This window comes from Odocoileus virginianus, chromosome 15 (genome assembly GCF_023699985.2).
Source record: "Odocoileus virginianus isolate 20LAN1187 ecotype Illinois chromosome 15, Ovbor_1.2, whole genome shotgun sequence".
In the NCBI taxonomy this organism is placed as follows: domain Eukaryota; kingdom Metazoa; phylum Chordata; class Mammalia; order Artiodactyla; family Cervidae; genus Odocoileus; species Odocoileus virginianus.
The window spans coordinates 29,448,436-29,520,524 of record NC_069688.1 but is presented as its reverse complement, the minus strand read 5'-3'; the positions used below and the strand labels follow the sequence as shown (position 1 = coordinate 29,520,524).

The 72,089-nt window shown below is 38.9% G+C and overlaps 1 long non-coding RNA gene across 1 annotated transcript; it reads left to right on the top strand.

The window, feature by feature from the left end:
* Positions 1 to 17,854: 17,854 nt before the first annotated feature.
* On the top strand, positions 17,855 to 60,039 carry LOC139038467 (uncharacterized). The gene is made up of 3 exons (XR_011491471.1): positions 17,855 to 18,202; positions 32,250 to 32,386; positions 59,520 to 60,039. It is a non-coding gene; the product is annotated as an uncharacterized lncRNA (long non-coding RNA).
* Positions 60,040 to 72,089: the final 12,050 nt, after the last annotated feature.

Below are 72,089 nucleotides of genomic sequence, written 5' to 3'. Positions count from 1 at the left end.
TAATGGGTTGATAAAGGATAGGTATAGTCTGAGACCCAGGAGAGAGGTGACAGGACTTGGAAGACTGTGCTAAAGGGTCAAATATTGACTGTGGGAAAGAGTTAAGATGGAAGGTGGAAAATATTGAGGGTTGAAAAAGACAGTGGTCACAGATCTGACCAGAATTCTGTGAGTCTGATATCATGGGATACATCTAAATCAAAGCTGAATCCTGTGTTGGGCCTAGGAAGGCACTTAGATTAAATAGGATCCTGGAACGGTGCTGCTGTGAAAACTCAAGCAATGGTCCTAAAGAAATGGTTCAGGGTCCTGATCTTTGATTTGGTTTATAAGGCTTAGGTTTAATTACAGAAGCAAGAAATAATGAGATATGAACGTAAGGTCAGAATAGGTGAGCAGCCTCATCACCCAGATGCAATCCTATTGTCCTCGGGTTCTTTATGCTTTCAGTAATGGGAATGAGCTGCAGGAGTGCCAAGTGGCTTCAGCTGGAGGATCAGAGGACCTGAAAACCCTGAGCCAGGGGCTATGGTATGGACTCTACTTGGTAGTTTAGGGACTGAAAGGGAATGTGCCTAGAGGTTTAGTTGTTGAGGGTCAGGTTTTCACAGGGAGTGTGGATTCACTACCTCAAGAGTTTCCTGGATGAAACCTGAAACTAGCCCCCTACGTGGACGGTAAAGAGAGACTGAAGAAAGAGGTAGGCCACTCCAGATGGGTAGGAGGCAGTTGTAATAAGCACAGGAACTTATATTCGCAGCGTGTCTTGGACAACCATGAGACAGACAGATCTCTGCACCTGTCTGGTTTCAAAAACCAGACTTCAAAACATCACTCTCTCAAGGCTGCCTCCTTAAGTGACTCCTAGCATAGGAACAGTGGGCCAATCATACATTTTAAGTACAGGAGAAGAAGTAAGGAACCTTTGATTGCTCAGGTCCAGTTCGAGGTTCAAGTGGTGGTCATGTCCTCTTGATGACTTCTTCCAACTAAAAGATAAGGGGGAATAATTAGGTCATATAAACAAAATGGTCAAGATTCACTGATGCCTAGTTCATATTTAAGCTCTGACTCTCAGCTGCTCTCTGATCATTTCATTCTTGACTTTTTCTTAGTGTTATTCCTCTACATTATAATGAGCCTGGGGGACCGCAAATTGCATCTTGCATTTCTTTATATCCATCACTCAGAATAGAGTTTTGTTTTTCATTGTTCAAAACATGCTACTTTTGGTTTGGTTTCATTTTGATCTCCCTTTCCTTGCAGTGCCAGTACAAGGGCCATTTATAAGCAAATAAAATACTCCCCCTTTGGAGATAACAGAAATTAGTTTATTAGAGTCTTTATTGCATGCATTCCTTGATCTCCCTGATCTGTAATACTTGGTGTAAAATTGTAAAAAGTTTTTCAAAGAAGAGTGTCTACTCACTGCCCCAATTTTCTGATCTGCTGTTTACTTTTACTCTTCACTCTCTGGTTTCTATCCCAGCCACTCCGAAACTGTTTTAATAAGGTCACAAGTAACCAAGTAATTACTAAACTAAAGTGGTATTTTTGGTGTTTAGTTACTTGGTATCTTTGTTTCAGCTGACTCTGTCTTGTAAACTACTCTCTTGACTTGTAAGATCATGCAAACTCCTTATAATGTAGCTACTCCTTGCAGACTTCTTTTCCTATTTCACAGTCCCTCTGAAATGTTGTGGAAACTCTTTCCATTTTGCAAAGTCTTCCTGACTAATTTATTTCAATGTCCTCCTAAACCTTGCTGATCTCTAAAGTTTTTTCTTATACACCAAATACATTTAATGAAATTTAAACTTGCCTATCTAATTGCTGCCTGTGTCTTTTGGACAAGTAGGAAGATTATGTAAATAATATATATAGTGTCCAAAAGACACTTAAACTTCAGTATTCCTGCACTGAATTTATATCTGTGGCTACCTTCTGCGTCCTCTACGTTGTTCTGTGCTGTTCTTAGTTGCTCAGTCATGTCTGCCTCTGCGATCCCACGGACTGTAGTCTCCCAGGCTCCTCCGTCCATGGGGCTTCTCCAGGCAAGAATATTGGAGTGGTTTGCGATGCCCTCCTCATCCTCTGTGCTACCTGGAAACAATGGCCTAGGTAATTACCCAGCTATAAACCTTATTTTTATCTTCTTTCTTGTCTTTCACATTCAGTTATGTAATCCTGTCCATTTTTTCTCCTAAGTATTTCTTGAATTTGTTCCTTATGCTTATTTCAGCTACTACTGCCTTATCTCTTGTTACACTTAACACTTACCACTAATCATTTCCTACCTGGTTTGATCAATAGCTTTCCTAACTTATCTTTAAACCAATCATTTCTCTACACTGCCATCAGGATCACCTAGATGTAACATGCAACCCTTAAACTTAATGCTCCTTAAAGATGATTATTACCAATAGGATAATCCTACTTTCTTACCTGATATACATATCTTTTCATGATCTGACCTTTACCTACATCTCCAGCTACAAATATTACCAATTTCCATGTAATGCTTTACTGTTTAGTGGTATAAATTTGCCTGAGGTCTCCCAATCTCTTATGCTGTTTTTCCTTTCAAAGTCTATATTCATATTGCAGGGAGGAGAGGTAATAAATCCTTAATTTGGAAAATAATTGGAGTGTAAAGACTCTTGAGGCTAAATGGTTTATTTCCTTGGTCTTGACAAATAATATGAGTGGTGGAGTGACCTAGAGTCACAACTCTTAAATGTTAATGTGTGTACAAAATAGATGGAGGTCTTATTAAAATTCAGACTCTGACTCCATAGGTCTGGGATGAAGTTTACAGTCTGCATCTTTAATAATACTCCAGTGGTGGTGATGGTCCCAGTCTATGGACCACAGCTTGAAGAGTAAGGCTATAAAAGCCCTGATGTCCAATATGGCAGCCCCTAGACAGGTATGACTATTTAACCTAAAATTAAATAAAATTAAAAATGAATTCTTCAGTTAACATTAACTACAATGCAAGTGCTAAATAGCCACATGTGAGTAGTGTCTACCATATTGGACATTCCATCAATGTGGAAAGTTCTACTGGACACCATTTTTTACAGAGACAATAACACTGCACTATATGGTAGAAGATCTGTGTCTCTGTCTCAGTTCCATAATTTACTAGATTTATCAACGTTGGATTTCATATCTGCAAACCTCAATTTCCTCATCTAAAAAATGGGATTAATGACAATCTCCTCAGATGGTTTGGAAAACTTAAAATAGCTAAAGTGACTGATATATTACAGATTCTTGATAAATCATATTACTTAGTGGTCAAAAGCATGTTCAATTATGGAGCCAGACAACCTAAATTAGCATCTTGGTATGTTGATACTACCACTTATTTGCTCTGTGAACTTCGTCATTTTAGTGTATCTGTGTTTCAATTTCTTCATCTGTAGTATGAGGATTATAATAGTAGTTATCTAATTTGCAGATTTTTAAGAGGATATGTAAAGCTCATAGAACATAATAAGTACTCAGTGAATATCAACAGGAAAAAGCAATAATTAATTAAGAATATAACAGATGCTCTTGACATCTAAGTGGTTTAGAATAGGGATTCTTAACCTAGAATATATATAGGTGAACTTTTGAGAAACTTGGTACCCTAAATTTAAATGCATATGTGATATGTGCATTTTTTATTATTCCAATATTCATCCATTCCTTAGGCTGGGACCAGGATAAAAAGGAAGGGTTATTTCAAAGAACTTTTATTCCCAAGAGAGTTCTTTATCCAACAGTGACTTGCTTTCAATAGCTCACTCACCCTGATGGTCTTTTTGACAGCAGAGTCTTTACTTGGAGGTTGGGTTCTCAGGAATATGCTAAATTCATTTTCCAAGAAATAAGAAATTTCACTTCAGCTCTCTAAGCCTCAGTTTCCTCATCTGTAAACTGGGGCTGTTGGGCTGGGTAATCATTGAATAACACTGGAAATCTAATCTCTGTTTAGATCCTAAGACAAATGGAGTGCTGTGACTGAAACGGCCACTATATCAAGGGCTTGGGACAGATTTAAAATGAAAGCTTGATCAATATTGCTTTATCAAATCCCTTTATCTCTAAACAGGAAATCTAGAGCATGGAGCTCTTGATACATAGCAGGTGTCTGAGCAGGGTAGCACAGCTTTCTGTGTAGCAACTCCCCATGCTAAAGCGTGTAAATAGAAACCTGAAGGACAGCTAAGCAGTTGCAGGAGGAGCCAGAACGAGGCAACTCAGGTTTTTTCTGCAGAAGGATACCATACATCATTGCCTAGACAATGCAGCAGAGTCGGGGCGTGAGCAAAAATCTCTGTCTGCCATACTGAGAGTATACCATCAACTGAAATGTGACATCCTTTATAAAACAAATGAATTCAAGTCTAAGATGAATGGTAAAACAATTCTGCCTTAAACATTCACATGTATGTGATTTTAATTATTTTATCACAAAATATTTATACATAGCCACAGCCTTTGTTTTTAAGTCCAAAGAAAGACCTATAGCGTGCTGTTTTTTAAAAGAGAAGTTTAAATAGGAAAATCACTTGAATCCAAGTCCTTAGTCATTTTGTTGAAAAATGATATAGTTCCGTTTACTCTTTTTCCTTATACTGGTATATGCTCAAATCATCTTTTCTCCATCTCACAATATGCTTTCTTAAGAGATCATTATTTTTTTTTTGTTCCTGCTAGCAGTTCTAAATGTTTAAAAGTAAAATTCATCATATTGTAAAGATGCAAAGAAGTTAATGATTTTCTAATCCAGATGAAATTCATAAACCATGTAAATCTTGCAATCTCATTGTGACAGGATATTTATATCTGAATTTGAAGAAAAGAAAGGACAATTTCTGTCCTTGGAATCCTTTTGGTTATTTGGCTAATTTAGTATCACTCTCACGTTCACATCATAATTTTATTCTCAGCTAATATTATTGACCCAAATATTTCTAAGTGACAGATTGCTCCATCTCAGATGAAATGTAAACTGCTTTCCTGTTGACTGAGTCAGGAGTCACACAAAATCTTTTCTGAAACTTTGATTAAGCCCATAGTTGTCATTCTTTTCTATCTTGTGTGCAGTGTGTTTGCCTTTCATTTGACCTCTAAACCTGTTAAAATTCAGGATGTCATTCTTTTTTTTTCTCAATCTCACTAGTAATATCTTTAGCTCACTGGTAAATATCAACCATTTGCCAATCACAAGGGCCAGAGAAAAAAGAGGATGTATACAAGAGTTACCTGATACCTTGGGAGCAGTACATATTTCTCAGAGTTTCTAGAGTGAAAATGAGAAAAAAGTAGTCAGTCCCTAACACCATAAAAAGAAGCAATGACAAGCAACAGGACGGTGTATGTGGAGAACTGCAAGCTTGGTATGGCTAAAGTATACATTGAAAGGTAGGGCTTTTGAGAGACGGGACCCGTCAGTGAATCACCACCTTAAAGGACTTGCATTGTGGTTATGGGGAAACTTTGAAGTGTTTCAAGCTGTAGACTTCAATGTTTATATGTGCATTTAGATAGAAAACCCGGTGGGTGGAAACAGCTAATTTATTCCTGTTTTCTTATTTAACCCAGAGACAAGCACTCTGCAAAAGGTCAAGAAGTGCTGTAAGGGGTAAAGTACACAGGACTAAAGTGAAAGTGAAAGTGTTGGCGGCTCAGTGGTGTCCGACTCATTGCGCCTCTGTGGACTGTAGCCCTCTGTCTATGTGATTCTCCAGGCAAGAATACTGGACTGGTAGACATTCCTTTCTCCAAGGGATCTTCTTGACCCAGGAATAAAACCCACGTCTCCTGCACTGCAGGCAGGCTCTTTACCATCTAAGCCACCAGAGAAGCTGGTCTCAAATTAAAAAATGGGTACCAGTTATTTTGGTTCATTTTTCTTTCCTTGCTTCTTATCCAGAGAATGAATCTGCGGAAGGAGGGAGTTACCTCCAAAGCCTATGGCAAGTTTTATAAGTAGACGCCAAAGTAATTTTCCTTTCCCCATATCTAGAGGCTCATAATCCTCCCCACTCTTCCCTCCAGTGGGGTGTATAGCATTTTGTTGCAGACACTGCCAGAGGGGAACATAAAGTGATGCGGATGTACTGCAATCATTTCAGCAGCCCATAGATCATAAAAAATGAAGCCAGAATAATGAACATCAAGACACGGCAATTTAAAGATGGCATGTTGAGCAATTGGAAGAGAAGGAATAAAAGCTTTGCAGTAAACCCAGCAACTCTGATTCAATTAAATGGACCCAGCATGGGTCGGTTCGGGACATGGGTCAGCTTGGGACAGAGAGCAGCATAGGACTGGAAAGTGGATCAAAACAATGACTCAGAACAAGAGTGATGAGAAGGAAACAGAATACAAATAGGCTCAGATTTAGTAGTGGATGGTGACTAGTTAAATGGATGAACAGACAGTAAATGAAGACAGTTCAATCCATAATGCAGATGAATTCTTCTCAAGTAATTACTGTCCTCTCTTTTTAAAATAAAACTTCAAATAGAAAATTCTGTAGGTTCTTGAGTGAAACAAAATGATCAAACTCCCCATGCTGCTATTTTCATTGTTTCTTTCCAAGGAGGAGAAATGCTGATTTGGGAGTCATAGTCCAGGACACTGTTGAATTATACTTAGGAGATAAAATCCCTGAAGTAGAAATCAGATGACTCAGGAAAACTGGCTGCTTCCTGTACCCAATCCCATTTGCCAGAGTTCCCTTCTCTCAGATTTCAGGGGAAACTTCTATCCTCAAATTGCTGTTTTGAACAATTCAATATAAGTTGGTTTAATGACATATTAAACCATGTGTCTGAAAGGCATGTGGTTGTGTTAGCATTGAGATAACAGTGCTATTGCTTCCCAGGAGGGTCAGTGATAAAGCATTCGCCTGCCATTTCAGGAGATGCAAGTTCAGTCTCTAGCTCAGGAAGATCCTCTGGGGAAAGAAATGTTGACCTACTCCAGTATTCTTGACTGTTAAATCTCATGGATGGAGGAGCCTATGGGTTAAAATCCACGGGGTCTCAAAGAGACTCAGTGACTAAACAAGAACAAACAATGCTATTACGGTGGAGTTATGACCAGGGAAGCCCAAAATGTGAAAATTCTTCCCAGGACATAGCGATGGCTCCCCACAAGGTCTCTGAGAGAAATATTTGGCAAAGAAAGTCAGCATAACACTGCATTGTTAAGTGGAATATTTATCTGAAATCCATATGGTCTGCATGGGCAAGCCTGGACCTGGGTTGGCAGGAGTTGGCAAGGTCAGAGGCACCACTGAGATAGGCCTGGGGCTGGGGCTTCAGGGACACCTGGCACCCAGATGGACTGGGAGCTGGGTCCTGGGGCACCTGCCTGGAGCCTGGTGGTACTGGGGTGGGCTGGGAACCTGAGTCTGTGGCAGCTGCCCAGAGCTGGGGGCCACAGTAATGGTTCCCTGGGGGAGCCAGTCAGAGCTGTAGTGAATCTGGTGCTGGGTCCCTGATGAAGGTTGGTGCGTCCTTCACTTTCCTTACCTCCACAGCAAGAGTTTCTCTGGGCTGCCTGGTGTTGGGAGAAGAGTGATGGGACAGTAAGATGCAGCTGCTTTTCCTACCTTCCTCAATTGTTTAATTGCTAAGTCATATGTGACTTTGCGACCCCAAGGACTGCAATATACCAGGCTTCTCTGTCCTTCACTATCTCTCTCTCTCTCTCTCTCTCATATATATATGAATCAGTTTTATATATTGGATTCTTACTACTTGGATTTAAAATTTTAGATTAAATAGAAATGTGCAAAAGAGGAAGCGATGTAATGTGGATTTAGCAGAAAGATTCCCCATGTGTTCCCCTGCTAAATAAACTTCACTTGAGATTATTGGAAAATGACAGATAACCAGAAAAAAGGGTATTCCTATACTGGATGAAGCAGTGAAAATTGGAAAAGTGACTCATAGCCTTTAAATAGGAGCTATTTCAGTTCCCTTTTATTTATATATATTTTAGTTCAGTGCAAGAAAATATAATGTGACTTCTAGATGCTCAACTTATGCTAGAGCAGATTTTGTCTTCTAGTATCTTGAAAATAGGAAAAATAACCAGAGTTTTCTAAATATAGGGATGGGAAGTAAAAAGAGAGAAACATGCAGGTGGAATTAAGAAGGATGAGTCAGTTGGTAGTGAGCTTCAGGGAGTCTCTTAAAATTAAATCAGTTCTTCCCACAATACCAAAAGGAAGACACTGAAAACATAATTAGAGTTTGGTAATAAGAATGGGCTCTAAATTTGGTGTTTGCCAGAAGACACCTTGCTCCCTTGGCTTCAATCTAATTTCCTCCTGGAATAATATCCATATTAAGGCATTTTGTGAAAAGATACATCCTCTCAATTTTTTTATTTTCACTTTAGAGTGGAGGACTTCTAGATTTTGGGGGAAAATTAAATGTAAACTATGTGAAAGAATTATCACCCCGCCCCCCCCCAGTGCCGATTACACATGCAAAAATATGAAAGATAATAGGTTTTCTTTCACTTACCAATTTCTGGTTTTTCTCTAATTTCTTCCTTTTCTTGTTCCTTACCTCAATGAGGGCTTTCAACAAGAGAAATAAAAAATGAAAGAACACAGTCTTCATTTACAGTATAGTAGTAGTCTTAGTCTTTTAAAAATTGTGTGGAATATTTGATTGGAGTTATTTACTTATTCATTTTACTATTGAGTTGTCAGAGTTCCTTATGTATTTTGGAAATTAATCACTTATTACATACACTATTTTCAAAATTTTTTTCCATTCTGTAGATAGCCTTTCATTCTGTTGACTCTTTTCTGTGCAGAAACCTTTTAGTATGATGTAGTCTCACTTGTCTAGCTTTGCTTTTGGAATCATATCCAATAAAAATGGCGCAACAAGTTTGGAAAACAAAGGAATTTTCTTGAAAAATTAAAACTAGGCCTACCATATGATCCAGCAATCTCACTTCTGAGTATACATCCAAATAAATGAAATCTGGATCTTAGGGAAATATCTGAATTCCCATGTTCATTGCAGCATTATTCATAACAGATAAGATATGCAGATAACCTAAGGGTCCACTGACAGATGAATGGGTAAAGAATGGGCACAATGGAATATTATTCAGCCTAAAATAGGACATATTATTTGTGACCACATAGCTGAACTTAGAGATATTATGATAAGTGAAATAAGCCAGTTATAGGAGGTCAAATACATGATTCTTCTTATACAAAGTATTTAAAATAGTCAAAATCATAGAAGCAGCGAGCACAAGACTGGTTGACAGAGTCTAGAGGGTAGGAGAAATAGAGAATTGTTCGATGGTTATAAAGTTTCAGGTATGCCAAATGAGTAAACTCTAGAGATCTGGTTTACAACATAGTGTCTAAGGTAACAGTGTGGTATTTGCACACTTCCAACTTTGTTGAATAGATAAATCTCATGTTAAATGTTCTTAAAACAAAAAGAGAAATAAATAAACCCCACAAAAACAAAGGGACACAGGAAACTTTAGAAGGTGATGGATATGTCTGTTACCTTGACTGTGATGATGGTATCATGAATGTTTGCATATGCCCAAATGCCATCAATTGTGCACATTAAATATGTGCAAGTTTTGTCTATGAATATCTCAATAAAGCTGCTAAAATTAGGAAACATTTGAATATTTTAGAAAAGTACAGAGCAATGTTATTACCAACTTACATTTAGCTCTTACCTAGTATTTTTAAATATTAACATTTTTTCATATATTCCCTTTTCTTTGAATGAAATAACATATTTCAGAGACGTTTAAGACTCCTGGCTACCTTCCTGCAATCCCACCTCCTCTCCCCACAGGGATAAAGCCAAATCTCCTGAATATTAGGTTTAAGGTTCCCCATGCAGGAACTTTGTGAGCAAAGAGAATCTCACTCATACTGTCATCGATTTTATAAATAGGTAAACCATTGAATAGGACAAGAAAAGAAAGATAATACCTTTAAGATAGATATAAACATTTTGTTTCCAAAACAGTTTCAGCAGAACTATTCAAATCCCTAAAGGATGAATAGGTTTTGCCAGCAAGGTTTTGCATTCATTATGTCAGCAAATCTGGAAGACCCAGCAGTGGCCACAGGATTGGAAAAGGGCAATCCTCATCCCAGTTCCCAAGAAGGGTAGTACTAAAGAATGTGCTAACCATCCAGCAATCGCACTCATCTTCCATGCTAGTAAGGTCATGCTTCAAATCTTGCATGCTAGGCTTCAGCGTTATATGAACCAAGAACTTCCAACTGTTCAAGCAGAGTTTAGAAAAGGAAGAGGAACTAGAGATCAAATTGCTAACATTTGCTGGATTGCAGAGAAAGCAAGGGAATTTCAGAAAAACATCTATCTCTGTTTCATGGACTAAAGCCTTTGACTGTGTGGATCATGACAAACGATGGAAAGCTCTTAGAGAGACGGGAAAACTAGACCATCTTACCTGTCTCCTGAGAAACCTCTATACAGGTCAAGAAGCAACAGTTAGAACCCTGCATGGAACAACTGATTGGTTCAAGATTGAGAAAGGAGTATGACGGGGCTGTCTGCTGTCACCCTGCTTGTCTAAACTATATACTGAACACATCAGGAGAAATGCTGGGCTGGAGGAGTTACAAGCTGAAATCAAGATAGGTGGGAGAAACATCAACAACCTCAGATATGTGGATGATACAACTCTACTGGCAGAAAGCGAGGAGAAACTAAAAAAACCTCTTGATAAGGGTGAAGGAGGAGAGTGAAAGAGCCGGCTGAAGATTAAATATAAAATAAAACTAAGATCATGGCATCTGGCCCCATTGCTGCATGGCAAGCGGAAGGGGAAAAGGTGGAAATAGTGACAGATTTCCTCTTCTTGGGCTCTAAAATCATTGTGGATGATGACTGAAGCCATGAAATCAGAAGATGATTGCTTCTTGGCAAGAAAGTGATGACAAACCTAGACCATGTGTTGAAAAGCAGAGAAATTACTCTGCTGACAAAGGTCCATATATTCAAGGCTATGGTCTTCCTAGTGGTCATGTATGGTTGTGAGAGCTGGACTGTAAAGAAGGCAGAATGCCAAAGAATTGATGCCTTCGAACTGTGGTGCTGGAGAAGACTCTTGAGAGTACGTTGGACAGCAAGGAGATCAAACCAGTCTATCTTAAGAGAAATCAACCCTGAATATTCACTGGAAGGACTGATGCTGAAGCTTCAGTATTTTAGTCATCCGACGCAATGAACATGAACTTGGGCAAACTCCAGGAGATGGTGAGGGACAGGGAGGCCTGGCATGCTGCAGTCCATGGGATCGCAAAGAGTCAGACATGACTGGCCGATTGAACAACAACTACTAGCATTTTGTTAGGCTATGCATTTTTCAGGTTTTTATTCCCATTGATTTAATGAGCCATAGTCACACTCTTCCTACTGAAACTGTGGTCCATGGACCAGAGCAAGAGAATCTCCTGGGACAGTGTGTGTTAGAAATGCTGAATCTCAGGTTCCACTCCAGGTTGATTGGATCTGAACCTGCACTTTAATGATAACACTAGAAGATTTATATGTGTATTAAAGTTTAAAAAACACAGGTCTAGAGCAGTTATGCTGAATTTACATGTCTCAGCAGGCTGATGGATCATGATGAGCTGTGAAGTGAATACAAATACACTGTTACTAATAATAAATAAAGACACAGCTTTTGGAAAGATTTTAAAATAGAGCAAATTTGAAGTACTTCACACAGTATCATCAGCAAACTGATGTGCATTTCCTGAGTGGGAGGGTAAGACTTGAGATGGGACCCTAGAGATAGAGATGTGTGCATCACCATGTTGCAAATATTTCAGTAATTGTTTTGGAATGCTGTGGGGATAATCATGGGCTCTGTGGCTATCGGAGAGTAAGTTGGTGAGTGTAGTAGAGTTATCCCATGGAATGAATAATCGAGTGACTAATTGCTCTCAGAGAGAATCATTCCCTCATTGAACACATATTTGTTCATCGCTTACACAAGCCACTTCCTCTGTTAACCCCAGAGAACAGTGGGGAACACCACACACACAAGGCCTGCCTTACAGTTTCTCAAGGGAGGTAGATATTTAAGAAGAGATTGGTCAGTGAATCTCAGGGGAAGAAAGGCATGCATCTTATGAAGCAAGCTAGCTAGGCAGATAGATAGATAGATCAATAGATAGAAAACAGATAGATGATTGATAGATAATATATAGTAGATTGATAAATAGAAGATACACAGAGACAGAGAGAATGAGAAAATACAGCGGAGGTACTTGCTGGAGTCTGTGTGCTGGATCCAGAGATTAGAAGTATTTGAAAAGTTAGAAGACAAATGTTTGATTTTAACAGAATAAGTGAAATTCTTAGAACATGCAGATGCAAAGAGAAACCAGACAGCAGAACTTTGCAGGCATTGGCTTTAATAAGATTGCCAGACATATCAGATTTTTAAAAAACTATGTATTTATTATGATTAGACATAACAGTTCAGTAGAGCAGTATGTTATTTGTGAACTGGCTCTTGGAAATTATGATTCAAACATTATTCAGATTTATCAAGACTTAGTTTCTGAGTCTTTCAGAAGCAGTTATGCCGTCATTCAGCCTCTAAGTCATTTCTGACTCTTTTTGACCCTCTGGACTGCAGAATTCCAGGCTCCTCTGTCCTTCACTGTCTCCCAGAGTTTGCTCAAAATCATGTCCATTGAGTCAGTGATGCTATCTAACCATCTCATCCTCTGTCATCCCCTTCTCTTTTGCCTTCAGTCTTTCTCAGCATCAGGATTTTTTTCAATGCGTCGACTCTTTGCATCTAGTGGCCAAACTATTGGAGCTTCAGTTTCAGCATCAGTCCTTCCAGTAAATATACAGGGTTGATTTCCTTTAGGATTGACTGGTTTGATCCTTCTATCCAAGGAACTCTCAAGAGTCTTCTTCGGCACCACAGTTTGAAGGCATCAATTCTTCAGGGCTTGGCCTTCTTTATGGTTCAACTCTCACATCTGATATGACTACCAGAAAAACCATAACTTCAACTATATGAACTTTTCTCAGCAAAGTGATGTCTCTGTTTTTTAATATCCATCTAAGTTTGTCATAGTTTTCCTTCCAAGGAGCAAGTGCCTTTTAATTTCATGGCCTCAGTCACTATCTACAGTGATTTTGGAGCCCAAGAAAATAAAATCTGTCACTGCTTCCACTTTTTCCCCATCTATTTGCCATAAGTAATGGGATCATTGCCATGATTTTAGTTTTTTTAATGATGAATTTCAGGCCAGTTTTTTCACTCTCCTCTGTCACCTTCATCAGAAGACTCTTTAGTTCCTTTTCAGTTCCATTAGAGTGGCATCATCTGCATATCTGAGGTTGTTGATATTCCTCCTGACAATCTTGATTCCATCATGTGATTCATGCAGCCTGACATTTCACGTGATGTATTTTTCATAGAAATTAAATAAGCAGGTTGACTATAAACAGCCTTGATGTACTCCTTTCCCAATTTTGAACCAGTCTGTTGTTTCATGTCTGGTTCTAACTGTTGCTTCTTGAACTGCATTCAAGTTTCTCAGGAAACAGGTAAGATGGTCTGGTACTCCCATCTCTTTAAGAATTTTCCATAGTTTGTCATCATCCACATAGTCAAAGGTTTTAGTGTAGTCCATGAAGCAGAAGTACATATTTTTCTGGAACTCCTTTGCTTTTTCTACGATCTAATGAATGTTGGCCATCTGATCTCTGGGTCCTCTGTCTCTTTGAAACCCAGCTTGTGTACCTGGAGTTCTCGGTTCACGTCTTGCTGAAGACTAGCTTGAAGGATTTTGAGAATAACCTTGCTAGTATGTGAAATGAGCAAAGCAGATTTAGTTTAATCATAAATTGAAACCTAGACTTCTTCCCTGGTGTCTAAAGTTGGATGCTCCCACTCTCTGTCTCTTTCTCAAGGGTCTCACAGGGGAGTCCCAAATTTCTTTTATTTGAAAAAATGATGACAACAAAGCTAATTTTTTAAAAAATGTATTCTCTTCTATCTACTACTGCTATTTCCCCAGATTATCACTGTGGCAGAGAGGCAAGAAGAGAGGAGGGAAGCACTCAGTCTGCCCTGCCTGGTATTAGGGATTAATATGTTACTATATACAATCTATTATATAATATATTGCTATATATATTTTATATAATGCATATATAATACATATATGTATAAATAATGTGTGTGTTCTCCTGATATTTTCTTCTACTCAGTGGTCCTTCTGTTATTCCAATTTTATCACTTCCTTGGAGAAAGAGTAGACAGCAGAGAGAAAAAAAACTCTGGGTTTTCCTCTGGGTTTTGAATTTCAAAAGTCTAGCCCCACTTTCAGAAGAAAAAGTCATAAACATTACGTTTAAGAAGGCCTCATAAAACAAACAAAACAAAACAAAAAAACCCCATATCAGTCTTCCCTAATAATTGAATTAGATGAAAGTCCTTTGTGTGTGAGATAGAGAGTCAGAAGAGAAGTGAGAAATGCCCTGGGTCCTGAACAAGGTGGCTATTTCCTGTGCTTTCTACAAGGCCACACCTTGGGAAGATAATAAAAATCCCAGATATGTTTGGGGGGCCAAGAGCAAAGACATCCTGGATCTTGATTCCCAGGCAGAGTTGGGGAGGTGGCAGAACCCCAGAGAGGGAATGCCTTCACAGCGGGTCTAGGCAGAGGGCCCTTAGGGGACTTGCACTTCTCCTGGGTAATAAAGTACAAGCGAATAATTCTGATTGTCCAAAGTGGTGCAGAAGTTAGATGGTGCTGTAGGTATTTTAATTTCCATGGTGGACGCTGGTGTGGGAGCTCTAGGATGAGTGTATGAAACCACAGGAACTCCCAGACAGCTGCGGATGAGCTGACCTAGGGGCAGCTGCAGGCAGGAAGCATGGATGACACTGACCCCCTGGTGGGCTGATGGCCTGTGATCCGATGGGAACAGACTCTCATCTGATGCCTGATGCACGTGCTCCCAGGTCACCCTCAGCACTCCGTAGACCCTCTGGAATTTGTGTGTAACCTCAAAATAGGGAGGGTACTAAACTGCTTAAAAGTTAGTTTTCTTCACTCAGTAGAATGAGGACTCAAAGTATAAATTCAGTATATACAGCAGTTTCAAAGAATATAATTCAGTAACCAAAAAATAGTTACATTTCTTCATGATCAAAATTATACCTAAAGTTTGTGCTTTTCACAGTAGCTTTCTCAACATTTGTGTGGGATTGAGTTTTGGGATGATGTATATTTAGAGGAGAAAGGAGTTGTCTCTTTTCTCTTGCCTTCTTAACTTAGGGTATTGTGTTATCTATGGTGGAAGCATTTCTGTTCCTGCAGTACACTGAGTCTTTTCCAAATTTGTCCATCAATCTCTCCTTTCTTCACTGCTGACCGCTGCCTACAAATAATGTCCAAGGATGCCTTTAATCTCAGATTATACTGTTTCTCACAGAATTCTGCCAGTATAAACAGTTCTATTAGTTCCCAAACCCAATTATCTTCCTTTCTGAGGTCCAAGTTATTCTGGAGGCAAGGATGCAAAAACTTTTTAGCTTAGGGAATGAATACCAAACATGTATAGAGAGGAAACAGATGGAGAAAATATAAGCAAACATGAAAAAAGATGGAAGAACTGAGCTGAAGAGAAAGGATAAAGCAGAAACGTGAGCACAGATTTTCTTGTTGAGGATGTAAACCAGTTTGTTCACCAGTCATTTCTCCTGCCAGAAGGAACATATTTTTGATGTGATTGTGCTGTCAAGTATATGCCATATGCAGAGGCTTTGGTGTGAACATGGGAGCATTTAGGAGCAAGGTTTAATTTTCTAGGGAGATGGGGGAACTCTTTGCCTATTTATTTATTTATTTTTTTAAGTTTATTTATTTTTTGTTGTGGATCTTTTTTTAAACTATTTATTGAATTTGTTACAATATCGCTTCTGTTTCATGTTTTGGTTTCTTGGCCACAAGGCATACGGGTTCTTAGCTCCCCGACCAGGGATTGAACCTGCACCTCCTGCATTGGAAGGCGAAGTCTTAACCACTGGACTGCCAGGGAAGTCCCTGTATTTGCCTTTTTAGAGCCTTTGTCCTTTGTTGAGGTTGATGTTGTTGCGTGGAACCCTTATTTTGCTGTTCTGTTCTTGCATCTCTGGCTGCTTGGCTGCTCTTTGTCAGATGGTAATCGTAGACTGGGCCTCCCTCAGTGGCACAGTGGTGAAGAATCTGTCTGCAATGCAGCAGACGCAGGTTCGATCCCTGGGTGGGGAAGATCCCCTGGAGGAGGAAATGGCAACCCACTTCAATATTCTTGCCTGGAAAATTTCGTGAACAGAGGAGCCTGGTGGCCTACCGTGCAAGGGGTCGCAAAAGTGTCGGGCATAACTCAGCGACTAAACAACAACCAGAAAGCAGGACACGAGCACCATTTCTACACTCAGAACAACAGAGGCTGTTATTGTAATGGTGTGGGGACCCCCATGTCTCTCTTCTAGTGAAGTTTGCCGTGTGTGTTCACCATGGAGACTGCCTGCCACTTCCCCACTGAACTTCATAGGGTGCTTGGTGTGATGGGGCCACACGTCATGGAGAAGACCTGTGGACAGCCTTCCAAGGCACTGACACTCCCCGGGGAATCACCCTTGGTTTGTTGGTGTCTAAGGTCGATGCTTGTCTAGAAACCAAAACCACAGCACCACTTAGAACAACTTAGAGCGGTCGATGGCAAACCCCGAGGACATGGTGAGGAAGGAGAAGAGGCGTGTGTTCCAGTGATCTCTGGCTGCAGCTTTAACCTCTGTGGAGAAGCCAGCTCAGCACCGTCTGCAGGGCGGCACTGACTCCAGCTCCGGTCTCGAGCTCCTCACTTTAGGGAGCAACGAAACAGCACAGCTGAGCCGAGAGCTTGGGTGGAGGTGGGGAGGAGAAGAGGCTCCGTCGGCCTGGGAGACGCTGCTTTGTCTTATTTGCTGAATTTCTGTCACCACACCCTGAACATGTCGTGTCCACTACACATTTGTAGTTTGGGGTGAAATGGTTAATTCTACTATAGTTGGAGTAGGAAGTGGCAAACACTTCCTGGCAAACACTGGCAAACACTCCAGTATTCTTGCCTGGAAAATTCCATGGACAGAGAAGCCTGGCAGACTGCAGTCCATGGGGGTCGCAAAGATCCGACTGACCGACTGAATACACCATATTAACTTTCATAATTAAATAATTGTTCATAATAGGTCTATAAACATTCAGTCTATTTTTTTATCTGCAATTATTTTTATTTTTTTTTATGACCAGATTGTCTCACAATTTTACTGATTACTCAGCCATGATGGTCAGACAGAAATCTGGTTGATGAAAATAACTATGGGTCCAATAACTCTGTGAGCTTTAAAAAAAAATTATTGTAGTATAATTGCTTTATAATGTTGTGTTGGTTTCTGTTGTACAACAAAGTGAATCAGGCATATGTATACATATACCCCCTCCCTCCTGAACCTCCGTGCCCCCATTCATCTCATCCCACCCCTTCTTAGGTCATCATAGAATACTGAGCTGGGCTCCCTGTGCTATTCAGCAATTTCCCATTTAACACATCATAGTGTATTTATGTCACTGCTACTCTGTGAATGTTTTCATATTTCTGAGAGCATGTTCTTAGGCCCCAGAAAAGGAAATCTGCATCCATGGCAAGATAGTTCCCATTTCCTCTCCTCCACAGGGAAGCGTTTGGAGTTGGAGAGGCTTCATTCAGTGACCTCAGTCTCTGTGCTCTGATGGTGCAGATGCAGCCATTATTCCTTTATGTGAGAGGAGAGGGCTTTGCAGCGAACGCAGGGCAAGAGGAAGCAGCCGTCCTGGGACACAACAAAGCCAAGGTCTCATTCTCAAAGAGCAGACGGAAAACCCTGCGAAAGGGAAGGATGTGCTCTTCTCTTAGGAGATTGGACTCCCTTTTCTCATGTGATTGTAGAGGAGCGGGACTGCTGCCATTACTGGGAAAGAGCTTCTACTGGCTTCTACTCATGGGTGCAGAGCTGATGGTTTTCCTCAGTATCAGCAGAAGCCCGAGCAAGAGAAAACTTCCATTAACATTTGGCTAAGGTCTGAGTTGGCAGAGTCTGCAAGACGCAAGATGAGGTAAATACATCAACAGACTTGCTCTGTCTGAGAGGCAGCATTTTTCCTGAAGTGGAGGGGCTTCTGGGGGTGGGGCACTTTCTGAGGGGAGAGGGGCTGAAAGTGTCCCTGTGGGAGAAGGGACTGCTAAGGAGATGAGGTTAGGGCACAAGGATATTCCCGTGAGGGGCGATTTCTCGAAGGGCTTGGATGGAAAAGCTGTATTTACAAGGAAATGAGTTAACTTAGGTTATGACTCCTGGTTCTGTGTTGTTCTCCCTTTTGATGCTTACTTGACACTTCTGTAAAAGATTATTCAGACTTCTGCTGGACCTCAAGGGCAGAGGATCTTCCCTTGGCTGTCTCACCTCATAGGTTACCAGACATAAGATACTGATGGGCAGGTGACCCCAGAGAGCTCTTTAAGCCCATTCTGTAAACTTCCCCTACCAAGACAGGCAGTTGATGTGCATTAATCCATCTTTCAAGATAAAACCAGGGTTCTCTGCATCTTCTAGTACCTAGAAATCCATCTTCTACTCTCTTTGCTAAAGACTACGGTATTTTATGGATCCGAGGGATTCACACATCAGAATTTTTATTGCTTGCAGTTTCAAGGAAACTGAAACTTAAAGAGAGCATTAGCCTTTCTTTTTCTGTCTAAATTATACCCTTAAATGACATTCCTAAATGAGAATTTCAAATATCCCAAAATATAAGAAAATAAAATTAGGGGAAAAAAAATCTATTTTGTGCAAGCTGTTAGAATTTCATTAGGCAAACTTCTGTTTACTTTAGACTTATTTTTCATTTCATATATATTGGGTATGTGGCCTTATTTTCCAGATCATTTTAGCAAGCATTTTGTGTACCTTTAAGCCAGTATTTTTCTTTGCATGTATTCAGTGCCTTTTTTTTCCTTTACTGGGAAGCCACAACTATTATATACATTATATAATTACATGTGACACTGCTTGGCTATTACAAATACAGTTGAAAGGCCCTCATCAACTTGTTATCCTGCCTGTACAGTGAAAACATGAGATCAGTCTGTTATTTGAATCTAGTTCTTTCTTATCATTTATGCTCTTTTGTAGGCAATTGATGTTTCCTTAGTAACAATATTAAAGTAAATAGTTACTCAAGGGCTTTCTTTAAGGGTTGTATTCATTTTCATCTTTAAATTTTTTTTCCATAAGTTTGCTTTGTTAATTATGGTCCTTACCTTAAAGTACTGGTTGTTTTTAGTGTTGCACTCACATTCACAATTTGCAGGGAAATCAATTGTTAAACCTCTAGAATTTTATCTAATGCCTGTCTATGGTCACTTGGCTCATGGAAGGGACTCTTCATGGTATTTTAAGTATGCTTTTTAATTGTATGAAAAAGACTCCAATATTTGCAAATATAATTCTTAAACCCAATCATCTTGAGGTTAGCTTAGTCAATAAATAAGCAGAATATTGGGGACAATTATTTTTTATATAAATGGATTGTTTCTTAAAATTAATCTGATTAGAGAAAAGATAGTCTTTTCAACAAATGCTTTTGGAAAAACTGGACAGCTACATGCAAGAGAATGAATCTAGACCACTATCTTATACTATACACAAAAATAAACTCATTATGAATTAAAGACTTAAACATAAAATCTGAAACCATAAATGAAACCATCAAACTCCTAGAAGGAAAACATAGGCAGTTTGCACTTTGAATCAGCCTTAGCAATATTTTTCTGTATATGTCTTCTTAGCAAGGGAAACAAAGTAAAAATAAACAAATGGGACTACATCAAACTAAAAAGCTTCTGCACAGCAAAAAAGAAAAAAAAAGAAAGAAAAAAGAAAACCAAAGTCATCAACAAAATGAAAAGACAATCTACTGAGTGGGAGAAGATATTTGAAAAATATTTATCCTGTAAGGGATTAATATCCAAAATAAACACAGAACTCATACAACAACAAAAAACTAATAACCCAAATGAAAAATGGGCAGATGACCTTCTTTTCCGAAGAATACATAGAATTGTCCAACAGGCTCATGAAAAGATGTTCAACATCACCACTAAGGAAATAAAAAACATAATGAAAAGTCACTTCATACCTGTTAGAATGGCTATTATCAACAGGACAAGAAATAACAAGTGTTGAATAAGATGTGGAGAAAAGAAAATCCTTGTACATTCTTGGTGTGAATGTAAATTGGTACAGCCACTATGGAAAATAATATGGAGATTCCTCAAAAAATTAAGAATAGAAGTACCATGTAATCCAGCTATTCCACTTCTGTATATTTATCCAAAGAAAATAAAAACACTAATTCAAAAAGGTATATAAATCCCTATGTTCATTGCAGCATTATTTACAATAGCCAAGACATGGAAAAGCCTAAATGCCCACTGATGAATGAATAAAGTTCCCATTGATGAATAAAGAAGATATTTTATGTTGTTCAATCTCTAAGTCATGTCTGACTCTGCAACTACATGAAATGCAGCATGCCAGACTTCCCTGTCCTTCACTATCTCCTGAAGTTGGCTCAAACTCATGTCCTTTGAGTTGGTGATGCCACCCATACCTCTCATCCTTTGTCACCCCTTTCTTCTCCTGCCCTCAATCTTTGCCAACGTCAGGGTCTTTTCCAATGAGTTGACTCTTTGCATCAGGTGGCCAAAGTATTGGAGTTTCAGCTTCAGCATCAGTCCTTCCAATGAATATTTGAAGTTGATTTCCTTCATGATTGACTGGTTTCTTTTCCCTTTAGCTCAAGGAACTCTCAAGAGTCTTCTCCAGCACCATAATTTGAAAGTGTACTCAGCTTTCTTTACGTTCCAGCTCTCACATCCATACATGACTACTGGGAAAAGCAATAGCTTTGACTATATGGATCTCTGTTGACAAAGTAGTATCTCTGCTTCTTAATACCTTTCTATAGTTTTAATATATACATTTATATACTTAATAGTATATATCTATAGATAATAGAATACTGCTTAGTCAATAAAAAGAAGATGAAATCTTTCCATTTGTGATAACTTGGATGGACCTTGGACCTTGAGGGCATTATACTAAGTGAAATAAGTTAGATGGAGAAAGACAAATGCAGTATGATTTCACCTTTGTGTAGTATATAACAAAGTAAATGAACAAATCTAATCAAATAAAGGCAAAAATGTCAATCGATATGGAGAACAGAGGGGAAAGTAGGGTGGAGGGAGGGTGAAGTGTGTAAAAGGTGTCATCATATGGTGATGGATTGAAGCTACACTTTTGGTGATGAGCATGCTGCAGTCTATACAAAACTGAAATATAATGTGCAACACATGAAATTTATAAAATGTTATCAGCCAATGTTACCTCAATAAAAACAAATTTAATCTGATAAAATATCATTTAGCAGACTTAGTTATTCAATCCATCAGTGAAATATATCATGTGTTTTGTTTGCATGAGTTTATTTTTCAATATGAAATGCCTGAATTGACTACAACTCACAGGCCAAGAAGGAGTATTCAGGAACTTGAAGGGTCTTCTTATGAATGTGAGGAGAGAGTGTGATCATGGAATTTGCATCCTGTTGACACATGCTTGCTCACTATAGTTTGGCTTTCTGTAGCTCCTCCAGATGCCTTTCAAAGTGAGAAGTGAGACAGGAGCCTACAAATTCAGCTTCTGTGGTCTAACTCTGCCAGTTAGTAAAGTCATGCAAGAATCCCATGTGGGAGAAGTTAAGACAGCACTACCTCTGGTATTCAATGGAATCAAACACCAGTCTTTTGAGCTGTTGAACTTTGACTTAATTATTTGAATGGTGGGATAGGAATGTTCCTGGGGCAGGAAACCTAAGACACACACATTCTTCACATAAATCATGTAGTATTTATGGGACAAAATTTTAGGGACAAAAATGTACAAACTGGTAAAAAAATACTTTACCAATAAGCAACTTTTAAATAGGTTTTTTTTTTCCCCCATGATAACAGACTGGTGAATTCCTCTTATTTGAAAGGTTGGGCAGTCAGGAGTGAGAGTGGATATAGAACAATGGGTAGAAAAAAAGAACATTTTGTTTATGAAAGTGATTTGTAAATTCTAAGTAATGAACAAATTGCAGCTGCCATTATTATTTTGTCTATTTTTTTTTCCATGATACTCTGCCTACATTCATAGCTCATTGAAATACCTCAACTCAGGGACAATATTCTCTAGGTGATTTTCATTGTAATTGAATTTTACAAAAGAAAAAGATGGCTTAGTTACTTTGCATTTTAATACAATGAAGGCTTCAAATCTCTAATACATTGCCTTCAAGAGAAATAAAATTTCTTCAGAAAGTTCATAACCATGATCAAATATAATATGAACAACTACATAGTTACAACATTATTGAAACTTATTCCTTTTAAAAGATCCAACTAGGAATGACTTTACAAATGATACATTCTTTTTCTGCTTAAACAGTATAAATACTAGATGTTACCAAAATAAACTCCCTAGTTTTGTAGAAAATTATTAATCAATTTTCTTTGAAAATATTTTGTTATTATGGAAAATTTCAAGGTAATAGAAAAAGTTTATAGAAGCTCCCATATGTATATAACCATCATGTTACAATGATTCTTGACATTCAGGTCAGAATTTCAAGAATAAAACACTATAAAATCTCAGATAATTATTTTATTGCTGTGAATCATGTATAGTTGCGGATTACATATTATATGCATGTAACAAAAACAGCTGCATGCAAGCTTAGTCTGCAAGCTTAGCCGTGTTCAACTCTTTATGACCCCATGGATCAGTCCATGGGATTTCCCAGGCTAGAATACTGGAGTGGGATGCCATTTCCTCCTCCAGGAGACCTATTCCTGACCCAGAGATCAAACCCGTATCTCTTATGTCTCCTGCCTGGCAGGCAGATTCTTTACCACTAGCACTACCTGGGAAGCCTTAAGATCCAGCAAAGATGCCATTAAAGCCTGGTTATTATACATGCAGCTTAGGTTTTGGGGATAGCCATCAGTCCTCCTTGAATTGGTAGTTTTGGCCTCATTTGCTCCTGCCCTCTATCTGTGTTCTCTGCAGTGGCAGATATAAAACCTTTCCCCCAGCTTCAACTAATTTAAGTCTATTGAGTCCATCTGAAAAAATAACTTTCAGAATTCTCCCTCCCTGTAAGTCTACTAAAATAAAATTAAAAAAAAAAGCTTATTACACTCTACAATACGGTTAGTTCACACTTAACTATGTATTAATATATGACTCCCATGAACTATGTAATAATATATGTCTCCCCATTCCTACCTCAACCATAAGCATTAAAGTGCTCTAGCATATTAGGAAAAGAAAAATGCTTTTTCCCATTGAATTGAAATGATTTACACTAGCCCAGACTCTAACAGGCCAATTTACGTACCTATCACCACTCACACAGAATTTGGCAAATTCAGCAAGGACAACAAAACAAAACCTAAGCCAGTAGATGAATGTGATGTGGGAAGGAACATATAGTGACTGATATCAATTATAATAAGCATATGGCTGAACATCCCCAGATGTAGTCAACTTTTGGGATATAGCAGGTGAATATGGAAAAGGATTTCAAAATACCACTCCCGCTCTACTGACCTCAGCCTCTGTCTCTTGCTAATGCTTACTGCTATGAATATCATCCAATTTTTTACTTGTATGTAGTAACTGAGTTTTGTTTCAACTCCTTTCTTTAGTTTCAACCAGGGGCAAATTTGCACCCAAGAGGACTGTGATGTGATTGATGAGAAAAATATGTTTTTGGTCATTCACATTTCTAAGGTTCTTGACTCACAGCTTTCAAACCCCTTGGAATTGAGTTTGACAAAGGTGTCTTTTTTAAAAAAATTCATTTATTTTAATTTTGGTTGTTCTGGTCTTCTTTGCTGCATGACGGTTTTCTTTATTTGTGATAAGTGAGACCTACTCTCTAGTTGGAGTGTGTGGGCTTCCCATTGCAGTTATCACCTCTTCCTGTGGAGCTTGAGCGCCAAAGTGTGTGGGCTTCAATAGTTGTGACAAGTGGGCTTAGTTGCCCTGTGGCATGTGGAATCTTCTTGAACCAGGGATGGAGCCCCCATCCCCTGCATTAGCAGGTGGATTCTTGACCCCTGGACCAACAGGGAAGTTTAAGAAAGGTGTCTTTTTTTGTGTTAATGAGGTGGCTGTTGGGGAGCATCTAAGGTTGGGGACTGGTTGACAGTGGAACATACCATGGGTTGAGAATTGGAAGTTTCAGCCCCATCTCCCTCATTTCCAGAAAGGGGGAAAAGTTGAATCAATTGCCCGTTGCTAATGATTTAATCAAAATTTTCTGTGTAAGGAGGCCTCCTTTAAAACTCAAAGGACTGGGTTGAAGAACATATCAGTTGATGATCTCCTGAAGGTGCTGAAAGAGTAGCTGTCCTGGAGAGGGAATGAAAGCTTCCTGCCCTTTCCCCATGTCTTGCCCTATGCACCTCTTCCATCTGGCTGTTCTTGAGTTTTATTCTTTTGTAATAAACTGGTGATCTAGTAAGTAAAATATTTCTCTGAGTTTTGAGCCATGCTAGCAAATAAGTTGATTCCACAGAGGGTATCATTGGAATCTTTCATTTTATAGCCAGTAGACCAAGTGCAGTTAACAACCTAGGCTTGTGACTGCTGTCTAAAGTGGGTAAGGGGGCAGTCCTGCAGGGATTTTGTGCTTTTCCCAGGAAGATGGTCTCAGAATTGAGTTGAGTTTTCAGACCTCCTGCTGGTGAAAAAGTTGGCTTAAAGCTCAACATTCAGAAAACTAAGATCATGGCATCTGGTCCCATCAGTTCATGGCAAATAGATGGGATAACAGTGGCAGACTCTATATTTTTGGGCTCCAAAATCACTGCAGATGGTGACTGCAGCCATGAAATTAAAAGATGCTTGTTCTTTCAAAGAAAAGTTATGATCACCCTAGACAGCATATTAAAAAGTAGAGACATTACTTTGCCAACAAAGGTCCATCTAGTCAAGGCTATGGTTTTTCCAGTGGTCATGTATGGATGTGAGAGTTGCACTATAAAGAAAGCTGAGCACTGAAGAATTGATGCTTTTGAACTGTGGTGCTGGAGAAGACTCTCGAGAGTCCCTTGAACTTCAAGGAGATCCAACCAGTCCATCTTAAAGGAAATCAGTCCTAAATATTCATTGGAAGGACTGATGCTGAAGCTGAAACTCCAATACTTTGGCCACCTGATGCGAAGAACTGACTCACTGGAAAAGACCCTGATGCTAGAAAAGACTGAGGGCAGGAGGAGAAGGGATGACAAAGGATGAGATGGTTGGATGGCATCACCGACTCAATGGACATGAGTTTGAGTAAACTTGGGGAGTTGGTGATGGGCAGGGAGGCTTGGTGTGCTGCAGTCCATGGGGTCACAAAAAGTCAAACACAACCAAGCAACTGAACTGAACTGAACTAAACAGGTGTTCGAAAATTGCTTGTTGAAGTGAGAAACATGCTGCTCCCCTTCCCACATGCATTGGAATTGGTGACCAGAGCTTTATAGGGACATTTGCAAGAGGGAAGCCCCAATAATACTGGAGTGGGTAGCCATTCCCTCCTCTAGGGCATATTCCCGACCCAGGGATTGAACCCAGGTCTCCGACATTGCAGGCAGATTTTTTTTTTTTTTTTTTTTTTTTTTACCGTCTGAGCCACCAGGGAAGCTCCTTGCAATGTCTGGAAATGTATATTTCCATATATATAATATATGTATTTTATTCTTTTATTTTTTCATTAGGAAGTGCTATTCCTATCTAGTTGGTAGAATTAGGGACATTGCTAAACATCCTGTGATATACAGAATATCTAAAGCAAAGAACTATCTGGCCCCAAATGATAAATGTGCTAAAGATCAGAGATCCTGCTCTGGACCTTTCCATTTTAAATGACAAGTAGTTTCACTTTTGGAAAGCCAATTTATGTCTTAGGCATGTGCACCCCAGTGTCAGGCATGGAAAGTATATTTCATAGTCTATATTTTTAATAGGTCCTTCCTCTAGGGGAGTACTGGGAAAAAGAGAGAGAAGAATATTGATCTCTTTCTGTTTCTAAATAGTCTCAGTGCCATGGACATCCAAATGACAAATTGTGGTTAAGCCCCAAAGTTTCTAGTGTGAGCTTCTTATTTATCTTTCTGATGACTTCTTATTACCACTTTGCCCTGGGGACTCTTGCCTCTTGGCTGCTGAGTTTGCCAGCTGAAGTTCTTCTTGAGCTTTTGCAAGGTGTATGTCAGTGTACACCTAGAAGCTCTGGACCAGTCAATTTGTCCTTCACTAATGTCTAATGTCTATTTTTTAAAGTTATTAATTTATTTTTAATTGGGGGGCAATTATGTTACAATATTGTGAGGGTTTTTGTCATACATCCACATGAATCAGCCATGGGTGCACATGTTTCCCCCCGTCCTGAACCCTCCACCCACCTCCCTCCCCACTCCATCCCTCTGGGTTGTCCCAGAGCACTAGCTTTGTATGCCCTGCTTCATGCATTGAACTTGCACTGGTCATCTATTTTGCATATGGTAATATACATGTTTCAAAGTTATTCTCTCAATTCATCCCACCTGTGCCTTCTCCCATGGAATACAAAAGTCTATTCTTTACATCTGTGTTTCTTTTGTTGCCTTGCACATAAGATCATCTTTAACATCTTTCTAAATTCCATATATATAATACTATTAATATGCAGTATTGGTGTTTCTCTTTCTGACTTGCTTCACTCTGTATAATAAGCTCCAGTTTCATGCACCTCATTAGAACTGACTCAAATGTGCTCCTTTTTATAGCTGAGTAATATTCCATTGTGTATCTGTACCATAGCTTCCTTATTCATTTGTCTGCCAATGGACATCTAGGTTGCTTCCATGTCCTAGGTATTGTAAACAGTGCTGCAGTTAACATTCACCAATGTCTATTTATTTTATCACTGTCACTGCTGGTTGACACAAAATTTCTTTTTCGGCATTATGCTAAAAAACTAACTTCTCTACTTGTCCCAGCTCTGATGTTGACTGTTAATCTTACCCTGGCCACTCTTCTGGGTTGTTCCTGCTATCCTTTTTAGAGAACTAGGATGGTCCATGCAGGGTTTTTGGTTCTATCTCTACTTTCAGAGAATGAGAATTGATATTAGAGTGTCCTACTTGAGGATGTCAGTCCGCAGATGAGCTGGGAAGTATCTCTAATTATGGGATTACCCATACTTCACTGTAAGAGCATCTTCAGGATAGTAACCTGCTCTCCCTCAATCCACATTCTGTGGCTCACCCTCTCCCTTTAGGGGTTGGCTACAAGGAGCTCTTTTAGTTTTGTTTGTATCTTTGCATTTGTCTGTCTTTGGCTTTTCTTTTTTACAGTGGGAGACATGACTACACACTCATGGCATCCAGTTCCACCACTTAATGGCAAATAGAGAGGGAAAAGGTGGAAGCAGTGACAGATTTTATTTTCTTGGGCTCCAAAATGACTGTGGACAGTGACTGCAGCCATGAAATTAAAAGACACTTGCTTCTTGGAAGAAAAGCTATGACAAACCTAGACAGCATATTAAAAAGCAGAGATATCACTTTGTTGACCAAGGCCCATTGACAAAAGCGCTATGGTTTTTCCAATAGTTATTTATGCATAAAAGTATGGAAGTTCTTTAAAAAGCTAAAATTATAGTTACCATATGATCCAACAATTCCCACTCCTGGGCATATACCTGAAGAAAACGAATTCAAAAAGATAAATGCACTTCAGCGTTCATGTGTGTGCGTGCTCAGTCACGTCTGACTCTTTGCGATTCTGTGGACTACAGCCTGCCAGGCTTCTCTGTCCATGGGATTCTCTAGGCAAGAATACTGGAGTGGGTTGCCATTTCCTTCTCCAGGGACTCTTCTGGATCCAGGGATCAAACAAGGGTCTCCTGCAACTCCTGCCTTGGCAGATGGATTCTTTTACCACTGAGTCATATGGGACAGCATTATTCACAATAGCCAGGACAAAGAAGCAAGCTAAATGTTTATTGACAATGAATGGATAAAGAAAAGGTGGCATTTATATACAATGGAATATTACTCAGCCATGAAAAGAATGAAATAATGTTCTTTTCAGCAACTTAGACAGACCTAGAGATTATCATTACTAAGTGAAGTAAGTCAGAGAAAGACAAATGTCGTATAATATCACTTATATGTGACATCTAAAACAAATGATATAAATGAACCTATCTGCAAAACAGACACAGACTCAAAGACAAAACAAGCTTATGGCTACCCCCCGGGACAGGGTAGAGGGAGGGATAAATTAACAGTTTAACAGATGCAAAATATTTTATATAAAATGGATAAAAAACAAAGTCATGCTGTACCGTAACAGGGAGCTATATTCAATATCTTGTAGTAAACTATAATGGAAAAATATGACAAAGCACACACACACATATATATAAAACTGAATCACTTTGCTGTGTATCAGAAACTAACACAACATTATAAGTTAACTATACTTCAGTAAAAGTAAAAATTATTTTAAAAAGTTGTCCAAAAAAATCTACATGTGTGTTCCTTCATCTGCATATTTGCAAATAGTATATTTGTGTATATGTCCATGTTTGTCATTCAAAAACATTTAAAAAATCTCTTCTGTGTTTATCACTGTCCTAAAAATGAGTCATATAGATTTCATTGAAAAAAATCTTAATTACTCTGAAGCCTCCTTGGTCTCTAAGATGCAATTGAGAAATCTTGTTAATGATTAGAGAAGAGGATCTACAGGTAAACAAATTGACAAATGTGAAACTGATTTGTCAGACTTTACAACCAGGAAGTACAAATTTGTGTCTTTTCCTGGACTCACAGGAAGCAGCTTAAGAAGCATATCCTTGAGATATGCTCTGACCTGTGTATCTTTGATCAATGGAGAAAGAGAAAAAATTGAAACCCACTTGGGGGAGTCACCCCAATTTTTAGATTGGCTACTAAGGGGCAACTAACTGTAGAATCAGGGACTAGAGTGTCTCATATTATAGCTAAAATTAAATAAATTATACTTTTTATGGGCCTGGCACAGGCCTGTCTTATGTCCATGAATTGATTTTATAATAATAATTATTAATTGAAATAATTTTGCTAATTATAATTATCAATAAGACTTTCTTTTAATTTCACAGGTGACTTAGCTGAGGCCACAAATATTTCCTCTAATCAAAGAAGAAAGAACATGAGGTTTGGGACTAGCTAGATCTTGGTTTTAATGTCAGCTTTTAAGTCAACCAAGTAGGTAGTGCAAGTTACAAAATCTCTCTCAGCTGCAGCCTTTTTCATAAGTAAAATAGAGATAACAATTCTGTCAAGAGTTGTTGAAAGGCTCATGTAAGTGTAAAATATCCAACTGAGTACCTGGCATATGGTAGACAATTAGTCACAGCTACTTTTGCTATTCTGATTGGTATTTTCATCTAAGAAGTTTCAATTCCAAGAGAACAAGTTAACAGAAATCCAGAAAAGAGGTGATACTTGAAGTTAGATTCTACTTATTCTACCTCTAGGGAGCATCTGTGACCAGCCACCAAGGACATGGACGAGAATACCCAGTTCTTGACAGGGCCTGCCAGAGTCTGAGACGGGTGGTCAGAGATTCATAGCAATGAGCTTGTTCAAAGGCAGGGCATAGATCCTACTGAAGAAATGTGTTAGAAATCCAGGTACATGGACCAGGCGAGTATAAAGGAGTTGTGGAAATGAGTAGACCCTGCAGTGCTCAGGATGGAACGACTGATGTATCAGATACCACATCTATAGCAGCAGTATGAATTCCAGTGTCCATTTCATAATAGATTAAGCCTGTTAATGGTTTTATAACCACTTCCAGACAACACAGGATTGAGATATTTTGAGTATACAGCTTTAGAACCTGTGGTTGAGCTATACTGTGGAGACAGAGGCTAACCTGACCAAAATTGATTTCTTTTGTCTTGATTGAGTAATTTGCTTTACATTTGAGAGAGAACAACCATATTTTTATAGTAGGACTACATCAGAGCTTTACCAAACTATCTGATATTCAAAGGCTTATGGTAATGAATTATAATATTTTACACTGCTTGTATATATAAATAAATTCTACTGAAATAACTATATTATTTCAAAAAGCAAAACATCTAACTTTTCAAAATATATAGTAGTGTTTTATGGTAGTGCTATTCTTATAGGCATCTGTGGTAAAAAAATTCATTGGTGACTCAGCAGTAAAGAATCCACTTGCGATGTAGGAGATGCAGGTTCGATCTCTGGGTCAGGAAGATCCTCTGGAGAAGGAAATGGCAACTCACTCCAGTATTCTTGCCTGGAAATCCCATGGACAGAGGAGCCTGGTGGCCTACAGTCCATGGGGTCTCAAGAGTCTGACACGACTAGCAGCTAAACCACCACCACTAGGGTAACAGAATTCTAGTGTTTCCACCCCTGAGTACACATTCTGTAAAATTTTTCTCCTTGCTCTGAGTGGGACTTGTGGATATGATGGCACATCACCCCCGTGATTATAAGGCAGAAGAAGTTTTGCTGATATAATTAAGGTCTTTAACCAGTTGACTTTGAGTTGACCAAAAGGTTAATATTGGGATGGACCTGAGCTAACCAGGTGAACCCTTAAAATAAGTAAAGAGATTCAAAGTGAGAGAGACTCTTGCCCTGGTCTTGATGGAGCAAACTGCCATGTTATAGAGAAGGCCATGTGGTAAGAAATAGTGAGTAGCCTCAGGGGTTGAGAATAGTCCCAAGCTGACAGCCAGCAAGGCAAGCAGGAATCTTGGTCCTACAATGACATCAAACCAAATGCTGGCCAAAACTTCAAGTTTTCAAGAGGACCCTGAGCTCTAGATAAGCCCATGGCTCCACTCACGACCTGGCTTCAGTCTGGCAAGACTCTGAGCAGAGCATCTAATAATAACCATTCCCAGTCTTCTCAAGCTGTGAGTTAATAAGCAGATTATTATAAGTTACTGAATTTGTGCTAATTTGTCACACAGCAAGAGAAAGCCAATACATCTACTACACAAACATGACTATGAATTTTAAATCTAACAGTATTGGAAGCCAACTAAAACTGAATGTAAATTCTTGGTTTTAAGTTTTAGTGGGTTTGGCCAACTTTAATCAGAATTGAAAAGTTTAATGAGAGATTATTCCATGTCTGATGAAACTCCTTAATTTAAAATAAATTCCGAGATTGGAAGCCAGCTAGAATTGGGTTATTTTTCCCAGATTTCAGAATCACTTAAAATGGGATTTTAGAAAATGTATTTAAGCTACTTTCTTTAAAAGTTTTTGTTCCAAAATATGTAGAAGAAACTTCACAGACCATATGTTTTATGTTTGCTAAATACGGGAGCAGATTTCTGAGCCTTCTAGCTTGCTAGGTATCGGTGATTTCAGAACATTTTATGTATAAGAAAAAAACCTCTTTTTCAACACCTTTTATTCATTTTCCAGGCCAGAATACTGGAGTGGGTAGCTGTTCCCTTTTTCAGGAAATCTTCTCAAACCAGGGATCGAACCCAGGTCTCCCACATTGCAGGCAGATTTTTTACCATCTGAGCCACCAGGAAAACCCAAGAATATTGGAGTGGGTAGCCTATCCCTTCTCCAGAGGATCTTCCTGACCCAGGAATCGAACCGGGGTCTCTTGCATTGCAGGTGTATTCTTTACCAGCTGAGTTACCAGGGAGGCCTCAAAATCAGAATCAGTGGAAACCTAAAAAGAATAAGATGTATGTCTCTTCTTGATTGGTGAATAGCACAGATCTACTTCAACCTAGACAATGGGTATTTTCAGAGTGGCATGGGAAACAGAAAAACAAATTAATGTCTGATGATGTTGAGAAGATGAATTCTTACTCTTCTGTTGACTTTTTGACTTTAAAGCTTTTTGTTTTGCCATATCCTTCCTGGTTTTCATTCTCATTTATATTTTATGATATTGAGATAGTCCTATTTTTCAAAAGAACTGCAATGCTTTATTTTTGTCTTTTCCAGAAGACCATGGCATAAGATGAATAAATACCAGATTTAAATCTTCTTGGATGATTCAGAAGAGGAATGAACTTGAATGTAATGTAATTTGAACAACATCACTATAACTTTGAAACTTTTCTTCTAAAAACTCTAAGTTGGTAAGAGATTGTGAGTCAGTTATTTCACCTTCATCATGCCACAAGCTTTTTTCTTCTTTTGCAAATATCCTTCTAGTTCAAAGACCCATACATTCAGCACCCTTCAAAATGATTTTATCCCTTTTTTAAAAAAACTTCAAAATAAATGTTTGAAATAAAAAGAGAAGAAAAGTGCTAAAGTAGTGAAGACAGGATTGTGTATGATTGAGCTTGACAATATGATTGTTGATTAGCTCTGATGTTTTTATGCATTTGGAAAAAAATTGCAGTGATTCAGACTACTTTTACGAGCTGTTATTTTAAGTCAACAATAGCAGTGTCTTTGAAAGAATGTTTTCTCCCATTTACTTCCATTGTCTTAGACTCCTCAGCAACACACAAAAGACTGATTTATAATTTTATAAGCAGCAAGGGTCTTTAAACAAAATTGATTAAGCATTTCTCTTCCCCCTGTACCCTTAAGCTGCTTTCACTCCAAAAGCTCTCAGAAATGGAGTATTTATTGAGGCTGCCAGGGTCTTCCATTAGTTGGACTCTACTGCATGGTTTACTAATGAGGCTAGGCTGTGTTTGCTGTCACCAATGCTGATTTGAAAGAATGCTTTCATTGTTTCTTTGCATTGATCATGGTTGCTCTTCTTATAGTTTTAGCAGTAACTATGTTGTATGATATCTTTCTTTTAGAGTTTTTTTTTTTTTTTTTGGTACTACTTGGCATTTTGTTGTTGATGGCCATCTATGTTGGCAGAAAAATAGAGTAAATTAACCTTCCCGCTTGCCATTTGGGGAAAGATGATTTAAAGAGTTTTACATTTAAACTCCTGGGCTTCCCTGTAGCTCAGCTGGTTAAGAATCTGCCTGCAATGCAGGAGACCTAGATTCGATCCCAGGATTGGGAAGATCCCCTGGAGGAGGGCATGGCAACCCTCTCAGGTATCCTTGCCTGGAGAATCCCATGGACAGAGGAGCCTGGTAAGCTATAGTCCATAGCGTCACAAAGAGTTGGACATGACTGAAACGATTTAGCTTCTGTGCATGCAAACTCCTACTTCCGCCAAGATATTGAGAGTAAATGCCCAGGAGACTGCAAAGGTTGCTAAGCTTCTCTTTTGCAAGGAAAAGCATCATTTTGGATCGCATCTATATTCGTCTAATAATGACAATGTTCCTCCTTTTATTTGGAGTTTAAACTGCTTCCTTTTGTAAATATCTGTATCATACAGCCTGATATGTAGTTAGGTTAACCCATTCTTAGACCTGTTAGATGTTATTTCAGTGCCTATACTTGAGGGTGTTTCTTTCTTTCTTTCTTATTGTTTCTAACTCAAATGCATTTGACAGAAACCTAAAGTCTTTTGAATCTGATTTTTTGAATCCTGAATCTGTGTCACCTCAGATTTTGTCCAAGTTCTCCTGATATGTCTTCGGTAGGGAAGATATTTAAATAATCTTCACTAGATAAATTTTCACCAGGGATCATATTGTCTTCCATGATGTAATATAAAGCCTGTAGGCTTTGAAAGAGATAGAGTCTGAAAGCATCCTTCCACCACACCTTCTTGTATAACCTGAGTAGTTTCCTTAAGCTTGTTGAGCCTGAGCTTCCTAGTGGTAAAATGTGCATATTACCTACATTTCAGGCTTCTTAGAAAGATTAGAGAAGATTGCATGCTTGCATGGGTGCTCATTCACGTCCAGCTCCTTGCGACTCCTTGGTCTATATAGCCTGCCGGGCTCCTCTGTACATGGAATTTTCCAGGCAAGGATACTGCAGTGGGTTGTCATTCCCTTCTCCAGGGCTTTTCCCAACTCAGGGATCGAACCTGTGTCTCTCATGTCTCCTAAACTAGCAGGCAGGTTCTTTACCACTAATGCTACCTGCAAACATATATAAAATACATATAAGACACGTTTCATGATACACAGAAGGCCCTCAAATGTATATTGTCTTCAGGAAAAAGTTCTTTATAATTTTCCTATGCTCTCATAAGAATAATAGCAATAAGTATCTTGTATGACTTTATAGAAACTGTCTCATGCACAAGTGAACAGGGAGTTCTTACCTACTCCTGATCTCTTTGTAAAATAAATTGCAAATAATTGTGATGTTGTAGTTTCCATGAGTAGTTAGAGTTCGATTATCACTGTGGACTGATTTATGGCATCTCACTTTTCTTTAGGATGAGTGTGTATTTCTTAATGCTGAATATATATGTGACCAAAACATTTCAGTTTTTTTTTCTTTTGTTTATTTTAATTTATGTTTAAAGTTTTTAAACAACTGGAGAGAGCTGGCTTGATGAGTATTCCACTGAAAGTTCTACTGATGATCATTTATAATCAGATAAAATGACCTCTGGAGAATGAATGTCAGTCCTGGCTGATTCAACAGTGGATGCCCAAACAAGTTACAAGTCAAATTTTTATTACACATGGTTACATCTAGTCTTGTAGAATTCTTAGAATTTCTCAGGTTTATCATTTAATGATAAATATCCATGTCTTATACTATATGGCATGTCCTTTAAAAAGGGATGAGAGTCAAGGAATGATTTGAAGGCATATTGTCACAAACACATACATGTAAGGGAGAGAAGAAATTGAAAAACAGGGTGAAGGATGAATGGGTGAGAGATATATAGACTTCTCTTCTGAAGCAATGAACTCAAGATGGAGAGCGTGGGGTGTAGCATGAGGAGAGAGGACATTGTGAAGTCTATTATTATAGCAGTGGGTGGAATTGATGTGCACACTTTTGTTAACTAGGCACGAGAGTTGAGGTGTTCGCTCCCCTTCCTGCCCCACTTGACACATCATTTCAGTAATGTCTGCATTTGACAGAAGGCACTTTGAAGACATGTTAACTGTGTGGGAGGAATATTAGAACATAAAGAAGAATTTGTACCCTCTGACCAGGAAATTAGAAAGTGTCTGGAGGATAGCAACATGAAGAATCCAGGGAAACAGATGATTCCAAGCTCTAATCAGCCAAGAGTTGCTGTTTCCTGTCTTTTCGGTGATTTCAGAGTGATATATAGTGATTAATAAGCAAATTAAAGTACTTATACCTTGAAAGGCACATTAATTCAATGGATCTGGGTCCAGATCTCTTAAAATTCAGAAATACTTTGGTTCTTTTTAAGTTTCTTTTCAAAAGAGGAGATAAAGTAGCAATTAAATCAGAAAAGAAAATCTCTATATGCCAAACTTAGGAATAGTGCTTATTTGGACAAAGGTAGATGTGGATTGGGCTTCCCAGGTGGCACTAGTGGTAAAGAACCTGCCTGCCAATGCAGGAGACATAAGGGACACAGGTTCAATCCCTGGGTCAGGAAGATGCCCTGGAGAAGGCAATGGCTACCCACTCCAGTATTCTTGCCTGGAGAATCCCATGGACAGAGGAGCCTAGTGGGCTATGGTCCGTAGGGTTGCAGAGTTGGACATGACTGAAGGGACTTGGCAGAAGCAGCAGCAGATGTAGAACACCTCATCATATTCACATTCAAGGTTGATCTGAAGTTAACCTGGAGATACTCAGGTGTTGTCCCCTCTGTGGAAAGCTTTTTGACAGCAGGAACTTAAGACATTGTTTTTCATTATTTAAAGCTACCTGAAGGTAGACACCATGTACTCCCCACCTACCTCTACCTGCTGCCTCATCTATCAGACCAATCATGGTGCCCTGCAAAGACAGGCAGTCAGGCACATAACATGAAGAACAATACAATGCAAAAAGAGATGCTGCATCAGAGCAGTTATCCAGACACATGCAATGTAAATCAACAGCTTTGCTTTGGGAATTAAAAGAGGAGCTTATATTTTAAAAAGTAAAAGAGTATGAAAGAAGAGAAATACACTTGTTTGGGTTACTGTGGTCAAGCAAGACATGCTGTATGTCATCTTCCTCTCCAGCTCCATGCCTCAGTATTTATCATTTTGGATAGAGAGAGTCAGGGGGGACCTGGTCAAAGTTTTCATATCTGTTAACCTAAGAAGTGGTGTTGACATTAGTCTCTTTGTTTTACTTTAAAATTTTATTTATTTTTTAATTTTAGGCAGCCTACTATTTTATTGACATTCATTGATTTGCAATAAAAATTAGTTTCTGGTATACAACATAGTGATTTCATATTCTTGTGTGTGAGTGCACTCAGTCGCTTCAGTTGTATCTGACTCTTTTGTGACCCTATGGACTATAACCCACCAGGCTCCTCTGCCCATGGGATTCTCCAAGCAAGAATACTGGTGTGGGTTACCATGCCTTTTTCCAAGGGATCTTCCCAACCCAGGTCTCCTGCATTGCATGCAGATTCTTTACCCACTGAACCACCTGGGAAACCCAAATTGATATTCATATACAATATGACATGATCACTAAGTTTAACTACCAACTGTCACCATACAAAGTTGTTGAAAAATTGTTAGCTATATTCTCTATGCTGTACACTTCACCTTCGTGACCTTTTTCATACCTGGAAGTTTGTACAGTTTTTCTTACATCCTCTTGTCGTCTGATGGTTTCTGGATCTTCCAAATGAGTTGCCTTATCAGTTCAGTCACTCATTTGTGCTCGACTCTTTGCAACCCCATGGAGTGCAGCACACCAGACTTCCCTGTCCTTCACCAACTCCTGGAGCTTACTCAAACTCATGTCCATTGAGTCAGTGATGCCATCCAACTATCTCATCCTCTGTTGTCCCCTTCTCCTCCTGCCCTGAATCTTTCCCAGCATCAGGGTCTTTTCCAATGAGTTAGCTCTTCACATCAGGTGGCCAAAATATTGGAGCTTCAGCTTCAGCATCAGTCCTTTCAATGAATATTCAGGACTGACCTCCTTTAGGATGAACTGGTTGGATCTCCTTGCAGTCCAAGGGACTCTCAAGAGTCTTCTCCAACACCACAGTCCAAAAACATCAATTCTTTGGCACTCAGCTTTCTTTACAGTCCAACTCTCACATCCATACACGACTACTGGAAAAACCATAGCTTTGACTAGACGGACCTTTGCTGGCAAAGCAATGCCTCTGCTTTTTAATATGCTGTCTAGGTTGGTCATAACTTTTCTTCCAAGGAGCAAGCATCTTTTAATTTCATGGCTGCAGACACCATCTGCAGTGATGTTGGAGCCCCAAAATACAGTCTCTTACTGTTTCCACTGTTCCCCACATATTTGCCATGAAGTGATGGGACCAGACATCATGATCTTCATTTTTTGAATGCTGAATTTTAAGCCAGTTTTTCACTCTCCTCTTTCAATTTCATCAAGAGGTTCTTTAGTTCTTCTTCACTTTCTGCCATTAGGGTGGTGTCATCTGTGTATCTGAGGTTTTTCATATTCCTCCCAGTAATCTTGATTCCAGCTTGTGCTGCATCCAGTCCAGCATTTCTAATGATATACTCTGCATATAAGTTAAATTTGCCTCAGAAAATGAGAGAGATGTGATGAGTGTGACCCTAGTCTCCAGAAGTTGGTGAAATACCAATGTCTGGCTCTGCCCACTTGATTTAGCACAGAGACTTTGTAGTCTTTTTCTTCTGCTCTGTTGATGTCAGAGATGCAAGCTGGATAAAGATTTCCTTAACTTCTAATTTAGGATTTGTGCTGAAACTGGGAAATGTCCAGGTTTGGCAGTATATCCATCAGTGTTGTTAGTATTTCTCAGACTTTACACTTTTGGAATTTATTTGCTTTCTAAAAATTTGTGTGACAAATCTTTTTTTTTTTCTTCAAGTTTTCTCACTGGGGAATTTTTGTACTTTTATGTATACCCTTCAAAATATACTTGCCAGTTTCTCTAAACCATCTTTCTGTTTGCCCTGACTGTGACCTCTGGCCTGATAGATGCAGTCGACGCAAAGAATATTCCAAAAGTGAATTTTCATTGACTTATTTTTCACTTACCTCAGGTTAATGCCTGTTTATTTTTTAAGACATCACACAATTCCAATTAATATTAGACATTGGGAGATATGCAAATAGTATAAGCACTGATTCATCTTTGATGTGTGAAAAAAGCTACTTAAAATTCATTATATCCCTCTAAAAATAATTTGGAATAAATTAAGTATTTTCAAAGGATGTTCCATCCCAAGAGTTCCCCCCAGAGTTTCAAAATAAATATATTTTTCATTAGCAATAAGGAATTCATTTAGCCCCAACAAGGAAATGATTCTTTACCAGCTGAGCCACAAGGGAAGCCTTATAAATAGCCATGAAAAGAAGAGACGTGAAAGGCAAAGGGGAAAAGGAAAGATATACACATTTGAATGCAGAGTTCCAAAGAATAGCAAGGAGAGGTAAGAAAGCCTTCCTCAGTGATCAATGCAAAGAAATAGAGGAAAACAATAGAATGGGAAAGGCTAGAGATCTCGTCAAGAAAATTAGAGATACCAAGGGAACATTTCATGCAAAGATGGGCGCAACAAATGTCAGAAATTGTACAGACCTAACAGAAGCAGAAGATATTAACAAGAGGTGGCAAGAATACATAGAAGAACTGTATAAAAAAGATCTTCATGACACACATAACTGATGGTGTGATTACTCACCTAGAGCCAGACATCCTGGAATGTGAAGTCAAGTGGGCCTCAGGAAGCATCACTACAAATAAAGCTAGTGGAGGTGATGGAATTCCAATTGAGCTATTTCAAATCCTAAAAGATGATGCTGTGAAAGTGCTGCACTCAATATGCCAGCAAATTTGGAAAACTCAGCAGTGGCCACAGGACTGGAAAAGGTCAGTTTTCATTCCAATCCCAAAGAAAGGCAATGCCAAAGAATGCTCAAACGACCACACAATTGCACCCATCTCACACACTAGTAAAGTAATGCTCAAAATTCTCCAAGCCAGGCTTCAATGGTATGTAAACCATGAACTTCCAGATGTTCAAGCTGGATTTAGCAAAGGCAGAGGAACCAAAGATCAAATTGCCAACATCAATTGGATCATCAAAAAAAGCAAAAGAATTCCAGAAGAACATCTACTTCTGCTTTATTGACTATGCCACAGCCTTTGATTGTATGGATCACAGCTGTGGAAAATTCTTCAAGAGATGGGAATACCAGATCACCTGACCTGCCTCCTGTGAAATCTGTATGCAGGTCCAGAAGTAACAGTTAGAACTGGACATGGAACAACAGACTGGTTCCAAATCAGGGAAGAAGGACATCAAGGCTGTATATTGTCACCCTGCATATTTAACTTATATGCAGAGTACATGATAAGAAATGCTAGCCTGGATGAAGCACAACTGGAATCAAGATTGCCAGGAGAAATATCAATAACCTCAGATATGCAGATGACACCACCCTCAAGGCAGAAAGTGAAGAAGAACTAGAGAGCCTCTTGATGAAGGTGAAAGAGGAGAGTGAAAAAGTTGGCTAAAGCTCGACACTCAGAAAACTAAGATCATGGCATCTGGTCACATCACTTCATGGCAAATAGAGAAGCAGTGGAAACAGTGTCAGACTTTATTTTTTTGGGCTCCAAAATCACTGCAAATGATGATTGCTGATATGAAATTAAAAGACGATTGCTCCTTGGAAGAAAAGTTATGACTGACCTAGACAGCATATTAAAAAGCAGAGGCATTGCTTTGCCAGCAAAGGTCCGTCTAGTCAAAGCTATGGCTTTTCCAGTAGTCATGCATGGATGTGAGAGTTGGACTGTAAAGAAAGCTGAGTGCCGAAGAATTGATGTTTTTGGACTGTGGTGTTGGAGAAGACTCTTGAGAGTCCCTTGGACTGCAAGGAGATCTAACCAGTTGATCCTAAAGGAAATCAGTACTGAATATTCATTGGCAGGACTGATGTTGAAGCTGAAACTCCAATACTTGGCCACCTGATGGGAAGAACTGACTTACTGGAAAAGACCCTGATGCTAGAAAAGACTGAAGGCAGGAGGAGAAGGGATGACAAAGGAAGAGATGGTTGGATGGCATCACTGACTCAATGGACATGAATTTGAGTAAGTTACAGGAGTTCATGAAGGACAGGGAAGTCTGGCATGCTGCAGTCCATGGGGTTTCAAAGAACTAGATAGGACTGACCCACTGAATTGAACTGAAGGGGCTGATGCAATAATCCTAACTGAAAAGCCACTTAATGACTGAGTCTATCACTGATGGCATAGTTCTCCTCAAAGACATTTACATTCATCTTCCTTCTTATCAGAACTCCAATCTTATTCAGATATTGGTGGATCCATATATTTTATGGGGTGAAATATATACCCTAAGTCAATACTATTAATATATATATCCATTGTCTTTGCTAGAATTTTATGTCATGAAATTCTGATCAATCACAATTGAGGGAATTCTCCTAGGAAAGCTATCTTCACTCTTAAAAAAATACTTAGAATAGCATTTGCCCTTTTTTTCCCTTGCATTTGAACTTTGTGGCATAGGCACACAATGCCTGGAGCTACTGTGGTCATTCTGACGCAATGAAAAGTGAAACCTACAATTGGCAATAGCAATCATGATATTAAAATGCTGATTAAGCTGATGCTCTCTGTTTTGGGGACTTCTTATTACATGAGATAACAAATTTATGTTATTATGTTCAAAAGCATTAAATCAATTTTACTAAGGTATGTGTGTGCTCACATTGCTCGGTAGTGTCTGACTCTTTGTGGCCCCATGGATTATAGTCAGCCAGGACCCCTTGGAATTTTCTAGGCAAGAATACTGGAGTGGGGTGTCATTTCTTACTCCAGGGGATCTTCCCAATCCAGGGATTGAACCTACTTCTCTTCTACCTTCTGCATTGGCAGGCAGATGTTTTACCACTGCGCCACCTGGGAAGCCCCAAGGTATAATTGACATATAATAAATTGTACTTTAAGATGTTCAGTTTGACAGGTTTTGACATCTGTACATACCTATGGTATCATGCAATCCATATAGTGTATACATCTACTCCCTCAAAAGTTTTCTTATGTACTTAATATTTATGGTGGCTCAGATAGTAAAGAATATGCTTGCAGTGAGAGAGACCTGGGTTTGATCCCTGGCTTGGGAAGATCCCCTGAAGAAGGGAATGGCTACCCACTCTGGTATCCTTGCCTGGAGAATTCCACGGACAGAGGAGCCTGTCTGGCAATAGTCCATGGGGTCACAAAGAGCAGACACGATCAAGGAACTAACACTACTTAATAGAGACAGTTTTAATTAAAGTGTTATATTCCTTTATCTCACCTGATCACACTGATAATCTAGCACAGTGATGAACAGAGTAGTGAGAACTGACATCTCCCCATTTTTCTCTTCTGTGCCTTTAATATATCATCATTAAGTATGATGTGAGATGTAATGTTTTTGAAGATACTTTTGTTTGGGGTAAATTCTCTTGCTAGTTTGCTGAGAGATTTTTATTAGGGATTGATATTAGATTTATCAAATATTTTTTTAGTCTGTTGACACAGTATATTGTTTGATTTTTGAGTTTTTAAGGACCTCTGCATTTCTAAATTAAACCTAGTTTGTTTGTGGTAGCTTTTTCTTTTTATATAGTGATGGATTTAATTTGATGACATTTGGTTAAGGAGTTACCATCTAAGCCCATGAGGGATTTGTGTCTATAGTTTTGTTTTATTGTAAGGCATTTATCTGGTTTTGGCATAAAAGTAATGTTATTATAAACTGAGTTGGTAGCTATTATCTCTTCAATCTTTTGGGGAAAAAAAATAATTTTATCATTTTCCTGTTCTCTACTTTATAAATTTCTGCTACAATCTTTATTATTTCCTTCCTTCTGCTTACTTTGGTTTTCATTTGTCCCTACTGTCCCTTTGATTGTTATGATGAAAGCTAAAATAATTGATTTGAGACCTTTCTTTTCTAACATAGGTGTTTTAATTTCCCTTTGTTGTTGTTGTTCAGTCGCTAAGTTATGTCCTACTCTGTGACCACATGGACTGCAGCATACTAGGCTCCTCTGTCTTCTACTACCTCCCAGCGTTTGCTCAAATTCACGTCTGTTGAGTCGGTGATGCTATCTAACCATAGCATCCTCTCTCATCCCCTTCTTCTCCTGCCTTCAGTCTTTCTCAGCATCAGTGTCTTTTCCAATGATTCGGCTCTTTGTAACAGGTGGCCAAAGTATTGGAGCTTCAGCATTAGTCCTTCCAATGAATAGTCAGGGTTCATTTCCTTTAGGATTGACCGGTTAGATCTCCTTGCAGTACTTACTTCAAGTACTCCTTTAGTTGCATCCCACAAATTTTGATAGGCTATGATTTTCTTCTTATTCAATTCAAAATGCTTTCTAAGTGTAGATTTGGAAATGTACAATTTTGTTTCAAATATTTGGGACTTTTCCAGGTATGTTACTGCTACTGATTTAAAATTAAATTCTACTGTGGTTAGTTACATGCTTGGGATGATTTGATTCCTTTTAAGTATATTCAAACATGTTTGTGTCACAGTATATGATACGTCTAGTGGATGTTCTGTGTGCACTTGAATACATAATCTGTTGTTGAGTGAATATTCTGCAAATGTTATTTAGGATAAAGTTGGTCAAGTCGTCCAAATATTGATATTCTGTCCACTTGCATCAGTTATTAACAAAATAAAATCTCAGACTATTCTTTTGCATTTGTCTACTCAGAGGGCTTCCCTGGTGGCTCAGTGGTAAAGAACTTGCCTGCTAATGCAGGAGAAGTAGATTTGATCTCTGGGTCAGGAAGATCCCCTGGAGAAGGAAGTAGCAGACCATTCCAGTACTCTTGCCTGGGAAATCCTAAGGACAGAAGAGCCTGGCTGGCTACAGTCCATGGGGTCACAAAGAGTCGGACACAACTGAGCTACTAAGCACAGCACAGTACATAAATGTGCATATGTACCCTGTGAGCCAGACTCCAGAAAGAAGTTGGTACTCAGCCATAGACTGCAGTAAAGATAGATGCCAATGAGCAAACATTACATTTATAAGGATCAAAACTGACCTTGTTCAGTATGACACATATAAGCCATGTTAGACTATCATTTTAGGCTGCCGTGGAATGTGAATTTAGCTCTGCTGGGATGAAAGGAGCCCAGGCATTCTAATTTTGAGTTTTGGGGGGCTTTCTTAAACTTAATTTTATTTTTTTAACACCAAATGGATAAATGCTAATTGGGATTAAATATGCCTCCAACAATGGGATAGAGACATGATAAAAATAGTTTGCAGAGAAAAAGAAATTTAGTTTTGAATTCCAGATTTCGTGTCTTTGAAATTTAATTTTTCTGCATGTATGTATGAAAGATAGAAATAAGGAATGGAAGCCAATAACATTTTCAAGAGAAAAACATGTGATTTCCTGGCTTGCAGTCTTTCTCTACTTCCATCTATCATTTATACTAATGCTTGGAAAGATTTTTAAGATACTTCTTTGCACACATTACCTAATCTTCCCAAATTTCAGTGTTTTCTTTATTTTATAGATAAAAATATAGACTTTATGCTAACTTAAACTTCCACATATGGGTTCCTGTGTAAAAGTGTTTTTAACCCTAACTGCTGTTTCTCCCTCAAACCCCAAGCAGGATTCTCCCTTTTACTCAAATAGATTTATTATATTTCCTCCTGGTGTCTCAAACATAAGAGTCTGCCTGCAGTGCAGGAGACCGGGTTTCAGTCCCTGGGTTGGGAGGATCCCCTGGAGAGGAAAATGGTTACTCGCTCCAGTATTCTTGCCTGTAGAATCCCATGGACAGAGGAGCCTGTGGGCTACAGTCCATGGGGTCGCAAAGAGTCAGACACTTTCACTTTCACTTTTACTGGACATGACTTACCTCTTTGTCTTGGGTTGTCTTTTCCCCTCCTTTCTGTATGTCTAATTATAAATTTCTTTCAAAATCTATACTCATGTCACACATGATTTATGAAGCTTTCTCCAAATGCCCCAATCCTGACTCCCATGACCTGCTACAGAAATGACAGATATATCTTCATTGGTATGTGGACACTTTGGCTATGCTTTTATCAAGACTTTTCTTCGAATTACAAAATGGTCTCAGTTTTTCTCTCTGCAAATGCTCATATTTTGAATGCTGAGGCTTCATCCTCCATAATTCTTCATGCCCCCTAGCTGACTTCTTCACAGATTCATGCAATACTCAATTTAAAAGGTTCCTTCTCTTTCAATGCATTATCTTTAAAATAACTTTTACTCAGAAATCACTTTACTTTCCCTGCAATGTGCTCCCTGAATTGAAGTCAAGAAGTACAAACTGTAACAAAGATAATCACAGCTTTTAGAGTTAGAGACAGCTACCAGATTGGGTATTACCTGGAACAGTGTTCTTTTCTGTGTAGAAGTTACCTTTATCAAACAATCCATCTCATGTGGGGTAGAGAAATATGTTTTGTATGTACTTTATGTGGATCATAAATGGTTGAGATAATTAGTAAGCAACTGATATTAAAAGGTCAATTAGAATGGATTAAGTTTAGCAAGAGTCCTCTTAATTCAAAGAAATTGGATCATATATTTGGCCAGTTAACACAGTCAAATGTGAAATTACAATACAATTTTGTGCAGTGAAGAATTAAGTTAACTCCAAGATAGGTCGGGCCTCTGCCTTTGGCTACTGGGAGGTGATCTTTAGTATCCTGGGATGTTCTGTTTAATAAAAGAGTCTGTCTGGGGAAAGGGACTGAAGACTAAAGGTATTAGCCTCAGCCTCTAGGAGGGACTGGAGACTAGACAGCCACCTAGGTAGTATGTAATGGAGTCCCAGTAAAAGCTCTGGACACTAAAGGCCTGGGTCAGCTTCCCCAATTGGCAATACTCTGTACGTACTGACTCCTCTGGTGGCTCAGTCAGTAAAGAATCGACCTGCAATGCAGGAGATGTGAGTTCGATCCCTGGGCTGGGAAGATCCCCTGGAGAAAGACATAGCAACCCACTCCAGTATCCTTGCCTGGAGAGTCCCATGGACAGGGGAGCCTGGCCGGCTACAGTCCATAGGATCGCAAAGAGTTGGACACGATTTAAGTGACTGAGCACATACATACTGATATACATGAATATACCACATTCTTGATTCCTTGGGGAGAGGACAGAAAAACTCCACACTTGCTACCTTTCTTGGACTCTTTCCTATGCTGCATCTCTGGCTCATTTTAACTTGTACCCTTTCCCTGATATAAACCATAACTGTGACTATAACAGCATTTAATAAGTTACATGAGTCCTTCTAGTAAGTTATTTAACCGGAAAGTGGTTGGGGACTCTCTTTCCTACTGAATTTCGATTATTTTTAGAAATGAGTGTAGTCTTGTAATGTGCTGTAAATTTGCAGTTGGATAAATTCAACACAGATGTTCATCAGAGATATCCACATATATTTAGAGTCTACTTCTTCTAGGCATAGTGTATATATAGAGTGTGTGAAGAATGGTTGTTTAAAATAACTAAAATTTGTAGATTGTAACTCCAATGCAACCTAGACATCTAGCTGAGGAACACACAAATAAAAGCTTTGACTTACAGCATAGAAGTGTAAATTTGTTTGATTGTATTTTGAAAGGCATTTTCTATGCGCATGGTCTCAGAGCAGGATCCTCCTAGATTTCTTCCCTGATTTTTGAACTCGTATTTCATGTGTATGTGCAATAATTCCTCAAATAATATAATCATAATGCTAGTACAACAGACAAAATGATTTGGGACTGCATAAACTCTTAATATGCATACAATTCAACTGTAAGAGGAACTATTCAAGCATACAAAAGGATAATTCAGTGTTGAAGAGTTTTTTGTGTGTTGTCAGTATCTGTATATAGGCTTTACAGTAGAAACAAGGTGTTAGTTGATAAGACAAATTAAATGGTTGGTCGGTTAGGATAGCTTCTGCTATAATCGACTAAAAGGATAAGGTTTGGAGGTCAATACTCAGACTTTGATATATTTCACAAATTTTAAACATCAAGCAGCATTTTAAATTACAACACCTGATCTGTAATTGCTTTTTTAACCTTTAATTTCTGTTCTATTTTCCTTTGTTTCACTTAAATAATGGTTTGTCTTAGTAACTTATTAAGAGGAAGACTCAGCAGCACAATGAGAGAATAGAAAAGCTTTTACATTATTAACAATATAAACTCTGAATAAAGGCAGTATATAGTTATAAAATGATTTGCATGTAGTATAAGTAAATATAGAATTCTTAGTGTATACTTGAATAGAGTGAAGAATTAAGCCAGTTAATGTTTGCGTCTAACAACTGGTTTGAGAAGTGACTTGATTTACCTATCTGGTCCAGTTCTTTCATCACTGTGCTTTCTTCCCAAATCAATTCAGTTCAGTTCAATTCAGTCACTCAGCCGTGTCTGACTCTTTGCAACCCCGTGGACTGCAGCAAACAAGAACTCCCTGTCCATCACCAACTCCTGGAGTTTATTCAGACTCATGTCCATTGAGTCGGTGATGCCATCCAACTATCTCATCCTCTGTCGTCCCCTTCTCCTCCCACCTTCAATCTTTCCCAGCATTAAGGTATTTTCCAATGAGTCAGTTCTTTGCATCAGGTGGCCAAAGTATTGGAGTTTCAGCTTCAGCATCAGTCCTTCCAATGAATATTCAGGACTGATTTCCTTTAAGATGGACTGGTTGGATCTCTTTGCAGTCCAAGGGACTCTCAAGAGTCTTCTCCAACAATACAGTTTGAAAGCATCACTTCTTTGGTGCTCAGCTTTCTTTACAATCCAACTCTCACATCCATACATGACTACTGGAAAAACCATAGCTTTGACTAGATGGACCTTTGTTGGTAAAGTAATGTCTCTGCTTTTTAATATGCTGTCTAGGTTGGTTATAACTTTTCTTCCAAGGAGCAAGTGTCTTTTAATTTCGTGGCTGCAGTCACCATCTGTAGTGATTTTGGAGCCCCAAAATACGGTCTCTTACTGTTTCCACTGTTCCCCACCTATTTGCCATGAAGTGATGGGAACAGATGCCATGATCTTAGTTTTCTGAAGTAGCTTTAAGCCTACTTTTTCACTCTCCTCTTTCACTTTCATCAAGAGGCTCTTTAGTTCTTATTCACTTTCTGCCTTGAGGGTGGTGTCATCTGCATATCTGAAGTTATTGATATTTCTCCCAGTAATCTTGATTCCAGCTTGTGCTTCATCCAGCCCAGCATTTCTCATGATGTACTCTGTATAAGTTAAAAAAGCAGGGTGACAATATACAGCCCTGATGTACTCCTTTTCCCATTTGGAACCAGTCTGTTTTTCCGTGTCCAGTTCTAACTGTTACTTCTTGATCTACATACAGATTTCTCAAGAGGCAGGTCAGGTGATCTGGTATTCCCATCTCTTTAATAATTTTCCACAGTTTGTTGTGATCCACACAGTCAAAGGCTATTGGCATAGTCAATAAAGCAGAAGTAGATGTTCTTCTGGAACTCTCTTGCTTTTTCGATGATCCAACAGGTGTTGGCAATTTGATCTCTGGTTCCTCTGCCTTTGCTAAATCCAGCTTGAATATCTGAAAGCTCACGGTTCACACACTGTTGAAGCCTGGCTTGAAGAATTTTGAGCATTATTTACTAGCGTGTGAGATGACTGCAATTGTGCGGTAGTTTGAGCATTCTTTGGCATTGCCTTTCTTTGGGATTGGAATGAAAACTGACCTTTTCCAGTCCTGTGGCCACTGCTGCATTTTCCAAATTTGCTGGCATATTGAGTGCAGCACTTACACAGCATCATCTTTTAGGATTTGAAATAGCTTAACTGGAATTCCATCACCTCTACTAGCTTTGTTTGTAGTGATGCTTCCTGAGGCCCACTTGACTTCACATTCCAGGATGTCTGGTTCTTGGTGAGTTATCATACCATTGTGATTATCTGGGCCATGAAGGTCTTTTTTGTATAGTTCTGTGTTTTCTTGCCACTTCTTCTTAATATCTTCTGATTCTGTTAGGTCCGTACCATTTCTGTACTTTGGTGTGCCCATCTTTGCATGAAACATTCCCCTGGTATCTCTAATTTTCTTGGAGAGATCTCTAGTCTTTCCCATTCTATTGTTTTCCCCTATTTCTTTGCATTGATCACTGAGGAAGACTTTCTTATCTCTCCTTGCTATTCTTTGGAACTCTGCATTCGAATGTGTATATCTTTCCTTTTCTCCTTTGCTTTTTGCTTCTCTTCTTTTCAGAGATATTTGTAAGGCCTCCTCAGACAGCCATTTTGCTTTTTTGCATTTCTTTTTCTTGGGGATGGTCTTGATCCCTGTCCGCTATACATTGTCATGAACCTCTCCATAGTTCTTCAAGCACTCTATCAGAATTAATCCCTTGAATCTATTTTCCACTTCCACTGTATAATCGTAAGGGATTTGATTTAGGTCATACTTGAATGATCTAGTGGTTTTCCCTACTTTCAATTTAAGTCTGAATTTGGCAATAAGGAGTTCATAATCTGAGCCACAGTCAACTCCCAGTCCTGTTTTGGCTGACTCTATAGAGCTTCTCCATCTTCAGCTGCAAAGAATATAATCAATCTGATTTTGGTGTTGGCCGTTTGGTGATGTCCATGTGTAGAGTCTTCTCTTATGCTGTTGGAAGAGGGTGTTTGCAATGACCAGTGCATTCTCTTGACAAAACTCTATTAACCTTTGCCCTGCTTCATTCTGTATGCCAAGGCCAAATTTGCCTGTTACTCCAGGTATCTCTTGACTTCCTACTTTTCCATTTCAGTCCCCTATAATGAAAAGGACATCTTTTTTTGGGTGTTAGTTCTAAAAGTTCTTGTAGGTCTTCATAGAACCATTCAACTTCAGCTTCTTCATCATTAATGGTTGGGGCATGGACTTGGATTACTGTGATATTGAATGGTTTGCCTTGGAAATGAACAGAGATCATTCTGTCGTTTTTGAGATTGCATCCAAGCACTGCATTTGCAACCCTTGTTTTGACTATGATGGCTATTCCATTTTTTCTAAGGGATTCTTGCTCACATTAGTAGATATAATAATCATCTGAGTTAAATTCACCCATTCCAGTCCATTTTAGTTCACTGATTCCTAAAGTGTCGATGTTCACTCTTGCCATCTCCTGTTTGACCACTTCCAATTTGCCTTGATTCATGGACTTAACATTCCAGGTTCCTGAGCAATATTGCTCTTTACAGCATTGGACTTTGCTTCCATCACCAGTCACATCCACATATGGGTGTTGTTTTTGCTTTGGCTCCATCTCTTCAATCTCTCTGGAGTTATTTCTCCACTGATCTCTAGTAGCATATTGGGCACCTACCGACCTGGGGAGTTCATCTTTCAGAGTCCCATCTTTTTGCCTTTTCATACTGTTCATGGGGTTCTCAAGGCAAGAATACTGAGGTGGTTTGCTATACTCTTCTACAGTGGACCACATTTTGTCAGAACTCTCCACCATGACCTATCTGCCTTGGGTGGTCCTACATGGTATGGCTCATAGTTTCATTGAGTTAGACAAGGCTGTGGTGCATGTGATAAGATTGGCTAGTTTTCTGTGATTGTGATTTTCAGTCTGTCTTCCCTCTGATGGAGAAGGATTAGAGGCTTATGGAAGCTTCCTGATGGGAGAGACTGACTGAGGGGGAAACTGGGTCTTGTTCTGATGGGCAGGACCATGCTCAGTAAACCTTTAATCCAATTTTCTATTGATGGGTGGAGCTGTATTCCCTCCCTGTTATTTACCTGGGGCCAAACTCTGGTGGAGGTAATGAAGATAATGGCAACCTCCTTCAAAAGGTCCAATGCATGTGCTGCTACACTCATTGCCCCCAACCCTTCAGGTGGCCATCACGGACCTGAGCCTTAATACTTACCATTACTGTTTTCTTTCACCACTAAGCCTAGGTGTTCCTTGATTTATCACCTTATCTAGCAAGTGTTGATTTTTCTTTTGCAAACTCTCCAACAATTTTTCATAGGCTTTCTGAAATCTGATTTTTTTTCTCAAAGAAATTTTTGATCATTTTCTCCATCAAGAAATATAGGGCTGTATCACAATTTTTAGGTAATATATAGCAATTTGATATCTATGTCTTTACCATAAAATATTTAAAAAATCAACCAGATAATTTTCAGTAGAGTGGAATGAAGATAATTGCCTGACTTTGCTCTGGCCTCTGGCTTAGTTGATTGCTCCAAGGGTGGAAATACTGATGTCCTGAAATTTCACAGATATACACATATAAATTTCAAATCTGCTTTCAGGTAACTTGCTTATCAATCACTGAACACTTTCAATTTAACAATTATTGTTTTCTTTGAAAACTTGGGGAATTTTATTGTATTAGCAGGCTTTATTTTAAAAATAATTAGATTTCCAGTTTTCTCTTCTCTCTTTATGAAATTCCTATTTCTAGGTCCAAGGATACTCTTATTTTTAAGTTGCTATAATTATGTGACAAATTACTCCAGAATTTATTACTTCAAAACAACCTTTTAATATTGTTCATGGCTTCGTAAGTTGGGACTTTGGGAAATACTTTTGGTTAGGCGGGTCTCATTTGGGGATTATAATGGAGTTGCAGCAGACTTCAGCTGGGATTGTAATCATCTGAAGACTCTCCTGGGCTGGACATTCAAAATAACTCATTCATAAGGTGGTAATTGATGCTGGTTGTCAGCTGGGAGCTTAGGGACAGCTGTCAGTTGGAATAGCTGCACGTGACTTCTTCAGGTGACTTGGACCCCAGCCTGATTTCTTTCTGCAGAAATTTGTTGAATTCTCCAAGCTTCTGATGACTCACTTCATCATGTGGTGGTTTTGTATTATGCCTTTTGGATATCCTTTTGCTATTATGTTTTTTAAATTATTTTAGTGAAACATGACATAGTTACAAAGTGTGCACAGAATTTTTTTTAACTCAGTTAATTTTCATTAAGTGGACACATCCATAGAATCAGTACAAGATCAATATGTAGAACATTACCAGCATCACTAAAGTCTCCAATTCCAGAATCTCCTCCCAAACCTTTCTCCTTTGTCCTAACCTCAAACACCATTGATTGCTTTTGCCTGCCTTGGGGTTAATTTTAAGGAAGTCATGGAGTATCACTATGAGTTTGTGTTAGTTGCTCAGTTGTGACCTCATAGACTGTAGCCCGTTATGTTCCTCTGCCCATGAAATTCTCCAGGCAAGAATACTGGAGTGGGTAGCATTTCCCTTCTCCATGTGGTCTTCCTGATCCAGGGATCAAACTTGGGTCTCCTGCACTGCAGGCAGATTCTTTACCAACTGAGCTACAAAGGGATCTGCGAACTCTGAATGTGGTTCTTTTTACCTGATGTTATGTTTGTGGGAGGAAATCACACTGTAACATATACTGACTTATTCACCCTGTTGCCATATTGTATGGAAAGTCATAGTTTGGCTATTTTATTACTAATGTACTTTTTTGCAGTTTTTGGTTTTTATGAATAGTGACCCTATAATTTAGTAATTCTAGTAGCTTATTTGCACATTCTTTTGAATTTTCTCCCTACACAATTCATTTGTGAATAATGACTTTACAATGCCTTGATAAAGCTGTTGGTTGGGAGAAAAGAGAGATGCACTTACTTACACTGACTTCTTGACCAGAAGCCTGGTGAGCACATTTTGTGTACAGACAATTTACTAAACTTTCTTTCATAAATGCTGGATCAGTGTGTCTTCCTGGGTATATGAATAGCTGCTTTTTCATAAATTTTCTGACACTATGTACATTTTGGTATTAACTCTTGCCAATCTTTTATCCCAAAAGAAGACTTTAAAATTGCAATGATTACTGGAAATTTGCATTGAAACTATTTTGTAAATTGCCTTATTATATCTTTTGATCATTTTTCTTTTGACATGCCTTGTGAATTAAGATAGTATTTGACATATAAGAAATCTGCCAAAGAGGCACTTAAATAGATAGGGATGGATATCATAGACTCCACATGTTTTCCTTCACATTCTTAACAAGTGGCTTTCATCTCATAATTGTCACCTTTTGGTATAAGATGGATATTCTCTCTTTCTCCAGCAGCAAGAAGGAGATGGGGTAAAGATTTATGCCATTTACATTTCTCCAACTTTAAAAGTGTTCCCAAAAGCTTTGCCCTGTAATTTTTGCTTCTATCTTATTGTGTGCATGTGTGTGCCCAGTCGCTTGAGTCATGTCTGACTGTGACCCTATGAACTGTAGCACCAGGCTCTTTTGTCCATGGGATTCTCCAGACAAGGATACTGAAGTGGGCTATCATGCCCTCCTCCAGGGGATCTTTCCCAACCCACTTCTCTGGGACACCTGAATTGCATGCAGATTCTTTAGCTAGGTCACCAGAGGAGCCCTCTATCTTATTATCCAGAATTAAGTCATGTGGTGACCCCTACCTACTCTGGAGCAGGAAAAATAGCCAAGTATAGACAGAGGAATCACTGTTTCAAACAAAATCAAAACAAAATTGTAATAAAATATGGAAGAGTAGATTGGGTTCAGTTCAGTTGCTCAGTCGTGTCTGACTTTGCGATTGGGTAGGCAATAGCAAAATATTTTTCTCTTCATCAATCTGGCTCCCCAGCACCAATACACAACTTTTCATACATAAGATCTTTTTACCATCATCTCAAGAAGTATTCCCTGAAAGGCTCCTCATGGTCTGGTGACTTATGAACAAAAGGACTAGTCACCTGTCTCTGATATAATCTATATATGCCATAGAGTAAGAATTTTATGCTTCTTTCATAGCTACAATTAAAATTCCAATGCAGAAAGGGGACAGTGGAAACTACACAGTGGCTACTTTTCTCTACAAATACCAAACCCTCCAGGGCAGGCATAGTAAGGTCTCCCTGGCTCCAGTCATGGTGTAAGCTCCCTGGCAATGCATCAGATACGTTTCATTAGAAACAGAGCCTGAGATGTTGATTCTTATGCAGGTCATTTATTGATAGAGTATCCTCAAGAGAATCTTACGAGCAAATGAGGACAGCAGAAGAGGAAGGGGAAGAAGCCAAGTTCAACTCTCAAGTTCATCCTATGGGGAGTTTGGGAGTAGGCAGGGGGCATTGCAGAGTTGTCCCTTTTTGAAGCAATGGTGTTGGGCTTTTACATTTGTATCAGTGAGTCCTTAGCTGCTGGGCACCACTCAGCTGCAGGATTTTGGGTAGCCACCTAGACATGGTGGACATCCCTGAATCAGGGGGCTCTGATTGGTGGAGAGCGTGTCTCTGGAGGAAGATACAGCTATCAGCCATTAGCAGCCAACAGCACAGTAGCTGGGCCTGGAGATCTGGGCAGGTATCAAACAGCATCAGAGGGCTGATCTGGTAACTCCTTTGTATCTAGGGAATTTCTGCATTTTGTTTTCTTTGGCTTCTTCTACCCAATGCGTATCGGGAAAAAGTTGGAGGAGAGGATTTCTGTTTGCTCCCTTTTCCCATTGATTCTTCTGAGGTGGACTTAAGGGAAGGAAGATGTCTTGGTTAGTCAGTTTTCTAAGCCCTCTCCCATGGGTATAATTTTGGGGACCTAGAGATGGATTTAGGGGTTCAAAGGTCGTAAGCTGTTGTAGACAGGCCTGGGATTTTGTTTGCAAAGTAAGATCCTCAAACACTTTCTAATTGTTTCCAGTTACGAGCAGTTAGAATGTTACTTATGCATGATGTTTAAATATGAAGATTGCCTGGTTTTATTTAATGGCCTTATCACTCAGGCTACCACCCTAGGGATACTTAGGGATGTTTCAGCTTCTTGGTGATGGAATTTTTCCAAACTCTTTACTAACTAAGAAACTGAGGAACAGAGAAACTAAATGCCTGGTAGCAGGCTACACACTTGTGTAGATAAGTTCAGTTTTCCTTCCTCCAAGTCCAATGTTTTGACTAAATTGTATTCTCGTCAATATGTGATTGAGAGATAACTGTAATATTAATGGAAGTCTATTTTATTGAATGTCTACTATATTATTCCAAATGCTTTACAAAACATAATTTCATCCGTCCAAGAAATCTACAAAGATCGTTCAAGAGGTCACATGGCTAAAAGAGACTGAGCTATTTGAGACTATGCCTAATATTTAGCAGAAAATATTATTCTTCTCAAATTAGACTCCCTAATTTCAAGTGTCATTTCCTTGGTTTTCAAAACCATTCTCTCTCTCTCTTTTTTCCCCCCAAAATATACTTCCCTTTGACCCTTGTCTGGTCTATGTCATGATAATTTCACATCTGGGCTATTGAAATTGCCACTTTCTGTATTTTCTAGAACTGAACTTATCTGATTCTTAAGGCTTCTTTGCTTCCCAAAGCAGGAAGATTTCATCCTTGCCATTTAAAAAGAAATGAGTCTCATTTAAAAGTTTCTTTTTGTGATAAGTAGTCAATTTAAATTCCCTTTCAAGACCCTTTTTTTCTTCCAGGATTTCTTTGCTCCCTTTTCCCACGATCGCAACCAGGCTTGAATGAAAGCTCAGCTATTTTTACAGTGGTGGAGAAGGAGCCTCTTGCCCTCTTGCTGTTCTTTGGGTCTGCATTAACCTCAGGGGAACAGAATACCTCCATCCCTCCTGTCCTCGGGCATCTTCTGCTGTAGTCTCTGCTGAGATGTGGTCCCATCATCTTTCTTTCTAGACAATATGCTGACATCCATTGCTGAAACTTGTGTTCCTGTTAGGGAAAGCACACTGACTGAAACCACTCCCCCTCCCCCCCCCCCCCCCACTCCCGGTCAGGCACCATAGTAACCATTTGCATGAGCTGTTTTATGACAGGAGGTCCTGGTAAGGAACACGGAACTAATAAGCCACCATCAACCGGAAGAGTTCGGGAAAGGTCAAAAGGGGACACCATGTGTCCGACCACCTCCCAGAATCCTCACTGACATGCATCTTGGATAAACAATGCCTGCGCTACCAGGAAGAACTCTGAGTTAGAATGATTGGCCAAACACAACCCAGAAACTTCTATCACCATAAAACCTGAGACTGTGAGCCATGTTGCAGAGAAGTTCTCCTGGGTTCCCTTACCCTACTGCTCTCTGCCCGGGTGCTCCTTGACAATAAAATCTCTTGCTTTGTCAGCACATGTGTCTCCTCAGACTATTCATTTCTGAGTGTTAGACAAGAGCCCCATTTGGGCCCTGGAAAGGGTCCCCTTCCACCGCAGTCTCAGCCACTCCCTGCCTTTTACACCCCTCACACCCCTGAACTCTACTTGGTGTTATTGGGGCTCCAGTCTGACACCTGCACACAGGCAATGGGCCAGGATGCACTGATGCAGGCAGATTCCCCTGGAGACCGTCTTCTTGTGCCATATTAGAAGAGGTGGGGAAGCAAAGAGTCTGCCAGAATGTTCTTGGATTCTTTCTAAGCTTTCTTGGAACCTCTGTCAGAGTTTCTATTATGCTTCTTCCTCCCTTTTGCAGGGATTCAAGCAACATCTTTACATGTATAAAGAAAGTAAATGTGAAAGTGAAGTTTCTCAGTCTTGTCCAACTCTCTGGGACCCATGGACTATAGCCTGCCAGACTCCTCTGTCCGTGGGATTTTCCAGGCAAGAATACTGGAGTGGGTGACCATTCCCTTCAAAGTCTCTCTCAAGCTCTTGCCACACTGGAATCAAGCAGGACCCAGTGAGGCTCCTGGGCACAAAAGTCTTTCTGTGTCTGCCTCCCTCTGCTCTCCTCCCTTTCTTGATTACAGGAAATAGGCTTCATTCAGCCTCTCTAACTTCCCTGAGTTCCAGAGGGCATGTTCAAACAGTTGCTAATCAAGGGAGGTAGAAGATGAGGAGACAAGGGATGAGCAGTCAAGTAAAAATAGTGCAGCCTTTGGGCAATGTCCTGGTTCCTCCTCAAGGGATATCATCAGTTCAATTCAGGTCAGTTCAGTTGCTCAGTTGTATCCAACTCTTTGACCCTATGGACTGCAGCACGCCAGGCCCCCCTGTACATCACCAACTCCCGGAGTTTACTCAAAATGGACTCATGTCCATTGAGTCAGTGATGCCATCCAACCATCTCATCCTCTGTCATCCCCTTCTCCTCCCACCTTCAATCTTTCCCAGCATCAGGGTCTTTCCCAATAAGTTAGCTCTTCACATCAGATGGCCAAAGTATTGGAGTTTCAGTTTCAGCATCAGTCCTTACAATGAATATTCAGGACTGATTTCCTTTAAGATGGACTGGTTGGATCTCTTTGCAGTCCAAGGGACTCTCTTGGACTTCTCCAGCACCACAGTTCAAAAGCATCAATTCTTTGGCGCTCAGCTTTCTTTATAGTCCAACTTTCACATCAATACCTGACTACTGGAAAAACCATAGCTTTGACTAGATGGACAAAAGTGAATGAGGAAAATGAAAGTGAAAGAGGAGAGTGAAAAAGTTGGCTTCAAACTCAACATTCAGAAAACTCAGATCATGGCTTCTGGTCCCATCACTTCATGGCAAATAGATGAAGGAACAGTGGAAACAGTGGCAGGCTTTATTTTTTGGGGTTCCAAAATTACTGCAGAGGGTGACTGCAGCCATGAAATTAAAAGATGCTTGCTCCTTGAAAGAGAAGTTATGACCAACATAGACAGCATATTAAAAAGGAGAGACATTACTTTGCCAACAAAGGTCCGTGTACTCAAGGGATATACATAACAATATCTGTGAGAAGGTACTGAAACCCACTACCAGGTGAGAGAACTTAGCCCTGTGCTACCCACTAGCAGGTAGAGCCCAGACCAGTTGGAACCAGAAAGTTGCTGATGCTGATTACCACTTACCTTACTACCAACCAATCAGAAGAATGTTCATGAGCTGATCACACTTTCTTAGAGCTATTACTGTAAAGCTCCTCACCATCAACTGGAGGTTAGGACACACAATTTTGGGGGCATTAGCCAGCCTACTGTGCACCCGTTTGCCTGTAGAGCAATAGAGCTATTTTTTCTACTTCATCCAAAACTCTGTATCCAAGATTTAATATGGTGTTGGTGTATAGGGACCTTTTCATACTCTTCATGGGGTTCTCAAGGCAAGAATACTGAAGTGGTTTGCCATTCCCGTCTATAGTGGACCACATTTTGTCAGAACTCTCCATCATGACCTGTCTATCTTGGGTGGCCCTACACAGCATGGCTCATAGTTTCATTGAGTTAGACAAAGCTGTGATCCATGTGATCAGTTTGGTTAGTTTTCTGTGATTGTGGTTTTCATTCTGTCTGCCCTCTGAAGAATGAGGGTAAGAGGCTTGTGGAAGCTTCCTGATGGGAGGGACTGGCTGTGGGAAAAACTGGGTCTTGCTTTGGTTGGTGAGGCCTTGCTCACTAAGTCTTTAATCCAACTTTCTGTTGATGGCTGGGGGCTGTGTTCCTGCCCTGTAGTTTGGCCTGAGGCCAAACTGTGGTAGGGATAATGTCATCCTTCGAAAGGACTTATGCCAGCATGCTGTGACTCCCAGGACTGTTGTAGTCAGTGCGTCTGACCCCGCAGCAGGCCACTGTCAACCCATGCTTCCACCAGAGACTCTGGGACACTTACAGGCAAGTCTGGGTCAGTCTCTTATACAGAGACTGGATTTGACATCAAAAGTAGAAGGGCATTTCTCAACATCTCAGTGAAGTATTACTTATAGTAATTGTATTTTTAGGCTTTATTCTTTTTAAAAACCTTTATTTCTTTATGACTGCACTGGGTATTTGTTGCGATGCGTGGGCTTTCTCTAGGTGCCGTGGGTGGGCTTCTTATTTTGCTGGTTTCTCTGGTTTTGCAGCCCGGACTCTAGGGTATGTGGGTTTCAGTAGTTGTGGTGCACAGGCTTAGTCATTCCATGACAGGTAGGATCTTCCTTAAGCAGGAATTGAACCCCTGTCCCCTGCATTGGCAGGCAGATTCTTAACCACTGGACCACCAAGAAAGTTCCATCTACGCTTTATTCTTAATACGTACAAGGGGGTTGTGGAATTTAGGAAGCTTTTCATTCTCTCATCAAACCCAGGCTTTTAAGACTCACTAAAACTAAACATTCCAGCTCTTACAGCCTGGAGAATGAAGTCTCATCTTTCTAACCTGGAATTGAACATCTTTCACAATTTGATTGCCAACCTATCTATCTGTTTTCAACGTCTCTGCCTACAAAAGGATTCCTATCTTTATTCCTGTTCAGACCACTTACCCAAACTGAAATGCCCATCTCTTTACCTTTCTCCCTTGTTTTGCCTCCTAGTTGATCAACTGTACGATCTCTTCCATCATTTTTTATTTATTCTCAGTCCTGCCTCTGAGTTTTGGCAATTCTCAGGGTTTTGTTCTTTGCCTTCTCTTGTTTTGTGGGCTTTTTTTTTTTTTGCCTGATTGTACCTGCCCCTAGTTCTTAACTATGCCTCTAGTTGTGGCTCCCGCAGCATTTCTCTTGGAGCAGGTTGTTTCTTAAACGGGGCCATTATCTCTCCTGCAAGCTCCGCAGACTGCGCATGCAAAGCTAGTGTTAAAGGAATAGGGGACAGAGGTCTGTAGTTCTTATATTCTCAACAATTTAAGCCAAACCTGTTGTCTCAAGATGAAGAAAACGTCAAAAATGATGGAGAATTTAAAATGTAGGAAATTCAACTTTATGAGTGTTAAATGTTAATTTACCATAAAGAAAAGTCAATAGATGCATGTAGGTATAAAATTCATGCCATCTGCCCAAGTTTTGGATGGAGTGATACTATGACTTTCTCACTTATGTTCTGTTTCATTTTTATTCCTTAAAAACATTTTTGTCCTGATTATAAATATAATGGGCCTCTCAGGTGGCACTAGTGGTAAAGAACACGCCTGCCCATGCAGGAGAGTTAAGAGAGGCAGTTTTGATATCTGGGTAGAGAAGATCCCCTGGAGGAGGGTGTGGCAACCCACTCCAGTATTCTTGCCTGGAGAATCCCCATGGACAGGAGCCTGGAGTTAATAGGGTCACAAAGAGTCAGACACTACCAAAGTGACTTAGTACATAAATGTAATAAAGGCTTATTAACAAATAATTGGAATATTAAAAAAAAAACTACAAGGAGAAAAATAAAAATGGCTCTTAGGTCACCATCCAGAAGTTAGAACAAGTAAAATTTAAAATTATACTTCATTTTGAACTTTTTTCTATGCATATTTAATATACTGAATTGAATACTGTTTGTTTATCCATTTACATTTAGGTAAAATTTGGTGGCTTAGATGGTAAAGAATCTGCCTGCAATGTGACAGACCTGGGTTTGATCCCTGCATTGGGAAGATTTCCTGGAGAAGAAAATGGCAACCCACTGCAGTGCCCTTGCCTGGAGAATTCCATGGACAGAGGACTCTGGCAGTCTACAGTTTCTGGGATCTCAAACAATCAGACATGACTGAGTGATTAAACACTTTCACACTTTCACTCTTTCACCATAATACTAACTACCATTCTGTATTTGCAGTTTTCACTAATACTATATAGGGAATATTTTTATAATTTCTTGTAATTACCACTTTTAGTGATTGTAATATATCCCATTGTTTGAATATTATACTATAATTTATTTCATTATTCTCCTTTATTGATACTTTAGATATTTCAATTTTTATTTTTCTGTTTTTAAAGGGTATGAATGAAGAGGAGAAGGAAAAAACCCAACTCTGAGAACTGACAAAACTCAAAATGAAGCTGAAAGACAGGAAAATATAATGGAGGAGATTGCTTGTTGGTGAACATCCTTTATCTATTCTTTACCTTTGATCTCATGTCTGATTATTTTCTTCAAATTAAGTCCTAGAAATTACTAGGCCTAAGTTGGGAAACTTTTTCTTTGCCTCAGCTAACTAACTAAGGTCCAATCTTTCTTATTCAATCTGATCTGGAATTAATCAGAAGCATAGTGTGAATGTTCCTGATTGTTTTCTTTTTTTAACTATAGCTTTTCTTTCTCCAAAAGAAAAAAAAAAAAACAATAACTTGTCTTTCAAACTACTTGTAAAAAACTTGCCTTTGTAAACTGATGATTGCTCCAAGAGCATGTATATCTCCACATACCCTTTCTTCAGATTCTTCCAGCAGAAACACAATAACTCCTCCAACCTCATATGTTTGAGAGATAGGGGTTCTAAAGCAGATGAGGCCAGAGAACATAGCCAATATTTAAGGAAGGAACATCATAAGTATTTTCTTTGATCCTTTACAGAGAATAACATTTTATAAAAGACACAACCACTTATTGACTGTTTTAGGCATTATACAATGTTCTGGATTACCTGGGCATTTTAGACAAAAGATGTAAACACAGTTCCTTTCATTTTAGGTGTTTTTTTTTTTCCTCCATCATAAGTGATACTCTTCAACACATCTTGAAACCAAGTTTGATTCTTCTGGGTGAAGTAATTGGTTATTGTTATGGCCTGAATATTTGTGGCCACAAGTTCATATACTTTGGCCACTTGATGTGAAGAGCTGACCTATTGGAAAAGATGCTGGGAAAGATTGAGGGCAGGAGGAGAAGGGGGATGACAGAGGTTGAGATGGCTGGATGGCATCATCGACTCAATGAACGAGTTTGAGCAAATTCTGGGAGATAGTGAAGGACAGGGAAGCCTGGCATGCTGCCATCTGTGGGATTGCAAAGAGTTGGACATGGCTAAGGAACTGAACAACAGCAATAAGTTCATATATTGAAGTATTAACTCCCCATGTGATTGTAGTAGGAGATGGGGTCCCTAGGGAAGTAATTAAACCTTTATGAGATCAGAAGAATGAGAGTGGGATCCCATAGGATTAGTGTTCTTAGAGGACAAAAATCCCAAAGAACATAGGCTCTCTCTGTCATTCCCCATGGGCTCAGAGAAAAAGCCATGTGAGAACATAGTGAAAACTGGATGTCTTCAAGACAGGAAGAGATCTCTCCCCAGAAACCAGCCATGATGCCACTCTGATCTGATTTCCTGTCTCAAGAGCTGTGGGAAAATAAATTTCTGTTTAAGCCACTTTCTCTGTTGTATTATGTTATGGCAATCTAGAAGATGAATAGTCACTAGTCAAATGTCAGACAGAACCTGGGAGCATAGAGAAGACATAAAGAGTCACTTGTTGAATGTTAAAAGGCCACTAGGGGTAAGAATTTGGAAAACAAAAAACAGAAAACAAAAAAAGCCTTGACCTCTCCTGTGTGAAAATACAATCAATTTAAGTAAATAAAAAAGAACAATAGTCCTAACTGAGTATTTTTAAATGTAAGTGATAAAAACAATTTGTGAAGCTTCTTAAACAACGGAATTCTTGAACCTCAAGACCAGATTTTCATTTTGTCAGTTGGGTGGGGTCTCTATGTTTTATTTTTTATTTTAAGAAGCATCTCAAATAAATCTGATGACTAATTTGGTTTTGGAACCTCTAATCTAAATATTACAGTGTTTACTTTTTATTGCTTTTTAAAGAAAGATACTATTCGCTTTATACTCATCACAAAATGAGTATAACAACACACAGTGGCCAGCTGACTTACTGCTAAACAGTCTTCTCTTATAATTAACAAAGAATTTAATAAAGACTTGTAGTCATTCTGTATTTTTATCACTTCATTCTTATTAAATTCTCGTTTAGGAAACTTGCCTTGAAGGATGACTCACCTTTTATCCAGCTTCAAAAGAAAACATTTTAGTCTTTGTGTTTAATTTCCAGGGTAAGATTGATTGCTTTAGAGAATTAAAAAAGAAGAAAAACAACAACAACAACAATAGATTCATTTTTCCCCCATAGACATATTTCAGAATAACAGCTGGTGAATTCATTTTTAATCTCTTTGTGCTGTTCTTTGTTCTATTTCTGAAGAAAAATTTCTTTCTTTTACTTTCTCTCCCTCTTCTCACCACCTCCAACCATTTTAGTAACTCTAATTTTTATGTGATCTTATTTTTAAAAGTTTGATCAAAGCTATTAAAAAGGAGCGGATGCTTCCTGAGAAGTGCTGCTGCACCTTTGCTTCAGAGATTGTTCTGCTTTAATACCATGAGTTTCTGTATTTCTCTGATTATTTAGCACTGTGTGTCTTGGTTTGATTCAAAATCAACTAATATCTACTCTTAACACTCGAAAAACTATTGTGGGGCTGGTATTACTATCTGTTATATTGAATCACATAAAATTGCTGTGTTTAAAGGTTAAAAAAATCAACTCAGTATTAGCAATTTCTTATGATCCAGCCTAATATACTTGTTGGCTGAATAAACTGAATTTCAGACAGATTAAGTGACTTTGCTCAAGGTTATTTAAATGTAAAAGAATTAGCTTCAACATCCTCTTTCCCCCTAAATCCTAGTTGTTTCTCTTAGAATAAAAAATGTGTTTATCAATGCCCACAATGTATTCTTGCTTGGAGAATCCCATGGATGGAGGAGCCTGGTAGGCTACAGTCCATGGGGTCACAAAGCATTGGACACGACTGAGCGACCTCACTTTCTTTCTTTCTTACAACATTTTTTTTTTTTTCATAAATTGAAAACAATTAGAGCATAAGTTGTGTTATTTACTGTATACCACACATGCATACAACTGATTCATAGAACATTCATATTGCATTTGTATTATTTTAACATCAAGTAGGCTCTTCTATGTTGCTCTCTAGATGTACATGGTTATGTGTGAATATACCTTTCTATGTTATAGAACTTACCACTGCAGTATAAACAAATTTTAAGATGATCAAAACTGCACTAAAAGGGCTTCCCTGATGGCTCAGTGGTAAAGAATCTGCCTGCCAATGCAGGAGACACAGGTCCCATCCCTGATCCAGGAAGATCCCACATGTTGCACAGCAACTAAGCCCATGCGCCACAACTACTGAGCCTGTGCTCTGGGGCCTGCAGACTGCGACTATTGAACCTATGCGCCACTACTACTGAGCCTGTGCTCTAGGGCCTGGAAGCTGCGACTATTGAACCTATGTGCCACAACTACTGAGCCTGTGCTCTGGGGCCTGGAAGCTGCGACTATTGAACCTATGTGCCACAACTACTGACTATTGAACCTATGTGCCACAACTACTGAGCCTGTGCTCTGGGGCTTGGAAGCTGCGACTATTGAACCTATGTGCCACAACTACTGAAGCCCTTGAGCCCTAAAGCCCATGCTCTGCAGCAAGAGAAGCCACCACAGTGAGAAACCCTTGCACTGCAACTAGAAAGTAGCCCCTGTGTGTCATAAATACAGCAAAGACCCAGGAAACATCCAAAATGGACCCAGGCTATTTGTTAGCATTTTGTGTGTGTGTGTGTAATCCATTCCCCTTGGGTGTTCGTGGGACATGTGACTCGTTTTAAACCAATCAAATATAGAAACTGGGATGAGCTGTCACTTTTGTGATTATGTTCTATTATACTATAAAGGTAAGGACAGTACTCCCACGATTATAGCACATTTTCTGTGTACAATATGACTCTAAGCCTACTCCATCTCCTCTCCTGCTGGCCTTGAGGAAGCATCCTGCTGTGCTGTGAACCTCAGATGGAGAGGACCACATGGCAAGGGGCTGTGGGCAACCACTAGGAGCCAGGGCTTTCAGGTCTCTAGCTCAAATGACTGAATTCTGCCAACAGCCACAACCATAAGAGCTTGGAAGAGAACTGAGATTCAGATGAGATTCTAGCCCACTTGACACCTTGAGAGTAACCTGTGAGACCCTGAAGCAGAAAACTGTGTCCAGACTCTCCATGAAAAGTGTAAGATACTTAAATGTGTGTTAGATGCAAATTTATGGTAGTCTATTTCTCAGCAACAGATAACTAATGTACCAAAGGGATGGCAATTTTTTCCCTAACTCTCCCCATGTCTTTTGAAACTTCTCAGATTTGAAAAAAAAAAGATATTTAATAGATATGTATTTTTTTTTTTTCATTTTTTAGTAGATGGACCATAGATTAAAGTCAGAAGTGGATGGTTTTAAACATAGCAGAGGGTTTCAGAAGGAAGTGGATGGGAAAGAACTATGAGATGTAGTTATAGCAACAATGGGAAACTAATACATCTTTTCATACATTCCAGAGAAAAGAAAAATGGAAGGCACTAACTCAATGTAATCCTTTACCTAGACCAAAGAATGAACCCCTCAAAGGTGTCCTGGATTTTTTTTTCCGTTTCCCTCTGATATGCTGTTATGGTCCTGAGACGTGTGCCCTTTATTAATTGTTTGCAAAAACACATGTTTTTCTTTATGACTTCAAGAAAAACTTTCTGTGAAAGCTAGAAACTAACATTCTCAGGACAAAGCAAGTTATTCCAGTCAGTAGTGAGCATAAGAGAATAAAGAGAGCAAAATGTTTACATTTCCTAGGTCAGAACATATTCTAAACAATGTTTTCACATCTTTTAAAAAGAGCATTTGCTCTGATTTCAATTTTATAGCTTGGGAGTGCTTGGAAGCTCAAGAGTAAGGGTGACTCACGTGAAATTCTATACACAAAATCATTGCCAATAATAAATATTCTCAAGCTGTTCTTGCAATCCATTCAAATCAACTAATCAAGTGTGCCTTAGTGATAATAACAAATATATTGTAATTTTTAAAAGTAAATTTTGTGATAAATAATAAATGTATGAAGCTTTTTAAAGTACACTCTATGCTAAGGATTAAAATATTATAGATTCATTTATATAACCCTAACATGCTAGTCTATACTAATGACATGTAGCTTAACATTAAAGGGCAGTGTGTTTCAGGAGAGAGAGATTGCTGCCTAATCCCTTCAGATGTGATTTGAGGGGTGTTATGCAAAATTCTTATTCCTAAATATATCTCCAGACCAACAGAGCCTAACCTTGAAGATGTGCAATAAATATTTATTTAAAATATATGTTGCCAAGAGACCTCTATTTAAAACAAAAATGATTTTTATATAAGCACATTTACTTATCTGCTCATTCACAAAAGCTTGGTTGTGTAGCAAAAATATAGTACAAAATGCACAGATATTATAACCTACAAGTTTTTGGCAACTAGATGAACCATGGTTATCATTTTGAAATGTGTAGCAATACTGAATTACTACACTAGGTACTAACATAGTGTTGTAGGTCAACTCTCCTTCAAACTAGGCAAAAAAGCAAACTCATAGAAAAAGAGATCAGATTAGCGGCTACCAGAGGCAGGAGTAGGGTAGGAGGAGGTGGAATTGGGTGAAGGTAGCCAAAGGGTATAAACTTCCAGGGATAAGATCCACAGATACCAGAGATGTAAAGTACAACTTGAGAAATATATAATGAACACTTGTTGTATGTTTTACATGAAATGTGTTAAGAGACTTATTCCTGAGTTCTCATCAAAAGGAAAAAACTTAAAAAAAATTCCTTCAATGTCATATCTATGTGATATGATGGATGATGTTCACCAAACTTATTAGGGCAATTATTTCATGATAGTCAAGCCATTATGATATACATCTTAAACTTATATTCTAAGTTATACATTAATATCTCAAAAAACATAAAAAATCAAGTTAAATTTCTTATAAACTTCTTATGAACTAATTATAAATATCATATCACTCTCTCTGGCCTCCAGTTTATTCATTTATAAAATAAGATAAAATCTACCTTCATAAAAGAAGTGGTATTGTCTAGAGATTATAGCATAGATACACAGACTCCGTGTGGGTTGAAATCTTGGTTCACCCACTCACTCTATGACTATGGGCCAGTTATTCCATGACATGAGGAATAATTTTGCCTCTGTTTTCTCATCTGTAATATACTTCGTACTTGGTAGAGTCATGGTAAGATTAAGTATAAGAGCATATTGTTCGTGCTCACTCTGTGTTCCCTACTGTAATTTAGTTGTGGTGAGGAATGGATGAGGTCACATCTGAAAAACATTTAGCACTTAGTGTCATCCAGTTTCATTTATTTGAATATTATATAGCATAAATATGTTATAGATAGATACAACATATTTAGTATATTGTGTAACATTTCCTCAACCTTGCATGCTAAGTTGCTTCAGTTGTGTCTCACTCTTTGAGACTCCGTGGACTGTAGCCCACCAGACTTCTCTGTTCATGGGATTCTCTAGCAAAAATACTGGAGTGGGTTGCTAGTCCCTCCTCCAGGGGATCTTTCTGACACAGAGACGGAACCCACGTCTCTGGCATTGCAGGTGGATTCTTCATTGCTGAGCCACCAGCGAAACCTCTCCTCAACCTTAGAGCACACTTCTTTTTCATATTATTATATTTCAAATATTGGAATGTATCTTACAACTGACTTTTACATTTAGCATAGTGCTTTTCTCCCCCCAAAGTTAATATTAAATTTGTGATGGTGTCTTATAAATGAGGAAATAATTCACATGTGTATATCATACTTATGTATGTGTATATTGGTCAAGAAATTTCTTCGTTCACCTCTCTTTCCCAAGGGCCCTCATATTTGCTCAAGAAATGTGAGTTGCACTATAAATAAATAACATCCACATCTCTGGGTTTAATTTGGCCTCCACTTTTCCCATGCCATCTCCCTTATATTTCAGTCTAGCTAAAAATATTTTTGGTTAGTCAATTGCTTTTAGATATAATGTGGGGCTGCCTTTGCCTTCGAAATAAATACAGATCTCATCACATTAGAAATCATATCTATTCCAAAATCTGTGTTCCTGCTTGTCTGTCTATGTTGGTCCTCCAACAGTGATCACCTTTGAGTTTCCACTCAGCAGCAAGATCCTGCTCCAGTATTCCTGTCCGGTTCCCCTCCTTTCTCTCCTCCTCCTTCCATAACCCCTCCTCCTCCTTTCCAGCACAGCACAGCCGCTGGGAGGCTGCGCAGAACAGAGAAAGGGCTTATGAGTCAATGTGGGCGGGGGTCTGCAGGGAACCTTTCTATGTATGTTTCTCTAGTTTTGCCCTCATGACCAAAAGCCACTTTTTACTCATTTGTATACTTTCAAGGCACAGTACAATGCCTGACCCACAGTATGTAAAGCTTTTGAATTATTAAACTGGAATAAGTCAAAGATTATTCATTCATGCTTGATTTATTAGTTGACCATCTATTGAGAACTATGCTCTAATAGCTGGAAGGAAAAAAAGATGAACAAAATTTCTTTCCTTCCACAGAAAGTCTCACAATGAGTGGGAAGACAGATTTATAAACTTATAATTGTAACAATAATAAAACACTCAACACATTTATGTAGGAAATGTTATAAAAGCAGATAAGATAGAAAGATTTACTCACTGTTCTTAGGAGAGTGGAAAAGTGAAAATGCAATTGAATTTTGAAGAAGGATGATTTAAGAAGCACAAAATCTGAGCCAAGGAAATTGCAGTATGATCCAGCTCCTACTGGACATCCTACTGTTCATCCAAGAGAGGGTTACCCCTGATGTCTCAGTGGGTAAAGAACCCACTTGTAATTCAGGAGACACAGTAGACACAGGTTCAGTCCCTGGGTCAGGAAGATCCCGTGGAGGAGGAAATGGCAACCCATTCCAGTATTCTTGCCTGAAAAATTCCATGGACAGAGTAGCCTGCTGGGCTACAATCCAAAGACTCAACAGAGTCAGGCATGACTAACCAACCAAGCATAGCACAGCACAGCACACCCAAATGAAATGAAAACAAGTGTCCACACCAATCTTTATTTAATCGAATGTCGCAGTGGCATTAGTCATTATAGCCAAACAGTAGAAACAACTCGAATGTCCATTAACTGATGAATGAATGAAATAAAGTATGGAAACTGCATGCAGTGGAATATTCAGTAGTAAAAAGTATTGATATGTGCTACAATGTGGATGAACCTAGACAATACCATGTTAAATGAAACAAACTGTATTAGAATTGTTTAAAGAACTTTTATAATGCTCTTTACTGTATAAAATGTTAAAAACAGGCAAAACTGTAGGGATTGAAATCTTAGTGGTTGCTTAGAGTCGGGGAACCATTAGGGAAATATAGAGAGTGATTTTTAACAGAACAGGGTTTCTTTTGGGTGTGACTGGAATTCTCTAAAATTGACTGTGGAGATTATTTCACAGCTCTGTGAATATACTAAAAGACAAAAATGTGTACTTCAAACAGCTGGTGAATGAATTATATTGATATCACAATAAAATCATTTTATGAATAAAGAAACAAAAGGAACAGGCAACCCAAAGATTTGCTATAAATTTTCATGTGGAAATGTTATAACCTGGATGTTTAGTTGTTATACTGCATATCAAATATTCTTAAAATAGCAAAATCTGTAGAGAGGAAGAAATTGACAATACATGAGAGAGATGCTGGGGAGAAAGCAGATGGAGGAGAAAAATCTATAAACTGAGGTCCTTGAAAAACTTGTGAGCAGATGGCATCTGGAACATGGAAGGTTACCTCTTCACCAGGAGGGGGAGGGATGTAGGTGAAGATGGATAGGAGAGCAGGTATACTAGTAGGCGGAGTTAGGAAGAGTTGAGTGTTTCTACCACGTGGGCTCTGCTGATTCTGGGAAGCATAGCATCTTCTTTCTGAGTGTTGAAAGAAAGAGGAGGGTTGATAGATTGAGCAGCAGAGACAGCTGCCAGACTGACAAAACAAATACTCACCCAGCCTTTTATTCACGCATTGTGCCATAACAGTGTTGCCAAAATGAAATACATGAAATAAGTGGACAATCTTAGCATGAGGCTTAATATGAATAAAATTGCAGGAAATAGAATATCAGTTTTCATGACAATCTCAATGGAAAAAAATTATGAACAACTCAAGACATTTTTTCTTGATTATGATTCCATTTGTAGGGTTCCATGTTCCATGTAAACTTAACTTTTGCAAAAAAAAAAAAAGTAAATTTCTTTTTTTAAAGGAAGTCCAAGCTAAGAAGATAATTCTGTACAATAAAGTAAATGAGAAGGAAACTGTTTATAACAATAGTTATAAAAAATAAGTGCAAATGTATGGAAGCACAAATAAAAATACTGATATTAATAACACACTTATATTGCATTATATGTCAGGCTCTGTTCTAAGCAACACACACACTTATTTAATACTTATAAAGTCCTATCTGTTGGATATATACTCACAATTTAAATAAAGATGAGGCATAGAGCAGTTAGGTAGTTTAGAAAATTTCACATAGTGGTAGGTATGAAAGGAAAGGTTCACCCTCAGGCAGCCGTGTTCCACAACCGCCTTGCAACACTAGATATGCTGCAAGAAATGTCCAGGAAGTATAAACTATCTTTTGTGTCTGAAATGAATATAGGCTTTCTAGTGAGCAGTGTCATAAGAGGAAGCTAGAATGGTAGGCTGGGATGTTTGTTATTATCCTCAGATACAGAGCCCAAATTAGTACCATACCAGCTGAGTAGCTGTTCCAAACATTTATTTCTACAGAACAGCAAAACATCACCGAATGCCAGGAAATTATGAGAAAGTTAATAACAGGGAGGAAAGTATATTTACTGGGATTCCTCTCCGAAAAAAATTCTGAATGCATTGTCAAAGAAAACTGATTGGCTCCTTGGGACAAAGGATGATATTCCAGAGGAATATCTTCAAGCAACAACAGATGAGACAGCTTGTAACTGCCTTAGGTACTGAAATAAAATTAGTATAAAATAAAGTGCATGCATCTCATGCATTCAGTTGGATAGACTTTGACAACTGTATATGCCTTTGAAATCATCTCCCATAAAAAATAAGATATAAACTATCTTCATCTTCCAGAAAGTTCCATATAACTTTGTAGTTAGTTCTCTCTCTCACACACTATCTGTTCTCTCACCATAGATTAGCTCTGCTTATATTTAGATTTCATATAAAAGAAGTATAAAGTACAGATTTTTTTTTCTAGTTTCTTTCACTTAACATACTGTTTTTGAAGTTCATTCATGTTGCTGTGTGGAATAGTTATTTGTTCTTTTTTTTTTATTACTGAGTAATATTTCATTGTGTGAAAATTCACACAATGTAGAAATGTTTACAATGTAGAATGTAGAAAATGTTTACTCATTTTCCTACTGAAAGTCATCAGTGCTTTCTTTTCAAGCTTGGGGTAATTATACATTTTTTTGTGAAATATTTTTGTGTACATGTGTTTTTATTTTTTTTTGTCAAACATGTAGGAGTGGAATTCTACATCATAGGATGTGAGTAACTTAATTCCCTCCCAAGAAAGATCAGTCTGGATGTTAATAGAACTTTATTTGCCAGAATAAGTTAAGCAAGTTTGGGATCAGAGCTGAAATATGTATAAAAGTTGGAGGGAGGATGGGTGCTTTCTTCTTCCCCTTATCACATGGATGCTCAGCCTCATCCATAAATAATAAATGAGCAAATATTGAAAGGCTATTGGTTTGAAGGAATGATAAATTAATAATCTACTAGAGGGAACAAAATATCTTAATCTGATTTAAATATACCATAGATACGAATGTAAATTTGTTTTGAAGAATTAAGTGACATGACTGAATCTACGTCTAATGACAATAACTTTTGTATATTGTGGAAGGTGAACATAGAATGGGAAAAGCTTTAAAGGCTATTCCAAGGCTGCTATCCAAAAGTCTACAAGCAATAAATGCTGGAGAGGGTGTGGAGAAAAGGGAACCCTCTTACACTGTTGGTGGGAATGCAAATTAGTACAGCCACTATGGAAAACAGTGTGGAGATTTCTTAAAAAGCTGGAAATAGAACTGCCATATGACCCAGCAATCCCACTTCTGGGCATACACACCAAGGAAACCAGATCTGAAAGAGACACGTGCACCCCAATGTTCATCGCAGCACTGTTTGTAATAGCCAGGACATGGAAGCAACCTAGATGCCCATCAGCAGACGAATGGATAAGGAAGCTGTGGTACATATACACCATGGAATATTACTCAGCCATTAAAAAGAATTCATTTGAATCAGTTCTAATGAGATGGATGAAACTGGAGCCCATTATACAGGGCGAAGTAAGCCAAAAAGATAAAGACTATTACAGTATACTAACACATATATATGGACTTTAGAAAGATGGTAACGATAACCCTATATGCAAAGCAGAAAAAGAGACTCGGATGTATAGAACAGACTTGTGGACTCTGTGGGAGAAGGCGAGGGTGGGATGTTTCAAGAGAACAGCATCGAAACATCTATATTATCTAGGGTGAAACAGATCACCAGCCCAGGTTGGGTGCATGAGACAAGTGCTCGGGCCTGGTGCACTGGGAAGACCCAGAGGGATCGGGTGGAGAGGGAGGTGGGAGGGGGGACCGGGATGGGGAATACATGTAAATCCATGGCTAATTCATTTCAGTGTATGACAAAAACCACTGCAATGTTGTAAAGTAATTAGTCTCCAACTAATAAAAATAAATGGAAAAAAAAAAAAGGTTATTTCAAAACTCCAGGTGAAAATTAATGAGATCAGCATCTTCAAGAATCCTTAGGAGGGAACTGAATTCAAAAGATATATAGACCCTGCTTTTGAATGTGTGTGTGTATGTGCATATGAATCCATGTGCAGGCATGTATGTTGTGGCAGAAAATAATTTTGTAATAGTACTTTTTTTCATTCTTTTCAGTTACTGCATCCACAATAGATTCTGTGTTACAGATCCAGCTTAGTCAAAAGGCTCACAGCAGCTGGGTATCCCCATCCTGGAAGGCTTATGTTGTGCACTCATCCAATGCCTATCTGGTGAGACCCGTAACATTTGATATATCATGACTTTTTAGTTTGTGTCAGAATGTTTCTAAAACTCATGGCCTTTCCAACATGGTAGTTGAGAAAGTGCTCCAGT